Below are 66,650 nucleotides of genomic sequence, written 5' to 3'. Positions count from 1 at the left end.
GGGGTCTGGGCTGGAACAGGCCCAGGGTGGAGGAGCCGGGCCGGGATTCAGAGGTCCTGAAGTCCCCCCTGCCGGCCGAGCCCAGGGCCTGGGCAGCCTGGAGGCCGGCGGGGAGCAGGGCCAGGCCTCCGGGGCTGGGGCCTGCAGGGGAAATGGCGGGTCTGGGGCACCCCGACCCCCACAGGTGCCGCTTGCCCCCAGCCCCCGAGGCACCCATGCACAGCATCTCCAGTGGCCTCAAGGAGACCATAAGCCCACAGGACATCGTGCAGGACGCGGTCCACAACTTCTCACCGGCCTACCAGCAGTACGCCCAGCAGGCCACACACGAGGCCCCGAGCCCCGGCCCCCACCCCAGTGTGGCAGGAGGCCCCGGTGGGGTCAGGAAGAGTCGGAACGTGGAAAAACGGATGCTGATCCCCTTGGAGGAGCTGTAGGAGAGCCACGGGTCACCAGCCACCTGGCTGAGACCAGGCTGCCCAGGCCTCTGGGCAAGCGCAGGGCCCCTCACCCACAGTGAAGCCCCTTCTGGGAGCCCTCCTGCCAGGCCTGTGGGGCCACCTCCCAGCCTGCCTCCCACCGGCGGGCTCATGGCCCTGGGAGGGGACGTCTGAGCTTATCTGAGGAGCCTGGGACCCACTGGGCTCCCCTGGCCGTCTGCTCAGGGGGCTGCTGTGAGGCGGGCACCAGCAGGGCCCTGCTGGATGGACAGTTTCCAGGCTGGGCCCCTGCAGGGAAGGACGGCCTCAGGAGAGCGAGACAGCCCGCCCTGAGAACACGGGAGCTGCGCAGGCGCGGACAGGCGGTCATGGTGGGGCCTTGCCAAGCCCCTGCGCACCCCTCCAGCCGTGGAGATTCCTGAAAAGCCCCCGCCCCAATGTGCCTGACAAGGGTCCGGGAGGTGCCCGGGGCCACCTGCACAGAACCTTCACCTTGAGCAGCCCGCAGAGGACATGGGGCTTACGGACGAATCACACTTATTTATACATAAACACCTGGGTTTTCTAGTGACTCCAGTGGTCTTTGTTCCCACAGGTCAGTGCCCGGGTGAGCAGACTGTAGTGGGGCGGTCAGACGAGCCCCACTGTGCTAAGTCTGCCATTGGGGGAAGGGTCCGGATCATTGCTCAGAGCAGAGCGGGGCACAGAGCTCACAGGAAGACCGAGTGCCCTGGCCTGTGTCCACGTGTGACCCAGAGCGCTCCCCATGCCCGCGGGAGACCCAGGGTGCTCCCCGTGCCCCCGCAGGAGACCCAGGGCGCTCCCTGTGCCCCCGCAGGAGACCCAAGGCACTCCCCTTCCCTTAGGAGCTCAGCTTCCTCCATAAGATGGGCCTCTGGCCGGCCCCGCCTGTAGTGGGTCCATGAAGGCCACAGATGGACGCAGGCCCAGAGAGAGCGCGGGGCGCACACGGGGCTCGCAACTGGAGCCTGCCTTCCCCCGTCTTTCTCTCTCCTATGTGCCAGGCCGGTGCCCAGGGAGACACATGCCCTGCCCTCCAAAAGTTGGGAGGAGCCCGCCAGAGGGGCCAGAAGCAGCCAGCAGAGTGGGGAGGCCTCCTGGAGGGCCTGAGGGCAGGGCCTGTGTGCCCGAGAGCCCGAGGGTGTGGGGAGCCAGGGCTGGCTGGCCAGGCCAGAGCAGCGGGCAGGAAAGCCTGGTGGGCACCACCCAGTGATGGCCTCCCTCCCTCCTGGCCACTCACGCCCCTCTGCCGAGGGTCCGGAGAGACTCGGCAGGGCAGGAACCGACCAGCAGTGTCCTGGCCAGAGCGGGGTCACCCCGTGGCCTCCTTGCTCCCTAGGCCTGGAGACCCAGGACTCAAGGCCGCAGCTTCTTGGAGGGCCGGCCGGCTGCCCAGTGAGATAAGGCATGCTGCCTCCCTGCGGCCCAGCTGGAGAGTCCCCCGCCCGCCTTATCACGTCCTCCGCAGCCGGCAGACCACGGTGGGTCCGGCTCTGGCCCCGCAGGTCTCAGTCAGCAGGTTTGGGAGCGACCACGGTGGGAAGTTGTCTGGAGGATGCAGGAGGGCCCGGTGCCAGCCCCACTGTGAGCAGCAGGGCGGTGCTAGCCTGCAGGCCCCTGCCCGGGGAGGGCCTTGTCAGCCGGTGTGCTGTGTCCAGTGTGTGTGAGGCCGGGGCCAGGACCCTGGTGCACACTGAATCCTCACGACAGCCCCAGGAAAGGGGCCCAAGGCCCAGAGAGGGTGAGCCACTTGCCTGAGGTCACAGAGCCAGCAAGAGGGGGACCGGCCCACAAAAGCCAACTCTCGCACTCGTCCAGCCCCCACAGACATCTCTGCCATGGACAAGGCCCAGCTTCTCCTTCTGACACCACACCCCTGCCGCCCGCAGGGAGGTCACAGCTGCCGCCCCCCTTGCCGGCCTCGCCCTCCTGGGGGGAGCGTGGGTGCTCTCGAGGTGGGGGGAGGGAGGCACATCTTGCCATCTGTGATGACACTGTGGGCTCCCAATTCCGGGCCCCACCGCACGGGGCCAGGAGTGGCCAGCTTCTCTAGTGGCCTTGGCGCTCTCATCTGGGAAATGGCCCCAGCAATCCAAAGCAGGCAGCGCCGAGAGAGCTGGAGGGCCCAGCGGGGGCACAGGGGTAACCCTCAATGACTTCCCAGCTCACACCCGCGGGGGGAGCGGGCCTGGCTTCGGGGAGGTCTGGCTTAGCCGGGGGCCACGGTGACCCCACGGTGCTGGCACACTCTGCTCCCCGCCAATTTCACAGAAGGGAGCTGGTGGATTGGAAGGGGAGGGAACAGGCCCCCCAGAGGCGAACCCCGAGTGGCTGGTGGTGACGCCCCCCCTCAGTGACAGCGAGGGCAGGAGCCGTCCCATCAGCTCAGGCAGAGGTGAGGCAGGAAGGCTGGCAGGTCTTGGAAACCCCGAGACCTCACCTGCAAGCTGGACCTCCTTCAGAGGCTGAGGCCAAGTGCTGACACGTCTGTCCCTGGGAGGGACTGGGGTGGGGAAGGCCCGTGAGGAGCACACAGGCCCTTGGCCCTGGCTTCTGGGAGAGCCCGCTTCCTTTAGGCACCTTGCTCTCCACCCCAGGCCGAGCGTCCCTCTCCCCACCTGCTGCAGGACCTGGCCTGAGACCGGGACACACACCACCCAGGGGGTGGGGGGGAGCCGTCCGAGCTGGAGAGGAAGAGGCTGTGTCTGAAGGTTGGGGGCTCCCGGTCAGGGCGGATGGGACACTGGGGAATTGGGCCCACCACTCAGAAAGCCAACCCGGCCACCTCCACCCGCCCGACCCCCTCCCCAGCCCGTGGCTGTCCCGATGGACCTCCCAGCCTAGGAGACCCACTGCAGGCGAGGACAACCGTGTTGGGGGGCTGGGACATGGGGGCGGCGGCCGTCCAATGGTGCCCTGCACTTGGGGACTTGACCCCCAGCCCCAATCACAAAACCAGGCGGGTCTGAAACCAGAAAACTCTTTATTGCAAAGGTACAAAAGCATCACAGCAGAGATGTACAGCAATAAATTAGGTGGTGGCCGTGAGGGGACAGGGTGGGTGCGGGGCACGAGTCCTACGCACGAGGACCACGACGTGGGATCTCTTCTCAATAATTTATACCATGATAAAAGCAGCACAAAAATAAATATGGAAATGGAGCAGCCGAGCGACGGAGGCGAGGAAGCGGGAGGCCCCGTCCCCAGGAAGGACCCGCGTCTGAAGCCCCGGAGGCAGGGGGAGCAAACCCCAGGGACACAAGTCCTTGCCTTTTCTCTTAAATAAAAAAAATCCATATATTAAACCTGTGACAATGGAATCTCGGTGAGCTGAAAGGAAAAGCACTCGGGGAAGGCTCTGGTCTTCCTTCCCTGGCCCCGGGTCCCCCCAGGTGGGGCCTCGGCACTCCCGAGGGCTGGTGGGAACGCAGAGGGAAGCGTCGGGCGGGCAGCCCGGGCCTCCCTCCCCAGAGCTGGGGGCAGGGGCGACCAGCTCCCACCCCCACCCTACTCCAACTGCAGCTCTGCTCTATTAGGGATTTACAGTAAAAACAGGAAAAGTTACGAAAAATCTGTACGATAAAATGTGTATATAATTTTATATATATATATACTTTCTTTCTTTTAAATATTTCCCCATGGTCCTTATTGATATCCAATGTGGATTACCTACCATGGCTATGGTATCAACTCTTTTTTTTTTTTTTTTTTTAAACACACTGGGCCTTCTTCTCCGTAAGGATCCAGCACACCCCTGACCTTTCACCTTCCCCCAGGACAAGGCCAAGGCGAAGGCCACACAGCAATGCTGCGGGGGCCCCAGACCTTTCCCAGCCGCTCCTGACAGCAGACGCAGGAGGAGGACGCAGCCCTTGGGGCCATCTGCCCTGCCCAATCCTCCTCTTCCTGTGCGGGTGGCCCATGGCTTGCTGGGGGTGGGGGTCTCCCTCGGTGGTGGGTGGCAGGGCCAAGAGGAGGCCGGGAGCTTGAGCTCAACGCCCACCCCCAGACCCTGCAGCCCCAGCCTCTCTCCAGCAGGGCCAGGAAGGGGCAGTCCAAGCTCGGCACACGGGAGCTGGGAGCCCCGATCGATAGAGGCTCACGGGAGGGAAGCCCCAGCAAGAGTCACCAAGGTCATCAGGGGCTCCAGGTGCCAGAAAGAGCTAGTAAAGGTTCCAGGCGAGGATTAAGCACCAAGGTAGCTGCGTCCCCTTGTCGTCTGCACCAAGAGACCGCCCAGGTGCCCCCAGGAGGGGGGTCCCGGACCCCTGCCATGTCACCTCCCTCGTCACCACGACCTCCTCACCCTCAGACCCCACCCGTCCCCTCCAGCAGAACCAGAGCCCACTCCCGAGGCCCCTGCCAACCTCACCCCCATTCCGCACAGAACCTCCGTGCGCCCACCCCCAGGCCCTGCCACCCTCCCTGCGCAGGGCTCCACCTTCCCCGGCTGGCTGCCCCCCTCCCCACCCGGCAGCTACCGCTCCTCTGCAGGTCCGACGGAGGCAAAGCTCCCAACCCCCATGCAACCGTCTGCCGCACGGACCCCGGAGGCCCCCCAGTGACCGGCCCTTCCGAGCCTCTCCCCCGAGGCCCTGGTGCTGCTGGTAGGCTGGTGCGATGGCTGGCACATGGCGGGGCACGCGTGCACGTGCACACAGCCCCCCGGGCGGCCCTCCCTCCGCCTCGCGGGGTGCAGGTCTCCCGTAAGGCTAAAAGCAGGGTCATGGTGCTTTTCATCACCAGGAGCACATGGTTCGTCCTGCGGCACCAGAGCTCAGGGCAGCGAGGGGGTCCCTGCACCGGCTGGTGGACCACAGCGGGCCACTCTCGGGATGGGTGGAAGACAGAGCCCCCGCCGTCTGGGCCACAGGGCCAGGAACCTCCCAGGGACCTTCCCTCTGTACATCCCGACGCCCCCGGCGCGAGACACACACCCCTAGAAAAGGACGGTCCGGAGAGAGCCGGTGGGGCCCAGAGGAAGGCCAGGTGCATACGTGTGCGTGTTTGTGTGTGCGTGCGTGTGGGAAGGCGTGCAGCACACGGTCTCACAAGACCCCATCTTCAGCCGGCAGCCCCGTCCCTGCCGCGAGTCTGTGCTTGACTCAGGTGATGAGGGGTCTGCTCCCCGTAGGCTCGTCTGATGGGCACGAGGGAGGAGCCCACCACCTGCCCGGCCGCAGCCCCCCAGGCCCCACCCTGGGCCAGGCACTAGGACGCGGCCGAAAAGGGCACAGAGGTGGAGGAGATGTCGGCGGACTTGACGATGGTGATGACGCTGGTGGTGGCCACCTTGGTGGGGGTGACGGGCCCGCGGGCCACGGTGCGGGCGAAGGTCTGCAGGGCCTCGTACTTGGAGCGCAGCGCGTCGAGCTCCAGCCTCATGCTCGCGTTCTCGGAGGCGAGCTTCTCCACCTCCTGCTGCAGCTCCACGCGCTGCCGCTCCAGCTCCTCCTTCTGCGTCACCCGCTTGATGCGGCAGCTGGCCGCGTAGCCGCGGTTCTTGAGCGTGCGCCGCCGCTGCTTCAGGCGGACCACCTCCTCCTTGGTGAGGCCCCGCAGGTGCTGGTTCAGCTCCCGCACCGACATGGACACCAGCTCGTCATCGCTGAGCACCGGGGCGTTCTCGCCCGCCTCCTTCTTGACCTGCGGGGGCCACGGCACAGCGGTCAGCATGGAGACGCGGGGCGCGGCGGGAAGGACTGGCCACGGAGGGACCCCAGAGGACGGCTCAAGCCTGTTCCGGACAGCACCCCCCTCCACTATGCAAGCGGGCCTTCGCTCCTCCATCACGGAACGGGGACGGTCCTTGCAAGGTGCAGGTTTGCACGCCACGCACACAGCATCATGCAGATGGTTCTCGGATGGGGGCTGCTGGCTACACCCGGCCATCACCTGGATCCCACTGGCCACCCACACTCTGCAAGGCCAGGGCCCACGTGTGTGCTACCCTCTGTGCCTCTCCAGGGCCCGGGGCAGGACGGACACAGGCAGGTGAGGGACGGGACGGCACGGCAGCCCATCCTTCTGCATCCCTCGGACCTAGTGGGACCTCAGATGCGGCTTGGGCGTGCTCGGCCCAGAAATGCATGGACAGTTCCCTCTCCTGCACAGCCAGCTCCGCTCCCAAGATGACACAGCCAACCCAAGCACACGCTGCCGGCCTCAGAAGCTGGGAAGGCCCGCGGAGGCAGCACACACTGCTCACGGCCAGGCCCTGGGAGCCAGGTTCCACGGGATGGAGGATACACTGCTCACCCCTGGGAGCGAGGGTAATGAGCACATCCTAGCCGACGGGGATCCACCCCTACCACTCTCTCCCAAGGAGGGATCCCCCCAGATGTCAGAGCTGGTGTCTCCCAAGGCCACGACCCCCAATTCTGTCACCACCTCTCTGTGACACGTCCTCTAGCCAACAGCCCCCCTGCTCTCTTCCAGAGGACAGGGCTTCCTTCCTCACACTCAGGGCAACCCTGGGAAAGAGGCGCTGCTGGGGCTGGAAGGGACCTTTCCCAGGCCTGAGCCCGGGACAGAAACAGGATCTGCTCACCCCCAACCCTGCTTACCTTTAACGCCTTGTTTGGTTTGGGATTAGTCGTCATAACCTGGGCACAGTCACCCGAACAGAAGGGCTTGGAAATTGCAACTAGAAAATCACACAAGAACACAGAAATGAACGAGGTTAGGTTCTGGCCAGGCTGGGGACAGGGCCTGCTGCCGTCACAAGTGACCTAAAGTGGGGACATGCCCACTGCAGAGAGGCTCCAAGGAGGTTCAGCTCCTTGTTCCCGGTCACCCCAAAAGCAAGATGGGAGCCAGCCAGCCCTGAGGGGCTCCCCGCAGGGTGGGCATGCTGGCCACACCCCCCACTCCAGCATCAGACCACGGAGCAACCCGGACCCACCTTGGCCCAGTGCCTGGCAGCCACACAGCGGTCCCATGCCGCCCCACCCGCCAGGCCTGTGCCTCCAGCGCCTGGGGGAGCCCCCCCAGGCATGAGCAGCTGTTGCTTCCTGTTCTCACTCTCCCTCCGAGCTGAGAAGCTTGCACCCGTGAGGCCCAGACTGCCACGTTCAAGGGCCAAAGCACGCAGCAGCAAAGCCCCCTCCCGAGATCAGCCGCACCCAGCACCTGAAGGGCACCGCTGGCCCCCAGGACAGCACCCTGCCCGGGCAAGAGCCCCTGGTACCCCTGACCTAGCCTGGCTCCAGAGAGGAAGGGCCCCTGGGGGAGCACGCCCCCCGGGTGGAGCCCGCACCCGCCCTGGCCCAGCCCCGCCCTCCCCAGCAGACCTACCTCTGCAAAGGGCACTGCGGCTGTGACGTCACCACCCCCACCTGGGCTGCCCCAGAGCCATGATCTGAGGCCCTCGGGGTGGGTGGGGTCTCCCTGCGCGGCCAGGGCAGGATCTGGGAGGTGGGGAGCCGCGGCTGCACGAGCTCATGGGGCGGCCGTCTGGCGGGAGTTGTCCCCGGCGCCCGCCGGCCCCGCCGCTGCCCGCCCTTCGAGTTTTCGCGTCTGCATTGTGTCACACATTCTAATCATTCATGAAAAAGCCAGCCAAAGCATCCCAAGCATGATTCCCCTCTGATAGTTGCCATGGCGACCTTGGGAAGTAGCCAGCCCCTGGTGGTCGCCATGGCAACGGAGAAGCCCACAGCAACAATGGCTTCGGGCGGCTGGTGCAGACACACAGGCTGCGGGACAGTAAACAAACCCGTGTGACCCCGCGGCTCTAGACTTGCCGCCACGCTCTGTCACTGGGTTAGGGACCAGGGTCTACGTTCCAAACGCCAGGCACGGTGAACGGAGCAGAGAGAACACCGGAGAAATGCACGACGGGGGGATGCGGGCCCCAGAGAGGGAGCCTCAGCCGAGCCTCCATCTCGAGGGTGAGCGGGACTCGGGTGCCCCGGGACCCTAACCCGTCCCCACGGCTCGCCTGCCTTCTGCCACCAGAGGGTCTCAGCACCCAGGTCGCTGGACCCCCAGTTGCCCCTGGCAACACTCCCAGGCGCCGATGCTGGATGACGGCGAGCAGGACAACAGCAGGGCCAGGGCCGGGCACACCCCCGGGGGGCTCCGGGCTCCTCCACACCCCCACGCGTGTGCCCGAGACAGACACACAGACGACGCAGCAGCATGGGGTGGTCACGGCAGGGACCAGGAGCCGCTTCCTGACAGCAGGCCGACCCCCGGCATCTGTGGGGGGCAGGGGACGCACAATTAGCGCCCCTCCCTCCGGGTGCGGGTGTCACACCGTGCTAGAGAAAGCACCTGGAGGGCCAGCAGGAGCCAGGCAGCTGGGAGAGCCCTGAGAAACTTTTCCACCGCCGGGTGTCATTCCAGCACACGTCAGCGCACAAGGGCCTGGAGCCGCCAGGGCATAGTTGTGCGGTGAGTCACAGCTGTTTACAGAGCAAGGAGCTCACATTCCCACAGACCTAAGGCCCTCCCACCCTGCACGGACCGCCCAGCCCGCCTGATGAGAAAAGGGAGGCCCCAGCAAAGGAGGGAGCTCCGCTCAGACCCCGACCAGCAGGGCTTTCTGTGCCTCCCCCACGGTGGCGGGCCAGCTCAGCCAGCACCCAGGGCCACAGGGCTGCGCTCAGGGCAGGCAGGTACACTTCCCCTGGGACCGGCCCTCCATGACAGTGAGTGGTGGATGTCCAGGTAACCAGGATGGGCAACCAGGATGCAAGCGCTCGGCTCCCTCCCCTCCAGACAGGCCCCATGAGGGTCCGTTGGCTGCATCTGAAAGGTCAAGGTCACCTGGGCAAAGCCCCATATCCACCAGCTCTGCACCCCATCTGCCTTCTGGGCACAGGACACAGATGAGAGCCTCGGCAGGGATGGGAGAAGAGCGGCCCTGGGGCCCACCTGGGGTCCAAGAGAGGAGGGACGCCTCTCTTTGTGGGAGGGTGCCACGCTGGGGTCTGACCTCTGGGGACTCCCTGCCCTTCTCGGACCTCCTGTTCAACAAGAGCGACGTGAGGCCTAAGAGCGAACAGGAGTACATGTGGAGGTGATCATCGCCTTGAGACAAAGTTGGGGAACGAGCCAGTAAAGCACTTCTGTGGGTCTTACTCTCCTCCTCTGAAAATGAGGGGATCGGAACCAGGGGTCCCAGAGTTCTGTCCAGCTCGCAAAAGCCTCGGTTGGGCCGAGCCAGGAGAGACCCTGACTGGGGGCTCCACTCAACCCCCAGGGGGCTGGGACCCGCACCAGGGCCCCCCTGAGAAACCAGAGACCCAGACATGGGTGGGCAAGTCCCAGGCAAGGGCAGACACTGTCCCATGGACCCCTGCTCACAGACACAACCCCCACTGCCTCGGGCGGACCAGGTTTCAGCTCCTGCCTCCCCCACCCCCCACCGCCGAGGCACCCCTGGAAGTCTCCACCAGCTGCTGGAGAGCGGGCTGCCCCGAGGGGCACTACGCAGACTCAGCCGCTGGTCCAGGGAGCCAGCTCCAGGAGCACGGCGATGGCTGGGCACTGCCCGTCTTTCCTGAACTCAGTTTATGGACAGAAACGGCACCATTACTCCCCTATGCCAAGCTACGCAAAATACATGCAGCAGTGACCTAAGATCACTTCAAACATGAAAGGCAAAAAACCCGACAGTTTGCTTTTGGAAAACAGGTTCAGAGAAAAGTTTCGTACCTGTGCGAGTGTGGACAACTGAGTTTAAAACAACTGCCCTAAAACGTGTATTTATAAACCCCTGAACCTCAGGCAACCTCACGGCCACCAGAGCGCACGCAGGAGGAACTGCTTTCTGGTCCCGGGCCGGACCGCAGCCAGGATTAGAGACCGAGGCCCCGACAGGCCGGGCAGGAGCGGCGAGGCGGCCTCGCCTTCCACCACACCGGCCCCCACTCAGCACCCGCACACGGCTCTCCAGCAGCTGCACGGGAGGACGCTCGGGGCATCGAGTCCCCTCACCACCAACTAACAGAACCTCAGCCACACGTGCACGCTCTCTGCATGGGCTGTTCGGAATTCCAGTAAATTGGCAGCCAGAGCCAGGCGGGGACCCCCGAAGGCGGGTGTGAACCTCCGAGGCGCACATGCCCACCCACCGAGTGAACAAGAGCCAGACGCTCAGCTCACGCAGCCCTCGAGACGCTGCTGGTCAAGAAAGGCTGCTCGGTCAGCACTTAGACCTTGGAACACCTTTCAGGTGACTGCTTTCCTACCTGAAGAGGGTGGTTTTCAACCCAAAGCCAGAAACTTCATCCTGGTGTGCATCTGAACAAAGTCAAGGGAAAGACTGCCCTAAAAGAAAAACAATGGACCAGCAGCCTAGATGGGAGTCACCTCTGGGGATGGCATAGTTGGGAACAAGTTAGGGAGCCGGGGGTGGCCCTCCCTTCCGGGACCCACAAAGAACGGGCAAGTCGTCCAGGTTCAACAGTGCAGGACAGCCCTTCCAGGGGCAGGTGAGCTGGAGGCCAGGGTCTCAGCCCCTCCATCCCCCAGCAAACACCTGCTGCTTGCCCACCCTCTGACTCGGCTCATCTGGGGCAACTCACGACCCAGGCCATCCGGAGTGCGCTCAGGCCCTCACTGGGCTAGACTCAGGTTCAGGGCCTTGGGGGGTGGGGGGAACATTTGTTCCACCAGTAAAGCCAGGTGGCTGATGGGCGCAATGGCCCCACTCAAAAAGCCCTAGGTCTAGATGATGTCAGAAAAGGGGTTTTTGGAGTCTGACGGGGCTCTAACCCTTACCTCAGTTAGACTAGCCTACACCATGAGCTTCACGTGCACAGGAAGCCGAATCTGGTGCCCAGCAGGGTGGGCGCTCAAAAAAACTCTTGTTCCTGTTCAGTGTGGAGTGATGGCGGCTGCCACTCCCCGTGCCTGCCCCCTTCAGCCCTCCCAGGTCTCCGAGGGGGTCAGATCCAGGGAGAGGGAAGAGGGCAGGAGGAAAACAGGAAGGGAGGAAAAGGGTTCTGTCCTGAAGCAGATCTCCACTTCACACAGCAGAACAGCATCTGACTCACCCTGATGGGTGCAAACCCCAAAGCCAGAAGCCTCTGTCCTGGGGGGCTGGGGGCCTTCTCACAGAGGACCCAAAGCTGAGCGCCCCTCCCAGCTGGCAGCACAGTGGGGCCGACACAGAAGGCAACTGTCCCATGAGCACAGGGTGACATGGCCAGCTTGCCCCCCAAGCTGACGCCTCACCCAACTGAAGACAGGCCTGGCACCGGGAGGGCTCGTACCTCCCGCCCAACTCCCCTCCACGTGGGGGTGCACCCCATCAGCCTAGCCCACACCCAGCCTGCAGGCTGGCCCTGGCTGGCCGCCCTCCGGCAAGACATGACTGTCTGCCTGGCTTGGAGGACGTCTGGTCACCTTGCGTTTGCAGTCCGAGGAAGCTGTGTCATCCTGGCTCTGTCCAGAGGTGACTCAGGCGGCTGCTAGGCTGACAGCAGGCTGAACGCCTCACCTCCCTGGCCACGCCCTGGCCCCTCACTCCCCCGGTACCCCTCTGGGTGGTCCTCCTGTCTCCAGGCTCCCCTCTGGGGCTCTGTTCGTGCCACAGCTGCCCAGGGGTTCGACCAGCCCCAAGCCCCACATCCCACTGAGGTTACACAGCCCGCGTGTCTGACAGGCCCCAGAGATGTGCCCTGTCCCCACACCTGCCCTCCTCCTGCGTCTCCAGCTCAGGTGATGACCCATCATGCCATTCATGCGGAAATCACCCCCAACACCTCACCTCTCCTTCCACGTCCACCTGCTGAGCCTGTCCTGTCAGCCTCAGCTGGTCTCTCTGCTGAAGCTCCAGCCCTCCAGCACTACCTGGCTCAGGCCTGGGCTGCTTTTGTCTGGGCCTTGGCCCCTCAAATGTAGGCCCCAAGGTGAGTAGAAGAACCCCCTGCCTGAAGGCCCTCCTGAGCCCCTCATGCCCCTGGCCACCTGTCGCATCCAGGCCTTCACCTCTGGCTTCTAGAGCCTCCGCAATCAGTGCTGGACTCCCACCCTCTCCCCCCAACCCTTGCTTCACCAGAAAGCCGCCTCCTGCCTTCCCTGGGGTGGGCGGGCACCCCCTCACAAGTACACATCAAGGGCTGAGCCCAAGACTTGGTCCTGGTCTTTCTGTCTGAGGTTTGCTTCCCTTGCTGGAGGGCGGGGACGTTCTTAACCACACCTGCTCCCCTCAACTCCCAGCAAGTGAGAGGCAAGCCGCCTAAGCGCACATGTCAGCACTGCCCTGAAGGGAGGGGGTCGGGGGCGCCTCAGCTCGGGACCTGTCTGGCCCTCCCCGTCCCGTGCAGCCCACATGCAGCGCAGAAAAGCAGGCAGGGTGTCCCCCACACCCCGGATATCGGACTCTGACGCCACAGGCCAGGTGAGGGGTATTGGGCTTGGTGTCCTCATGTAAAGTGGGGGGGGGGCCGCGGGGGGTGTATGTGTACTGCATAATCCCTACATTTATTTCTACCTGTTCTAAAGTTCTATGATTTTAAGAGAACACTTTCAATTTCCTGAAACTGTAAGAAAGAGGAAACATGACCAGTCTGTGACTTACAAAAAGCAAAAGTAAACACGGGAGCAGTGCATCTTCCAGGGAGCAGGGAGGCGGGGAGCAGAGGGGAGGGTGAGTCACTGTTTACTGCTCTGAGGAGTAGCCACACAGAGAACGCTCACAGCTGCCCGGGTTCCATTTCCCGTGTGGACTGCACCCTAAAGCCAGAAAGTCCACTCCAGAAACCTTTAGACTCAGGAAGAGCCAGGACACAGGCAGGATTTCTTCTCCGCTGCCTGAGATGGTAAACAGACTCTTCAGCTACCGAAGCCCCAAGAGTGAAAGCGTGTGGGGCTGCGGACACATGGACAGAGAACGGTGGGTCTGGGTCAGGAAAGCGACCTCACTCGGCGGCAGCTGGGCCCTGGAGACAGGGCTGGAACGCAGCAAGCCCCAGAAACGATTTCCCCAAGTAGCCCCGATTCAACTCCCATTTTTAGCAACCACCTTGAGTGAGTGGGGCTGAACTTGGAACGCATCCCTCAAAGTCCAGCTACGTTCAAGCACAGAAGGCAAATGTGCTCCAGAGAGAAGCCTTGCTTTGTGTTTTTGAGTTCGGAAACTATTTTGGAATCACGAGAGGACCACTGTTAAGTTCTAAAAGCAGACCCCCCTTGAAGGAGCTCAACTCAAACATGCCTGCTGGGCTGCCCAGGGAGAGAAGTTCTCCAAAAGCTGTCAGCTACCCACAAGACAACAGAGGCCGCAGGCGCTCCTCACCCACCTGCACAGCCCACCTTCAACCTCTCAGACCCCTCCCACCGGCTCAGACCGACACTCGCTGCAAAGCCCCACCCCAGAAGGCAGGGTGCTTGGAGATGGCCCAGCTCGCCTAGCACACAGCTGCACGCGGTCAAGATACCTGTGCCGTGAGGGCTGGAACAGCAAAACCGCGCCAATGCCAATAACGGGGAAAGGGGAGGGCGGCCGGGCGGCCAAGCCATACTGGCTCAAGAACCCACTGATTCTATCGGCCGTGCGGGGCGAGCGTGCACCAGCCCCGGGAGCTTCCTGCGGCCAGGCGCCTGGCAAAGGAAGGTAGTTGAGTGTGGGGATCTTCCCCACTAACAATTTATTCAGAGGGTGAGCACTTCTGCCCGGCCCACGAGAGCAGTGTGAAAGGTAAACAAGAGCATAATCATTAACGCAGGAGAGAACAGGGAACTTCCAGCAAGCCCGAACACCAACTGCTCCACGACTGTGTTCTCACAACACGTGGCGAGCCAGAACACCGTGAGAGACAGAAGGCAAAGCGATCTGCTGCACCTTAGAGCTAGGTGGAGAGCGGAGCATGCCCGGTACCCCTCCGAGGCTCCCGGGGACTCGTGTGGAAGCCGGCGGACTGACACAGTGTCTCCCCAACTCAGCAGGATCACAGTTGGACTTGGAAGAGATGGAGACCCCCTACTCGCAGATGGGAAAGATGAGACCGCAGGCCGTGGGGTTTAGGGGAAGTGTCCCCCTCCCCACCCAAAGCTTCCACACCACGGCCTCCCTCCGGGAATCCCCTGGCAGGTCAGCTGCTCCGAACGTGACATCGGTCATGAGCCCCCTGCTCCAGGCCCTCCCGCCCCCTCCCCCCGAACGCGGGTGGGAAGCCACCGCCGGGCAAGGTAGCACCGGCCGGGTCGGCCCTGCGCGACTACGCGCTCCCCTGCACGTGGCCGTTTATTTTCGCCCCCGCCTTCCCGCCTCGCAGCGGATCTCCCGGGGTTAAAGGCAAAGCAGGTGCGGGGGGGGGTCGACAGGGGACGCCGGGCCCGCCGGCACGCCCCGGGCTCCCCCGGCGCTTACCCCCAGGGAACCCACCGCCTCCCGCTGGGGCTCGGGGCAGCCCGGGACTCGCGGGCGCGCTCCCGGGCCTGAGAAAGAAGAGACCCCGACCCGCGCGGCGCGCTCGCGGCAGGGCACCTGACGGCAGGTGCGCGGGCCGGGGTCTCGAGGTTCCGCCCAACTTCGCCGCGGGTCCGAGGCGGCCGTGACTCAGCGGCGCGCGGGCCCCGACCCGTCCCCGACCCGCCCCCGGCCCCCAACCCGGCCCAGCCCGGCCCGGCCCCGCGCGGCCGCTCCTCACCTGGCGTCGCGCGGAGGGCGCGGGCGCGCGGCGGCTCCTCGCGGGCACGCGCTCTCCTCGCGCTCGCGCTCACTCTCGCGCTCCCCCTCGGCCGCCGCCTCCGCCGCGCTCTGGGGCTCCTACTTCGCGAAGAACAACAAGTACCCCCCCGCCGCCCGCCGCCAGCCCGCCCGCCCGGCTCCCCAGCATCTGACACCGCTTCCGGGATCGGCGTCGGCGCGCGTCACGCCGCCCCGCCCACCGCGCGCCGCCGCCCCGCCCACCGCGCGCCACTGCCCGCTGCCGCCCCGCCCAGCTCTAGGCCCCGCCCACCGCTGGGCCCCGCCCCTGGGCCGCCGAAGCCCCGGGCCCCCTGCGAGCCACCGCCCCGCCGCCCCGCCCGTGCTGGGCAGGCGGCTGCACCTGTGCCCGCAGGTGTCGTGCGCCCCCGTGATGACAGTCGTCCCCGCTGAGTGAGGCCACCCGGGAGCACCCCCATTTCCCACAACAGCGCGCGCTGGCCGCGTTGCTCTCCTCTGGAGTCCCCACTTCCCCGCCGGCCTCTTGCGCATCCCCTCAGCCTCTTCTGAGCCCTCAGGAGACCCCGCTGTACCCAGGGGTGGTCCCAGCGGGAGCCCGCCTTGGGGGCAGGGGGCTCCGCCAGGGGAGTCCAGCTGGAGTTCGCATCCCAGGGGACAGTGCACTAACCAGAGAGGAGTGGACACATTGCGGGGCACACCCCCCTGTTCCAGGGCGCAGGCCCCACGAGTGAGGAAAGGGCAGCTGGTATTGCACCTGCCAGGGACATCCCTATCTGCCCTTTGATTTCTCTTTTTTGATCAAGAAGTGAGTAAAGAGGGGCGCCTGGGTGGCTCTGTCAGTTAAGCATCTGCCTTGCACTCAGGTCATGATCTCAGGGTCCTAGGATTGAGCCCTGCGCCAGGCTCCCTCCTCAATGGGGAGTCTGCTTCTCCCTCTCCTTCTACCCCTCCCCTCTGCTCATGTTCTCTCTCTCTCAAATAAATAAATGAAATCTTAAAAAAAAAGAAAAGAAAAGTGGATAAAGAGAATTATTTCTCTTCTGTACCAATGGTGATAAACATCTTTGGCCCAGGGCCTCAACGTGAAGGGCTCCAAAGCCCCCGGGGGCCTGGGGAACAGTGCCCAGCTAAAGCCCCAGCTCATGGTAGCAAAGGCAGGCCCAGAACAGTGCGCTCCAGAAAGGAGCAGCCTGGTTCTGTCCCAAGTGGAGGACAAAGCTGGGGAGGGGTCCCCTCTGTTAAAATCCAAAACAAACAGAGACCAACCTTGAAAAGTCCCTGAACAGAAAAAATCAGTTTAGTCGTAGAAAGCTTCATTAAGCTTATTTTGCAAGGCTAAGTTGACCCAGGTCATCCCCCGCTTGTGCCTCTGAAAATCATAAGCAAAACCTAAACTGCTTCCCGAGGTTGTTGGGAGAGAACCACTAACCAGGTCCCTGTCGTTTAGGAAACTTCTGATATGATAACCAATCACCGTGAACAATGAACACTCACTGTGCTCTCACCGTGGAAGGCGCCGCATGACCCCAGAGCCACACCCCACGTTCGGGTCAGAGTGCCCCCGGCCTCCCCGGGCCATGCCCCATGTTCTGGTTGGAGTGCTCCTGGCTTGCCAAGTGTCTTTTTGGTGTGTGCACAATAAACAATAGTAAGTCCTACTTGGGTGATTCCTTGGTTTTCCTTCTGTTAGGTGGAAACTTTCAACATTTCATGGTGTCAGAAGTGGGATCCAAAAAAAAAAAGGACACCCCCCCGGCCCCACACAATGACTCTGAGGCTGCTGTGCAGGCAGGTCCTGCCTCCCACAGAGCCCACCGTGCTCAGCGCTTTCTCACCAACCCTGAAGTTTGCGGGTGAGTCTCTCGGATCTGAGCTCTGCTCTCTGTGTTCTAAGCTCTCCAACTTAATGTGCATACCTGCCCAGATGGCCAAAGGGGTTTTGTGAAACATTCTTTATTTTGCACCTGTAAGGGCACTTTTGGAGCTGTGTTTTGGAGTCCTTTCGTCTTGCAGCTTTGGTATACCAGTCAAAGACTACATTCCATTGTCTCTGAATGTGTTTTTGAACAGGAAAAGGTATAAAAGACATGGATTTCTGTTGTTATTGTTTTGGGTTTGGTTTTGGGGGTTGGGGTTAGTAAGGGAAAAAGAAAGTAATTTTGTCTTAGAGCAAAATGACTGTTCTGGAATAAGAAAGGGAAAAGATAGGAAAAGCCTAAATGGATATAGAAAGTTGCAAGAAGTTTGTGGAAAAAGATTTCAAAAAAGCAATTTAATGTGTGGTCAAGCGGACTAAGGTCGTTAATGGATTAACTTCAAAAAAAAAAAGAATTTTAGGGGGTGCCTGGCTGGCTCAGTCAGCAGAGTGAGTGACTCTTAATCTTGGGGTCATGCATTCAAGCCCCATGTTGGGCATGGAGCCACTTAAAATTTAAAAAAAAAAAAAAGATTTTTAATATCAAAAGTACACTGGTACAAAATCAGAATTTAGGTTTTGCTCTGTTAAAATCACAAATTTTTTTTTAGATTATCAGTCCACCCCTAATCAGAAATTGTAAACAAAGGTTTTCTTTACTTTTGGTGTAATCTGCCTATGAAACAAAGATTCTGTATTTTATTTTATTTTATTTTAAAGATTTTATTTATTCATTTGACAGAGAGAGAGACAGTGAGAGAAGGAACACAAGCAGGGGGAGTGGGAGAGGGAGAAGCAGGCTTCCCGCCGAGCAGGGAGCCAGACGCAGGGCTCGATCCCAGGATCCTGGGATCATGACCTGAGCCGAAGGCAGACGCTTAATGACTGAGCCAGGCACCCCAGATTCTGTATTTTAGGAATGTAATTTTCCTGCGCTTCACATTGTCTTTACCAAGTCTTTGATTACCTACTAAAATAACTGAGTCTTCTCTATTGAAAGAACTAAGGTCATTTTTGCAACTCTGTAACTTTCTGTATTTGGCTTTGAAATTTTTAATTGTCATTTTGGTGCCAACAGATGACTATGTACTGTTTTCATGGTGAACTGTGATCCTATCTGATCAAGTGTTTTAAACCTTGGGCTATTTTTGACAAACTTGTCAAAAACCAAATTCTAATGATGTCTTTTTGACCTCAAACTAACTTTGGGATTTTAAAAAGGGTCCCTGGACTATCTCAAAAGATTTGTTCTCTCTCCTTATAACAGAGAAATGCTGAACTAGTTAGGCTTATTTGATATGTTGCGTTACATGGGAAGCATTGTCAAATAAGAAGTGAAGATAAACTTTCATTAGCTTAAATTTGTATAAATATATGTTAATAATACATGCATTCCAGAAATTCTATGAGATTCTTAAAAACCTGACATGTCCTGCTATAATGTTATCAGTCATAATTCTAGTTACTGTTTTAAAATGTATGTCATAGATATAACCAAATTTCTTTGTCAATGGCATTATAATGAACTCTCACAGATCTTTAACCATGGCCATTTTAAGTTTTTCTGCCATTTACAGTCACTTATTGTTTTACTCTGATGCTTTTGCAAAATGTTCCTGCAAAAGTGCTTCCTTTTCAAAGACATTCCCAGGAGCGATCCTGACAAGCACTCTAGAATGCCGCTCTTCCGATAACCTCAAGACCGTAGCACTGAACTGAGCAAGAATTTCTAAAATTTTAATGGAAAGCTGATTGATTCATAAAGCCACTAACCCGAGATGAAGTGATGCAAGAATTAATCACAAAACACTGAGCGACCTGATGGAGATGACTGTAACTCGGATGACCTCGATTACAACATTGCTGGTTCTTTCATGTCTTGTTTTCTGGGTGTAAAGGACCCCTTTTCTCCTGTCTTAAGCTATCTATGATGTACAACAATTTGGTAAAGTGTATCTTTGCAACAGAGATTGAAAAGTGTTTCTTTTTTTTCCCCTATGTGATCCCTCCAGAATTCAGAAGCTCTTAGGAAATACTCTTATTTTTCATGACAATATGCGTGTTGGCATAAGTTCGATAAGAATCTGTCCTCCCTATAACAGGACACAACAGGCTTGGCTTCCTGGCCTGGAGAGGCTCTTGAAAGTCCAATCTGAGTTTCCTTGTGAAAAGTTATAGCAAAGCAGAATTAAAAGCACCTATATGATCACTCAGTATTCTTGTGCACTTGCATAAATAATCAGACTGAGTGTATTGAAACCAATCTTAATTTGCAAACTAATTAGTCTTACTATGGTTATCTTTGATAGAAATGGGGGATGATTATAGAGAGAAAAAATATGTTTCAATAATAATCATCTTTGTGGATATCAGATTCTAGTGCTGTTTCTTGTCTTGGAGGATTTGTTTTATACCTGTAGACTGGACTAGATCCTGAAATCTAGTTTCCTCCAAAATTTGGCTAGAATGCTCCAAACTATCATCTCCAATTCTCCCACCCTCTTGACTTGGAGTCACTATGAAACTAAAACCGTCCTTTTCCCAGAGCTGTGCGAGCGAAAGCTTGACAACTTGATGTCAACTTCAGAGAAATGCCCACAACAGCTCGTGTGGACAGTCTCCGTGCCTGCTATCATGCGGCCTGCTCAGAAAGATCACCAGGGACAATCACGCTGCAAACCAGGAAAAAGGGTCAGATCACCACAGCCTGCTCTCACCCCATCTGAAGAGGCTCCAAACCCAACAGCTAGGAACTCAACTGGCCGCTCTCCAAACTCAGAAACAGAATTTATAATTTGCTTGAAGTACTAACCTTTGTTTTTCTTATGTTTCCAGAGAAGCGTCTGTCATTAAATTACCTGACTGCTCACACCGTATCGAGACCTGATTTAGGTGGAAGCCCGCTGGCTGCTGAAGTACAACGTCCTAAGTAATTGTGAGGCTATGTGATGGCTAACGCATCATGCGCGCCTTTGTAAATAACTTCAAACAATTGTAACCCATTTAATGTATTTGATTGGTGACATGTTGGCTCCTGGGAACCTCTGCTCCCGGGAACTTTTCAATCCTGGTTATTGTCCTCCTTACTGTCGTCATACCGGCCTCTCCAGTATGTTGCACACTCTCCGGGGCTTAAAGGCTGGTGGGCAGCCACCCATGTGCTGAACGGTGTTCATGAGGACCAGACACCTGGATGAAGTCAACAAGAACCACAGAAACGATGAAGATGGTGATGACATGACCTTCCAGCCTGAAGACTCAACTAGCGAAGGCAAGGGAACCCCACTGACACAACCACCAAAAGGGGAGAATTGCTAAAACCCAAAACAAATGGAGACCAACCTTGAAAAGTCCCAGTTTAGTCGTAGAAAGCTTCATTAAGCTTATTTTGCAAGGCTAAGTTGACCCAGGTCATCCCCCGCTTGTGCCTCTGAAAATCATAAGCAAAACCTAAACTGCTTCCCGAGGTTGTTGGGAGAGAACCACTAACCAGGTCCCTGTCGTTTAGGAAACTTCTGATATGATAACCAATCACCATGAACAATGAACACTCACTGTGCTCTCACCATGGAAGGTGCCGCATGACCCCAGAGCCGCACCCCACGTTCGGGTCAGAGTGCCCCCGGCCTCCCCGGGCCATGCCCCATGTTCTGGTTGGAGTGCTCCTGGCTTGCCAAGTGTCTTTTTGGTGTGTGCACAATAAACAACAGTAAGTCCTACTTGGGTGATTCCTTGGTTTTCCTTCTGTTAGGTGGAAACTTTTGACACATCCCAAGTCACATGGCCTTGCCAGCCCACCAGAGCCACACTCCCGTCCCCAGCACCTGGATGGGAGGCCGAGTGTGGAGGAAACGCACCAGAGCTTTGGGGGTGACAGCAGGCCTCCCATGGGCACAGCTGCACCTCCTGAGGGGTGCTCATGGGGCTCAGGCGCCTTGTGGGGGGCATCCTGGGAACCAAGCAGGAGAAAGTGCCAGGAAGCACCCCGTGGCTTCTTGCTCCAGAGAAATGAGCCTCTTTCTGAGCGACCTGTTCTCATTGGGCACACTTGGCCTTAGGGGACAACCAGGTGTTTGGTGTTGGCTGACGGCCTCAACAGGAGCGCCAGAGCAACGCCCGCCCATCTCTCCAGGCTTGATCAACTTCCCCTGGAATGGGAAAGCCGTTTCTCCTCCCCAAACCCTCTGTCCTCGGAGGCAAAGCTGGAGCCACCGCTCGCTCCATGGCCAGTCTGCGGGACTCCTGACGTTGCGTGCGATTTGGTTTCTCATGAGCGTCTTCTTTCCCCCAGCTGGACTGTGGACTGTTATATCAACGTTCACTTTCTAAGAGCAGCTCCTGAAGGTGGGAAGAGCAGGACGCTGGGTGCTGGGACCCAGGGGAGGGCACATGCTCCCGATCTCATGTTCCCCAACTCTAAAATGGGCTCAAAAAAATAGAATGAAGATGGACTTGTCAATAAGTGATGTGGAAACAATGTGATGACCCTTTGCAAAAGGTGAAGCTGCGTCCAGTCTGTCCATACCGCACATCAGCACTATACACATCGGATGGATCAAAGAGAACATTCTGGAAACGGGTGGTGGATGCTTGCACAGCCATGGGGGTGTATGAGTGCCACTCACCCGAGCGCTTAGAAGTGGTTAAAATGGCAAATTTTAAGTTATGTATATCTTACCACAATAAAAAAATGAATTTTATTTATTTTTTTTTTAAAGATTTTTTTTTTTTTATTTGAGAGAGAGAATGAGATAGAGAGCATGAGAGGAGGGAGGTTCAGAGAGAGAAGCAGACTCCCTGCCGAGCAGGGAGCCCGATGCGGGACTCGATCCCGGGAGTCCAGGATCGTGACCTGAGCCAAAGGCAGTCGCTTAACCAACTGAGCCACCCAGGCACCAAAAAAAATGAATTTTAGAAAGCCATTAAAAATATTTGCGGAGAACATGAATGTCTCCCTTTAAAACTTCAAAGGGGGGGGCGCCTGGGTGGCTCAGTTGGTTGGCGACTGCCTTCGGCTCAGGTCATGATCCTGGAGTCTCGGGATCGAGTCCTGCATCGGGCTCCCTGCTCAGCGGGGGGTCTGCTTCTCCCTCTGACCCTCCTCCCTCTCATGTTCTCTGTCTCTCATTCTCTCTCTCTCAAATAAATAAATAAAAATCTTTAAAAAAAAAAAAACTTCAAAGAGAGAAAATTGTTTTTAAATCCCGATTCAAAACCCAGACACATAAAAAAGATTTTAGGCAAAAATCACTCTAAGCAGAGTCACCAAAGTATATACTAGGAAAAAATATTTGCAACCCACGTCGCAAAAGTCTACCTCCCCAATCTACAAAAGGCTCCTAGGAATATAAAAGTAAGACACAAATAAAAAGGAGCGCAGGATAGCCATAGATCACTCACATAAAAAAACCCTAAATGGCAAACAGAGAAAGACACGCATAATCAGAGCATGCACGTTGAAGCAGTATCAGAATTCCATTTCGTGTCCATCAGAGCCCAAGAGTCAGGGGTGTCCTCCGATCGCAAGGCAGGGGGAACGGGAGGCACGGCTGCTGGTGGGCTGCAGGAAGGCAACCTGGCGGCTCCTCCGGTCCTCGCCGTGGACCTTCCTTGCCCTCAGACCCAGCCTGCCCCCTTCGAGAGCCCCGAGCTACAGGTGTGCCTGTTCGCAAGTGAACTTGGGGTGTAGCGGCTCATCGTGGGGGCACCGGGTGTCATGGCTAAAGGCTGGGCCATCGGGTTGTCACTGCTGAGGGCCCAGCTAAGTGAGTGGCGGGACAAGGGCGCCTGGGGCACCACGCAGCAGTGAAAGTTCCACGGAGACCCGTGTGCAGGTGGGTAGGCACAGGTGTGTGGGACGTGGGGCACAGCTGTACCCCGCAGGTGCCCCACAGCGTGTACACGGTGCCACCTTCGGCATGAGGAACGAGGAAGAGAAAGCGGGTGTCTGTGTGTCTGTCCCTGCCAAGGGAAGACTGCAGACGGACGAGCTCATAACAAGGGTCTGCTTACACCAGACACAGTGCCGCTCTTCACCTCGGGCGAGTCCTGAGACTGTCAGCCCCAGGGAGTCGCAGGACTGCCCCGGGCCAGTGGTGCACGCTGCCTCGCCCTCCTTCCAGAGAGCTGATGCAGGGAGTGCCACGGGGTGGACTCAGGGCGCCCTGGGCAAGGTCCAGGGCAAGGGAGGGAGGCCGATCACTTTGGGGGAAAAGGAGAGGCAGGGGCCGCGCTAGCTGTAGCCTGTGGGGGCGACTGCTCTCACTGAAGGGGCCCCCAGTGGTCACAGGCCCCAGGAAGGCGGGGGGTTGAACCTTGGATAGGCTGGCCTTGGGGACAACCTGCTGCATGACCCCCCACTGACAGCAGGCCAGTACAGCCCTCTAGGAAGTCAGCAGGGCGGGTGTTTGCACCCCACACCCTGTAAGGGGGCAGCCTTTGTAGGCGGATGTTTGCTGACCTAGAACAGATGACTCACGCTTCTGCACGGGGCCAGCAGCGCTCAGCAATGCCCTTCCCTCATCCCTTGCTGTCCAGGACTGCCCTTGAGGATGAGGGAGGAGCCCCCTCCCCATGCCCCAGGGGGCACGTGCTTGCCTGCACCTCTGCCTCGGCCGCCGTGCACCTGCTCTCAGGGCTATTCCTCAGCCTAGCTGGGGGGCTTCCTCGGGCCTCAACATCCCCTCCCCAGGTGGTGCCCAGCCCGGTTTCCTGCGGTCGGGCCCCGACAGGCTGGGTCCTCTGCCAGGACGCCGCCGATGGCTACGGTGGGAGCTTGGGGGGTGGCTGAGAGCCTCTGTCTGCTTGTCCCCAGCTTGCTTCTGGAGCAAGGGAGGTGGTCGGCTCGGCTTGGGGCCAGTCTTGAAACCACTTTCTTCCACCAGCGGAGGGGAAGGGGTCGCTCCACACTTCAGATCCAGGGCGAGCAGAATTTGGCTTCCAGATGCTACTCTGGCATTGGCCATCTGTGTGGCCTTGGGCCGGTGGCCCGGTCCCTGAGCCCGTCTGCACATCTCGACGCGGAGCAGGACTGACTGAGGATCAGACGTGGGACGGTCTTTGTCAAATGTAGAGCTCTCAAATGAAAAGACTCCCATCGCTGTGGTATACTAATTTGCTATGGTGAGTTACAAGGGAGGCGGGCAGCTGTGGCCACGGCCGAGGCCACCCCCCTGCATCGGGGCACCTCACCAGGTGGTGTGTGCTACATTCGCTCCCTCCGCCAGGACCCAGGCCATTTATCCCGCAAACAAACACCCCAGTCCGGCCGGTGGAACGTGGAGACGCTCTAGGGCAGTGGTTCTCACCCAGGGGGGGACAGGGCCCCCAGGGGACGTCTGGCCAAGTCTGGAGGCATTCTTCCATTCTTGGTCGTGGCAGCTCAAGGGAGGGGGTTACTGTTGGCGTCTAGCGGGTAAGAGGCCGGGAATGCCGCTCAACAGCCCGCCACACACAGGACTACCCCCTCACGCAGAGACTGGTCCGGCACCAAATGCGAACAGCGGGACCTGGGAGTCACAGTCCGACAGCCATCTTCCCCTTGCCCCCAAACCAGCACCAGGCTCTCAACGATAGCTGCCAATCTCAGTTGCTCTTCCGTGCCAGACCGGGGTTAGGTAAGGTACTTAGCGTGCATTCATTAGACTCCTCTGATGGCAAGACGGCTCGGTCAACTCCAGGTTAGGGAGCACCAGAGAGCCGGGCCTAGGGCCGGGGTGCTCACATGCACGTGGAATCTGGTTCGAGTGGGAGGTCCGTGTGCAAGCATTTATCCTGGCCTGACTCATCATCTTCCCAAGCGGAAATCACCCACTTGTCCCCCAGCTGGTGGGCGTGGCCCCTGGCCGGATGTCTGTGGTCGCATCAGGCCAGGGGCCAAGTTCAGTGACTGTAGCGCACCCCATCTTCCAGGGATGCTGTGGCAGCGTCTTCCCACCAGGAGCGGAGTGCGCGTCTTCTCCCAGAAGCTGGCCACGCCTTCCCAGTAGCCTTGGCGGATGGCGGACAGCGGACAGCGGGCATGACGTCCAGTGTTCTCTTTTCCCAAACACCAACCAGTTCTCCAGCTCTCCGGCACCGGCTAGGGTGTCCCACAATTCACTACAGTCCTCCACGACCTCCCGGGGTCGCACAAAGCAGGGGGTGAAGGGCCACTTCTGCCTGCAGACAACAAAATCAGGCTCGGGCTCAAATCACAAAACTCAGGAGTGCGTCATACCTCAGGGTATGGTGCTACCATAAAGGAGAGCCAGAAGAGGAGATGCAGGGACAAGAAGGAGGCAGAGGACGCTGCGCCTCCCGCCCTCCCCAGGCGGCCACCCTGGGCCACCCTGGGCGAGCGGAGCTTTTCCAATCTCTTGTTCACGAGTTTGCATCAAAGTTCGGTTATGGGAGCAGGATAGATTAGCTCGCGGGCCGCCTCCACCCCTCCCCTCCCCGGAGGCCCAGGTCCCCATCCTGAGGCCGTCCAGGGGCCCCACCTGCAGTCACCTCCTTAGTGCAAACTCAGGTCAGGTCAAGGGGGCTTGTTGGGAATAACAAAAGAGGCTCCCACCATTCAGGAAATTTCAAGGGTTGTAGGAGCTCGGGGCCAGGAACCCAGAAGAAGACCAAACATATCTTCCTTATCTTAACGTGTTTCATGGCCACGCAGCTTCTGCTTGGCTCTCGGTCTCTGGGGCCTCCTGCTCGGGGAATCTCACGCCACGTCGTGAGGAACATGGCCAGCCTCAGGAACAAGCCCAGTGGTGCCCAGTGGACCCTGGCCATGATCCATCACGGCACGGGTTCCCTGTGCAAACGTGGATTGTAAATAATCGATACCACGAGAAATGCCGACCTGCACGTGATGTCAAGCACCTGGAAATCGGACATGCGTCATCCTCCACCGAGCCTGAGAATGTCACTTTGGACTGACCGTAATCTCTGCACCACTGAGTCAGGACACAGGATGCAGTGTTGAGTGGGCGGTGGTGCTTCTCATAGCCCCTGGGACCTGTGATTGGGACACGGAATTTCTGGGACATGCATTTCATGTATTTACTTTTTTTTTTTTTTTTAAAGATTTTATTTATTTATTTGACAGAGACAGAGACAGCGAGAGCAGGAACACAAGCAGGGGGAGTGGGAAAGGGAGAAGCAGGCTTCCCGCTGAGCCGGGAGCCCGATGTGGGACTCGATCCCAGGATCCCGGGATCATGACCTGAGCCGAAGGCAGTCGCCTAACCACTGAGCCACCCAGGCGCCCCGTATTTACTTATTTTTAAGAAAAGTCAAGGAAGGTCTTTTTCTCATTTCGAATATACTGCATGCTCTTCGCAGAAGATCTTAACGAGGCCGAACAAGGAAACCAAACCGTGTGTGGCCCCCTGGCCCCAACAGCCTTGGGGACACTTGGATGGCGCACAGGGACAGGGGGACGAAGGCGTGGAATCAGGTCTGCGCTGCGCAGGGCAGGAGGGAGGCGGTCATCGCTCTGGTGCACCCCCCACCCCCACCCAGCCAGAGAACAGAGAGAGAAGGGGAGGACAGAGACCCAGGGGCCGGGACCCAGCTTCTCTGTCTGCCGTCCCCCGAGGAAATGCCGTGTCTGGGGGACGAGACTCTCCCCACCCAGGCCACCTTTTGGTCCTGCCTGATGTGGGCTGCGACCTCCAGCCTACCCAGCCCCATGCCCGTGACCTCTGCCCTCTGCCCCCCTCCACAGCTGACTGGTCCAGAGTGTCCCCGGGAGTTCCCACCAGCCACCAAACAAAGCAAGCCTATGGCCCGTCCTCAGCCTCAGCCATTCCAGGGGAAATTTTGGAACGTGGGCGAGGTGCCGGCTGGGAGTGTGTAGCTGGGCTACGGGACCCCCTACGCCTTAGTCCGTGGGCGTGCTGACACTGGTCCTTAAACTGTGCTCCCCGGAACCCCAGGGTCCCACGGGGGAAAGCCATGCAGAGGGGCCCTGGGGGCACCCGGCTTTTATCTGCCCTGCCCTCCCCCGGCAGTCTTTCAAAGGCGGGGAGATCACAGCGGGTTCAGAACAAAAGTGTGTGCCTCCCTGCGTTGTCACCCGCGAGCCCAGAGCTGGGCCGCCGGGCGCTCAGCCTTGGCACCTGCCTGCAGCCTCAGCATGGGGCCCTCGGAGTGCAGGCTGGAGAGCTGCGAGCCTGACGCAACTGAAGGGAACGGGAAGCTGAGACCCAGGAGGGGGAGTGCAGGGTCGGCAGATGGGACCACGTGACCAGCGGGTCCCCCCATTGGTTCTCCGCACACCCGAGGTCCTGCAAAGTGCTCTCTGCCAGCCCCAGCTCCCCACCACCCCGCAGCGTGACTGGGAGAAAGGTGCCCGCACCCCGGTCCTGCTTTCTCATCTCCAGCCCCTAAGCATTTGGGGGGGGGGACCCAGAAGATGAGAAACAGGACTCGGGCCCTGGCGGGTTCAGACACCTTGGATCCCCTGCCTGCTAAGCAGTCTTCCTGCTGCTGCTTGCTCCCTTCCCGTGACGGGAGACTCATTTCCTCGTGAGCCAGCCCGTTCTATTTTCAGACAATTGTTGGAAAGCACTTCCCCGCCTCCAGCCAGAGGCTGCCTCTCCGGAGTTTCCGCTCGCTGGCCAGCGTCTACCCAGTGGAGTCTCGGATATCAGGCCGCCCAGCCTTCCTGGGCACCGGGCGAAGAGCCGTCCTTACGGCCTCCTTGCACGCCGCCAGCTGGCCCCAGCACGGTGGCGTCTCATTGGCGGATTCCAGCATCCAACGCCCCGCGCCAGAATGTTCGCTCGTGGAGTAAACTGCCCAAACGTCTACCTGAGTGTAGATGGGTCTCCGACTTGCCCCGGCCCCCCAGGACACAGGCATCTGAGTCCTAATAACCCCTGACTCATGGCTTTGAAACCCAGTCGCCAGGCTGGTGCGGCTTCCAACATGGGTGAAGCGCTTTCTAAATTTAGTGGACAAGGTAGTTGGGAACCGACTAGCCCCACCACGGTGCCCTGTGCCTCATCTCACCGTCCCCGCACCGTGAGCGCTGGGAAGGGCCAGGCCCGGTCTGGGGCTGGGGGCCGCCTGACCCAGGCGGCAGGCGGGGAGACCTGGACCCCAGGGAGACACCGCCCAGGTCCGAGCCCAGCCCTGGGGCCCAGGCCAGGCAGCGGGAGCAGCTGCTTCCTGGCCTAGAGGCAGTTAGACCACAGGCAGCTGCAGACCTGCGCCTCCCCCATCTGCCCCCACCGCCCGGAGGCGCGCCTAGGCCCGTCCCCGTTCACCTCGGTCCCCCACCCTGCTGGCCACTAGCCCCTGGCCTTTCAGGTTCTGGGAGGGGCCGCCCCGTCTGGTCCCCACTGCAGGGACCTCCCTCCTTCCCTCTGGGAGCCACGTGAGCACACCACACAGCCACTAGGTCAGGGCCAGTGGGGGATGAGGTTCTCGTGGTGACCCAGGGTCCCGGCAACGGTGACTGGGCGTGTGGGCCTCCGAGGCCTGCGTTTGCCCACTGATGCACCCCTCTGGGCTGGGCCCAGCTCCTAACGGTTATGGCTTCCCTGCATGGGACCTTGCTCTGTGCGGGGCTGTTCCTCAGCCCTGCCCACGTTTATTGTGCGTGGCATGCGGCCCTGGGACGCGGCAGGAGGCTGCGGAGCCGGGGCTGCTGGGGGCTCGAGTCAGGCCCCCGGCGGGTGAGCCGAGCAGCAGCTCGGCAGTTACCGGAGGGTGTCAAGGTGCCAGCCAGGTCCAGTGGGGCTGAGGACGTGGTTGCGGGGGCAAGGGAAGAAGGCCACACCGAGCAAAGAGCCGCGAAAGGGAAGGGCGACTGTGGGCGTGCCGGGGGCTCCTGACACGGAAACTGCACAAGAAGGGGGTCAGAGAGCAGAGCCCCCGGCACTCCAGGGTCCTCGGCATGGAGCCGCAGTCGGGCGAAAAGTGGCCCCAAACACAGAACGGGCCTCACTGGGAAACAGAGTCCTTGCACATATAAGTCAGGTAAGGGTCTGGGATCCCCCTGGGCGGGGGTGGGCCCTCCATCCACTAGGAGGAGAGGAGGCCACAGGGACACAGAGGGGCAGAAGCCACGGAAGAGACCGGAAGAGACAGCAGGGGCTGGGAGGAAAGCAGGCCCCGGGCGGGCTGAACAGTGCCAGCCGCCCCCCCAGGAGCCAGGAGGGACCAGGAAGGACCCTCCCCTGGAGCCCTGGAGGGAGCACAGCCTGCTGCCACCTTGATCTCGGGCTTGGGCCTCCAGGACGGGGGAGAACGAACTTCCATTGTTCAGGTCTCCACAGCAGCCACTGAATGGGACTCAGCGCGTCTCAGGGAGCCTGGGGGCACCTGCGTTGGCGTCCGAGGGGAGCCCGTGGAGGTCCCTGCACTCAGTTCTGGGGTGGGGTGGCCTTGGTGTCCTGTCCTGGGCGGCCTGTGGGACCCGAGCAGGGGGAGGCGGCACCATGGTCTCCGCGGGGAGGGGTCTGATACAGCCCGCTGGCCATGCACTCCTCTTCGCTTTCTGACGGAAACTTTCTTTTCCCTGGGAAATCCACCTGATTGTACAAACGAAGCCACACGCCCCCATGAGCGCGGGGATGCGCTCCTTCCCCCTTGGGACAGAGGTGGTCGCTGCACGCAGACGGGGCTACAAGCAGCTCTCTCTCAGCACCGTCTGGTCCTCTCGGCACGGGAGGGTCTGTGTGGGCTTTTCACAGCTGCTTCGGAGAAGCGGGTTGTGCGGACGCCCCACAGCGGCACTGAACAGTTGGCATGGTGGCACTCAGGGCCTCCGCGGTAGTTAAGCCGGCGCCTGCATTTCTGCACATTTGGGCTCAAATCCTGGGTCAGAGGTTGGCACAGCTCACCCTCTGATGGCTCTCGCTAGACGTCCCATCTTTCCCCGCAAGCGGTTGGCAGTGGGTGGAACCTCTGCTGGAGTCCGGCCCTGGTTTGGCCCTTCCCGCCGTCCCCCCAGCCCTGCCGCCTGTAGCCAGCAGCCCAGCTCCGCCCGCCACAGAGAGGCTTGAGGACGGGGAAACCTGGAAGGGGCAGGTGGGTAAGCCGACAGCCGTCCCTCGTGCGTCCAGCACACTCGCCCCCAGCTGCCACCCAGCCCGTGCTCCCACACCTCCCCCTCTCAGGTGACCGAGGACGCCCCAACTCCCTCCCTCCTCCAATCCGTCTGCCCAGCCCAGCCCAGCCGTCCCTACCAAACAACCTCCACGCTTAGTGACTTCAAAAAGTAAGGAGAGGGAAAAAGAGAAAGGACGAGTTTCACTAATGATGGTGTCATGTCGAAAGACCACAAGCCACAAGTGAGCCAGGCAGGTCCCCACTGTCCAAAATCTGTGGCATTTGTGCCTCAAATAAATAACAATAGTGAAGGGTTACAATAATCTGCTGAATAAGGAACCCCCAAGTCCATCCTGATGGGAAGGTGGGCCGGTGGGAGGAGGGCAGCTCCTCGTGACGAGGGAATGCCGGCCCACAAACCCAGGATGGATGAGGGATGAGGGATGAAAAGCGCCCACTCGCCAAAGGTAATCAGTGATCCTCAGGACGGAGTCAGGCAGGGGTCCAGGAGGAAGCTGAAACTGAGTGGCTAAAACTTTGGGGGGTTGGGGGTGGTGAAAGAAAGGAGAAATCCAATAGACACCCCCGAACCAAGTAATCAAGTTAACTTTGCCAGTAACGAGATAAACTACAGTTAAGTTAAAGTCGCTGCTAAGATGCGGCGAGAAGTCAGCGTCTGTGAGCTATTCCTGCCAGAACCGCGTAATGTGAGCCTGTTCGTGAGCCGGTGCGCGAGCCGGGCTAGGAATTCCACAAAGTAACAAGCCTGGACGCTTCAGAAACGTCAAAGTCCTAAATTACCAAGGAGGGCTGGGAGAGTGTTCTAGAAGAAAGGCTGGGGGATGGGGGGGATGGGGGGGATGGGGCCGCGGAATGCAATGCGGATCGGATGGTCTCGGCCATAAAGACATTGCTGAGACAATGGACGGTCTCCTAAGGCCTTAGGTTGACAAACAGCATTGCTCTGATGTTGTTTTCTTGACGCGAATAATAGTGCTGTCGTCAGGTAAGAGAATTCTCGTTTTTAGGAAATACACGCTCAGTGTTTGGGGGTTAAAGGAATCAACTTCTACTTATTCTTAAATGGTTCAGGAAAAATTAAGGAGAAAGAGGATAAAACAAAGACAGTACACGGTTAACGTCGAGGGGTTCAGGATGAAGCCTACCCAGTAACGCTCTGCACCATTCTTGCCAACGGTTTGTATTTGAAATCATGTTCCCCGATTTTAAAACCCTAGTGACTTAAGGGGCGTCTGGGTGGCTCAGTTGGTTAAGCGTCTGACTCTTGGTTTCGGCTCAGGTCAAGATCTCAGGTCATGGGATCAAGTCCCTCTGTGCTGGGCATGGAGCCCGCTTAAGATTCTCTCTCCCTCTGCCCCTCCCCCCATATAAATAAATAAATCTTACAAAAAAAACCCACCTTACTGAGTTAGAGTAACGATGGTCACCACCTTGCTCACGGGTCTGCGCCCTGGGCTGCCGTGTGTCTCTGCCCCGATGGCGTCAGGGGTCACAGCGTCGCAGACTCGGCGGGTTCCAGGAGCCACCATCCCAGGGACAGCGCGGAGGCAGCGGGCACAGTGTCCTGGCTGCTATGCTCTGGGGGCCGAGCACCCACGGGCGCCGGCTCCGGAGGGACGCAGTGGAGACCCCACCTCTCACCGTCGGCGGTCTCACACAGCTTTGTGTCGAAACTACCAGGTGCCATTCAAGCAGTAACCAGGTGAGGCTGGGGAAATGTGAATCCGCGCCGGATTGCAGCAATCGTTTTACAAAGAATATGTATGTCAAACGCCCCGTTCTGTACCTTAAATGCTTATGACTGTTGTCAATTACACATCCGTGAAGCTGGAAAAAGATCATTTTTTTCTGGCTACAGGGAAAAAACCCCCACTACGCATCATCCACCCACTCTTTTCTCAAAAACTTCATTGAGATACAGACCCTAACGTTTGCCATTTCAAAGTATACGATTCTGCCTCCAGCACCGCCATCAAATTCCAGATGTGTTTATCACTGCAAGAGAAACCCGGAGCCCGCTGAGCGGTGCCCCTCCCCCACCGCCCCTCCCCCACCCCCAGCACCACCCATCTGCTTTCCGCCTCTGTGGATTTGTTCTAGACATCTCATATCCATGGAACCGGACAACACGTGGTCTTTTGTGTCTGGCTTCTCCCAGCATGTTTGCGAGGTTCACCCGTGTCCTGGTGTGGATTTGTGCTTCCCTCCTTTTCACGGTTGAATAATACTCCACGGTGTGGACAGAGCACATTTTGGCTCCATTCATCTGTTGACGGACATTGGTCTCCACCTCTTGGTGTTCGCGAACGTGCTGCGTTGAACACAGGTGAGCAGGTGTGTATCTGAGCGCTGTCTCTCGGTTCTCTGGGGCCTGCGCTCAGGACTGTACCTGCGGGGTCCTGTGGCAGCTCTGTTCACACGTGACCACAGCCCACTTCCCACCAGCACCACGTCCTTACCAGCACTTGTTAGCATCTGTCCTCGTGGGGGTGATGGGGTGCAGCGGTCATCCTTCCACTCGGAGCTCCTACTCAGTGCCCACCCTGCCCTCCGAGCTCATGCACATGGGTCCTGGCACTCCTGCAGGGGTGGGGGCTGTGGGTGGGAGAGACAAAGAAGGCAGTTGGGGAGCTGCAGGCAGGCGTGGCTGGAACACCAGGAGGCCTCTGGCGGCCTCTGTGCTGGGAGCCCCACGCCCGTCTGCTGGAATGAGGGCCCTTGTCCCCCTCTCCCAGCCCACAAAAGCAGAAGAAGGAGGGCTTTGGACGGGGTCTTGGCTCCAGCTGCTACAGCACGGTACCAGGTGGGTCCCAAAGCACAGACATTTCTTTCTCCGCGGTCTGGAGGCTGGGAGTCGGAGACTCAGCTGCCCGCAGCCTTGGTGTCTGGTGAGAGCCGGCTTCCTGGCCTGCAGACCGCACCTTGCAGCAGGTCCTCATGTGGGGGTGGGGGGTGGGGGGCAAGCAGTGGGAGAAGACCCGCCCGTTTCTTCTCATAAGGGCACTAATCCCATCACAGGGCCCCACCCTCCAGCCCTGGGGCTGCATAGATCCTGGACCTCAGTTCCTTCCCCTGGTGACCTCCTGGCCTGCTTCCTGGAGCCCGAGGGTCTGGGTAATGACAACCACCACAGCAGAGAGGGTGGCCCGTTTGTGCAAGCACTACCGGGCGCCGGGCATCTCCCACAGGCTTTCTGATTTACACCCTGCACTAACCCCCAGCAAGGTGGCTCCACTGCCGCCTCCCTCCTCCCCAAGGTGGGCAGAAGGGCCGCACCGGCCACACCAGGGAGCACGGTTCTGGGCTCTGAGTGACACCCTCTCCCTGTGACAAAGGCCACTACCAGTGGCTGCTGACAGAGGGACTTCAGGCAGGGCCAACAAGGGCCTGCAATGGTGAGCCGTCCTGAGTCCCTTTGGATACACACCAGGACCCACAGCCATTCCTGTGAACGAGACCATCAGGAGGCTGGGCCGTGTCTCCCCTCTCTGGTCCCTGCCCGCCCATGGACACAGCTGGCCATGCAAACACAGCGCATGCCCTTTGCCAGTCTTCACCTGGGCCCCACACCCTCCTTCTCCCCTGAAGCTCAGCCCTTCCTGCCTGCAGCCACAACCGACTAAGGTCCCTTAACCGCTGACCGCTGCCTTGCCGAAGCACCCGGTCTGGTAGGAGCCTCGAGCTCAGTGTTTGTGCGCGTGGCCTGTCCCTTCACGCCAGGCCATCTGCTCCATACAGGAAGGCACCCGGCTTGCGAGTGCGGGGCTGTGGACAGGACACTTGCTCGACAGTTGCTCAGGGCCTCGTTCCTGGTGTGGGGTGGGGCTGCAGCCAGAGACCCCCTAGAGGAGGAGGGCGTGGGGTTCTCTGTCGCCATGGAGCCCTCACTCTGGGAGGGTGGACACATCCTCTGCCATCAAAAGGGACTGGGAGAGGTTGCAGAGCCCCACGGTGCAGGCGGGGAAACTGAGGCTGGGACTGATGCCTCTCCCTCCCCACCCCCGCCCACCCCCGGTTTTGATGAGGGCCGTGCCCACTCCCAGCCCTCCCTAGGTCCCTCCTCACGTCCCACCGTGGGGACCCCAGAACCTGCCCTTTGACAACTAAATGGGACAGCAGGACCCCGAAGGTGCAGCACGTCTGGATCAGAATCTCCATGCCCCCCTCCCCTGTTGCGTGTCCTCGAGAGCGTCACTAAATGACGTCACCCTCACCTGCAGACAGCAGGTGCCAGACGGATCGGCCGCAGCCACGCCCCGCCGGCCTCCCGCCGCCAGAGAGCGCGGCAGGCGGCACGCAGGCGTCGCGGGGCCCCCGTCGCCGCCCGCGCGCCCTCCCCCCGCTGCGGTGTTTTGCTTCCGGTTGTTCCGGAAGCTGGGTGCCGAGGGCGGTGGAGGCGACTTCCGGTTCCGGGACGGCCGTGGCGGCTGCGCGGCGCCGGTGTTCTGGGACCGTGGTGCGTGGGTCGCGGCTGCCGGCGACAGCGATCCGTCCCCGGCCGATCGGAGGCGGGCCTCGCGCGGCCTCCCTGAGTCGCTCCGCCCGGCGGGGCCGCGGCCCCTTCGCCCGCACGCCGCGGGCCCGGACGGCCCAGGGACGAATGAATGAATGAGCCGGCGAGGGGACGGCGGACCGGGCGCCGGCCTTCTCCTCGGGTGACCCCTCGGCGGCGAGCCGCAGCGCGGGGTGGGGGACGGGATGAACCGGGCCAAGCCCGCGACGGTCCGCAGGCCCAGCGCGGCGGCCAAGCCGTCAGGTGGGGGCTCCTGGGCATCGGGGCCTCCGGGAGGCGGGCTCCCTGCCGTTGGGCACACCCGAGGCAGCAGACAGCCGCTGACGGCGCCGCGGGGCCGGGGCGGGGGGCTGCGTGGCTTCAGATCCGGCTTTGTCCCCCGCGAGCTGTGTCTGTGCAAAGCCGGCGGGCGGTGCCCGGTCGAGGGTCTTGTTGAGGCCTGGTCTGTAGTGAGCGCGGCGTGACCGTCGGTGGCTGTTGTCGCCCACCGCACCGGACCCGGCTGCGCCCCGGGCTTGCTGGCCGCCTGACCCTTGTGTAGTCCCCTGTGAGACAGCGGGAGGTTGCCGTCTGCCTCCAGCACCCTTCTCACCGCCGCCACCGTGTAAAGTGCACGTTTCTCCACCTCCCTTCTCTGCAGGGCACCCTCCACCAGGAGACTTCATTGCTCTGGGCTCAAAGGGTCAGGCCAATGAATCCAAAACGGCGTCCACCCTGTTGAAGCCTGCCCCTTCTGGCCTGCCTTCCGAGCGCAAGCGGGACGCTGCAGCCGCTCTGGCGGGCGCCTCAGCCCTGACCGGCCTCACCAAGCGCCCCAAACTCTCGTCCACACCCCCCCTGAGTGCCCTGGGGCGCCTGGCTGAGGCTGCAGTGGCAGAAAAGCGTGCTATCTCTCCATCCATTAAGGAGCCGTCTGTGGTCCCAATCGAAGGTAAAGTCCGTTTCTGAGCTTCCCAAAGAGCACATCCCACACCTTGTCCGTCTCCTGGGGGGGTCGCTGAAGGCTGCTTCCAGGCTTAGCGCCAGAGCTGAGTACAGGTTCTGTGGAGAAGGGTGGAGAGGAGTCATCTGGGAGTTTGTTCTGCAGAGCACTTCTCACGCAGGTGCCTTTACCCCACGTGTGCTTCCAAATTCTGTGACGGAGATGGGGAAATATTAACGGGACCCGCAGCGGCTTCGTTGGCATAGGCGTGGCATAGGCGAGTCTCGGGCCCGAAAGCTGCGGGCACAAGTGCTGGCCAGGGCCCGTCCCTGCAGTGAGCTCAGCGTCCTGCTCTTAGCGAAGTGGGCACGGGCTGTGCCGGCGCTCCATCAGCAGGGAGGTGGGCGGATGGTGGCTCTTCGGCTGTCCCCATGTCGTGGAGGACCCCCTGCTAAGCTGACGGCGGCTCTTCTTTGGGAGCAGCGTCCTTCCTTTGCCCGGTGGCTCATCTGATGTCCTTGCTGAGCGCCTCCTTTGTGACAGGCTCTGCTCCACGCAGTGGGGATCAGCAGAAACTGAGACCAGAGCCTTGTTCTTGCAGGGTCTGTGTTCCGGTGTGTTCATCTCTCTGCCTGGGTTGTGGACGTTTGCACTTCAGTAATCTCTACTACCGACGAAGAACTCGTCTGTCTCTTTCTCTTTAGTTGGGAAAGTAATACTACAACGTTAATGATGTCCAAGAAAATTTTTTTAGAAATTGCTTGTAATTATGTTATTTACGGAAGAGCTTTTTAATCTATATGCACCTCAGGTTGCCCTTGCTTTTCTGTGTCATCTTCCCATTGGTTATTTCTAGCTGCTCCACGATACCCCATAGATCAGATTCTAAATATCAAGCCAGCCCCAGGTTTTTAGCATAGAGATAGTCACACAACAGCTTTGACACAGAGAAGGCTCATGAGGGATTTGTGAAGTTGAGCCCTAAAGGCTGCACAGGGTTTTGACGGGTGGTTGAGGATATTGGAGAATAAGCTGCTGAGCGAGGCATCCAGCCTGGAGAATGGGACTGTGCCCAGGGAACGGGCAAGGTCTGGGCAGCTCCCAGGGGCGAGAACCCAAGCTGGCAGGCGGGGAAGATGCAGTCGGCAGCGGGGAGCCCCGGGGCATGAGGAGCAGAAGACACGGCTGGCGCTAGCTGGGCTTTGGGAGATGAATCAGACCTCTCGTCCATGCCCAGCCCTCCCGGGGCGGCATCCGCCCCTGGCACCGAGGGCTGAGGCCCCGGCTTGCACCACGGTTCTCCCGGTTACTGGCTGGCGTCTCCCATACAAGGTGCTTCTGGAGATCAGATGAAATGCGGTTATGAAAAACGTGTTCTGAGTGATGAAGCACTTTACAAACGTCATCAGTGAACAGAAGGTGGAACACAGCCGAGCGCAGCCCCGGGCACACGGGAGGTCGAGGTCTTCCCTGAGTCCGGTGCGTCTGCACGGCCTGCTGGCCTTGTGTCCCGGACACCTGGAAAGCGTTCAGCGGGTATCGCTCAATCCTCTGCCCTCGCACAGTTAACTCACACCAATGGCAGCACCTCTCTCTCTGTGTGTTTGCGTCTTTAAAAACCCCCGGGGAAAATCTCTCGGGTCCAAGAAGATGCCACAGTGGGGATTACAAACTGTGTGAGTGATACCGAGTGTAGTGCCAGGAAGAGGCGTGGTGGACCCGGCACGCTCCCGGGAGGCTGGCGGTGCAGGGGGGTGGGTGAGCTCTGTGTGCCGCCGAAGCAAGACGGCGGAAAGAAAGAAGGGCTAAAAAGATGGCAGAAGCGAACACGGGAGAGAAGGTCAAAACCCAAAGAGGGTTGTTTGCAGACTACTGAAGCAGAAACCCCTGTGCGGGGCGGATCTGAGGAGAGGACAGAGGCAGGGTCAGCGGGGCCAGGAGGGGAGAGCCGCTGAGAAGCCGCCGCTGATAGAGGAGAAAAGGCGATGAATGGCATTGGGCCAGTTAATTTGGAAACTTAGAAAAAGCCGATTTGTAGAAAAATGTAGCGTAGGAGCAGCTAACCCCAGGGTAGCCGTGCGGGAGGCGGGGAGGGGTCTGGAGGTGGCTGGGCCAGCGCTGGAGGCTAGAGGGCGCTGTTGCCGCTGTGGCCCGTCGTTGGCTGGGTCAGCCTGTGAGGCGGGCGGCACCTGCCTCCTCCGTCCCCGGATATTGCTGCTGTCCGCCCTGAGACCCTCACTCGCTGGGCTTGTGTGGGTTTGCCCTGCTGTCCACTGACTTTGGGGGGACCCTGAAGGCGGGTTCTGACCATGCCCTTCCCACACCTGCCAGTGCCCCCCTCTGCGCTGCTGGACGAGATCGAGGCCGCCGAGCTGGACGGCAATGATGGCCGGATTGAGGGTGTGCTGTGTGGGGCCGTGAAGCAGCTGAAGGCCACCCGGGCTAAGCCGGACGGCGCGCTCTACCTGAGCCTCATGTATCTGGCCAAGATCAAGCCCAACATCTTCGCCACAGAGGGTGTCATCGAGGTGAGGACTGGCGGGACTGGTGAGGCCCTCGCTCTGGCCTTGCGGTCCCCCCCCTCCCGCCCACCGACCTCAGGCCACCTCCCCTAGCAGCTCGCTGGCTCTGCCCCATGTGCGGGGCACCGCTTCCCCAATGACACGCCGTCTCTCGCAGGCTCTGTGTAGCCTGCTGCGGCGGGATGCCTCCATCAACTTCAAGGCCAAGGGAAACAGCCTGGTGTCCGTGCTGGCCTGTAACCTACTCATGGCTGCATACGAGGAGGATGAGAACTGGCCGGAAATCTTCGTCAAGGTGGGTCCGCCTCTCCTGGGAGGCTCCCCTGGGACCTCCGCGCTGCTTGGGGTGATGGGGGCAGAGTGCTGGGCCCCGGGAGGAAAAAGAGGCCGACCTGAGTGTGCTCTCCGGAGGCTGTGTGTCTGACGGCCCGAGGCGTCTTTCTCCTGCACTGGTCACTGGGGAGGTCATTCGGGGAAGCACCTGTCTTGGGAGCAGCAGAGGGTAGACAGAAGCGAGCTGCCCGGCAGGGGCCAGGAGTGTGGACGTCTGTCACGTGCAGGTGTACATCGAAGACTCCCTGGGAGAGCGGATCTGGGTGGACAGCCCACACTGCAAGACCTTCGTGGACAACATCCAGACGGCGTTTAACACCAAGATGCCCCCCAAGACCATGCTTCTGCAGGGGGAGGTGGGGCGCAGCGGCGGGGATCTCAGTGCTGGTAAGAGATGCTGGGTGGCCGGGCTGGGGAGAGGACAGAGTCCGTGAGGGAGGGGCTGGGGTCGCCTCCCTCCACGGAGCCCACTGTGGGTGGGGGTTGGTGCTCGCAGGACAGTTGGGGGATGTGTCCACGAGTGGCTCGGTCTGCAGGGAGCAGCCCTCACCCTTCCCTCACGGAGGAGGAGGACAGCCAGACAGAGCTCCTGATTGCCGAGGAGAAGCTCAGCCCCGAGCAGGAGGGCCAGCTCATGCCCAGGTAGGCACGCCGTGCGGCCCCCTGCCCGCGGGGCCCAGCGTGTGGCTGGAAGGCTGGTGGGGTGGGCCCGTGAGAAGAGCCAGCCCTCCTTCCTTCCTCCCGCCCTCTGGCCTAGGTACGACGACCTCGCGGAGAGCGTGGAGGAGTACGTCCTCGACATGCTCCGTGACCAGCTTAACCGGCGCCAGCCCATCGACAACGTCTCACGGAACCTCCTGCGGCTCCTCACCTCCACCTGTGGCTACAAGGAGGTGCGGCTGATGGCGGTGCAGAGGCTGGAGATGTGGCTGCAGAACCCCAAGGTGAGGGCCGGGAGGCGGGACCGTGTCCACGGGGACCTCCTCCTGGGCTCTGTGTGTGAGGCTGACGGGGTGCTGCCCGGACCCCCGCAGCTGACCAGGCCAGCCCAGGACCTGCTGATGTCCGTGTGCATGAACTGCAGCACACACAGCGTTGAGGACATGGACGTCATCTCCCACCTGATCAAGATCCGCCTCAAGCCCAAGGTTCTGCTCAACCATTACATGCTATGTGTCAGGTGCGGCCCGGGCAGGAGCGAGCGGGGCGGGGCGGGGCGCGGCGGGTGGCCGCAGTCCACGCCAGTGCCCCTTGGCTCGCCTTGTGTCCAGGGAGCTGCTGAGCGCGCACAAGGACAACCTGGGCACCACCATCAAGTTTGTGGTCTTCAACGAGCTCTCCAACGCCCGGAACCCCAACAACATGCAGGTCCTGTACACAGTGCTGCAGCACAGCTCAGAGCTGGCGCCCAAGGTAGGGCGCTGCGGCGCTGGGAGCCTCCCGTGTGTGCGCTGCAGAGCGGCCCCACCCCGGACGGCGGGGGGCTGCAGGCCCGAGAGGAGGGCGTGGTGCCGAGCTGCGTGGAGAAAGCCCTGGGAGGGGGCAGAGGGCCCAGGGAGCAGCACACGGTGGCTTGCGACTTCCGGTCAGGTCCATGGGGTGCAGCCCTGCCAGGGGCGCCTTCCTCAGAGGCTACAGCTAGGCTCGTTCAGGAGCAGGCAGCACCGAGCCCCCCAAAAGGCACCTGTTTCCAAGCCAAGGCCTGTCCCGCCGTCCTGAGGGCTGGTCTTTCCCAACCCAGGCCGGCGTCTCTGGTGCGGCCTTTGGGTCCCGGATTCCAGGTGCTTTTGAAGGGAGAGCCGGGCTGGCGCCAGCGTTGTTACGGAAGCGAGCTAGGCCTTTAAACGGCTCGGATGCGCACACAGCAGCAGATGCACGTCGTGCTGCTTCTCGCTGCCCATCCCAGCCGCCCAGGTGTCCGGCACGCCCCACCCCCAGCGAGTGTCTTCGTTAACCTGGCACCTCATTTAATGAGGACCAGTCCCCCACGAGCCAGCTGCCAGGAGAGTGAAAGCCATGTCCCCTGCTGTCCGGGAGCGGCCAGCATGGAAGCCGAGTCATGCTCGCTTGAGCCCGGCGTGCTCCAGGGAAACGGGGGCGTCTTCCCGGAAGGGCCGAGGCAGGCCCCGACGGCAGGCCTGCGACGGGAGGGGAGCTGGCGGCGGTGGGGAGTGACCTCCCTGCGTGTCCTCTCTCCTCCCAGTTCCTGGCCATGGTGTTCCAGGACCTGCTGACCAATAAGGAGGACTACCTGCGGGCCTCACGGGCGCTACTGCGGGAGATCATCAAGCAGACCAAGCACGAGGTCAACTTCCAGGCCTTCTGCCTCGGGCTCATGCAGGAGCGCAAGGAGCCCCAGTACCTGGACATGGAGTTCAAGGTGCCCCAGCTGGCCTGCCCCTCACCTCCTGCGCTCCGCGGCCTCTCCTGCCATCTGTGGGTGGCATCCCGTGCGGCCAGCGGCCAGTCCCAGAGGGCAGCCTGGGGTCCATTCTGTGTGGGGGAGGGATAGCCGCATGCGGGCGACCTTCCGGCCGGCCTGGAGGTGGGATGGAGTTGGAGCCGGCGGGGCCACAGGTCTGCCCCAGGGAGGTGTTAGAGTTTGAGGTGCGGAGGGAGATGGGGAGGAGGAGAACGGGGGCAGATTGTGGAGGGTCTTGAGGGCCACGTGGGTGAGTCGGCAGATGGCCCCACGCTCTGGAGGGTGGGCCTTGCCCAGCTTTGTCGGCTGAACCTTCTGTGGTCTGACCCTTGCTGCCGACCTGCTCCTGGTCCCCAGACCTCCTCCCGTGGGCCGTCTCCAGGCATGGTGCTCCCTGGGCGTCCTCCAGGGCCGGCTGCTCGTGGGCTGGGGGCCTGAGCCGGGCCTCTGGGGTGCAGGCCCCTGCCCCACACGAACCTGGCTGTGTGGGGCTGTGGTTGCAGGAGCGGTTCGTGGTGCACATCACAGACGTGTTGGCCGTGGCCATGATGCTGGGCATCACCGCCCAGGTGAAGGAGGCCGGCACTGCCTGGGACAAAGGAGAGAAGAAGAGTAAGGACCCAGGACAAACCCAACACCACCCAGCTCCAGGGCAGGGATGGGGGGCATTCCCAAGGCTGCAGGCCGTCCCCTGGGGGCCCTGCCCAGCACCTCTGGACACTCAGGGAGTTTCTGGAAGCTGCTGTTGCCTGTTCTCTGGGCCCAGGGCCTGATGGCTGCTTCGGTCATCTGCTCACTGGGGGCCATTTCGGGCTCACAGTCCCGCCTCCGAGGGCAGGAGGGCAGGAGGGCAGGGTGGGTGGGTCCTTCTGCTGCTTCGCCTCATCATGAAGCCTGCCAGGAGTCTGGCTACAGAGCTCTCTCAAGTGCCTTAACAAAGTCATGAAAACTTTAAGAAATGAAATCATTTGGAATTTGGGGATTTCGTTTATCTAGGATTTCTCCAACCGACCGGAGGCTTACGCAGCTCCCTGAACGTTTCTCCAGCTGTGTCAGCGTCCGTCTGTGTGTCCCTCCCGTAGCCCATAGGAGGCACAGAGATGGATGCTCAGAGCGCCCTGTGATGCCCAGGCTCCTGTCCCTGCACCCGCCTGGCACCTGAGCCCGGGAGGCTGCCATGCAGGTGCACCATAACCCTGCGTGTCCTTTTCAGACCTCGAGGTGCTGCGCTCCTTCCAGAACCAGATTGCCGCAATCCAGCGGGATGCCGTGTGGTGGCTGCACACCGTTGTCCCCTCCATCAGCAAGCTCGCCCCCAAGGACTACGTGCACTGGTATGGGCCAGGCTTGCTTCCACGGCGGCCCTTCCCTGTGCTTCGCCCACGGGAGCCTGCCACGCCAGGTGTGGGAGCCCGCTGGCCCGGCCTCTCAGCCAGAGATGTGCCCCCGAGCCGGGGGACACGGGCCCATCTCTGGGGTCCGGTGTGCCAGCCTTACGGGGCTGCAGGAGGCTTCAGAAGACTCCCCGGGAGCCCCTGCTGGAGCGTGCCACTCCTGCATCTGTGGGGCCTAGTGGGGCGGGGAGAGCCCCCTGGGCACCCGCACCGACAGCCCCTCTGTCCCCCACAGCCTGCACAAGGTGCTCTTCACCGAGCAGCCGGAGACCTACTACAAGTGGGACAACTGGCCCCCCGAGAGTGACCGCAAGTGAGCATGCCTGCCGCGCGCACGGGGGCGGTGGAGGGTCTGCTCCCGTGAGCACCACGGACACCAGGGCTCCCCCGAGCACGCCCCCACCTCTGTCTGTTCTTTCTGATGGCCATCCCTGTCCCCCCGCACCCCCGTCCTCGCGTGCTGTACCTCTCGTGGCCCTGCACTGCCGTCCACTCCCAGGGCTTCAGCCGACCCGTGCCCACAGGACCCTCAAACCCACTGTTCCCTCTGTCTCCAGGCAGCCACACGCACGCGACCTCCTCCCCGGGTCAGTGTTGTGGCCCCGCCTCCCGAGCGCTCTCGAGTGGCTCCCAGCTGTCTTCACCTTTGGGTCCCTGGTGCCCAATCCAGCTTGCGTGGCTCCTACCCTCCCGTGCTCTCTGCTCCTCCTTGTGTTGCGGTTTCAGAGGTTGTGGATGGTGGCCGGTGTGTCTGCCCCTGGGGGTCACGCACCTTCTCACGTTCTTCCCTGGCATGGCCAGGCCTCGTCCACGGAGGCCTCAGGAGCAAGGGAGCATGGGAGCGGGATGGCTGCCCTCCTCCCTGTCCCGTCGAGACTCCGAGCTGGGGCTTCCTCCGCACCAGGGGTGGGGGGGCGCGTGCAGGCCCCCACCAAGCCCAGCCTCTACCTGCTCTGCCCACAGTTTCTTCCTCCGCCTCTGCTCGGAGGTGCCCATCCTGGAGGACACACTGATGCGCATCCTGGTCATCGGGCTGTCCCGGGAGCTCCCGCTGGGCCCCGCAGATGCCATGGAGCTTGCCGACCACCTGGTGAAACGAGCTGCGGCCGTGCAAGCAGATGGTGAGGGTCCCTCCAGACTTTGTCCGCGCACCGCCCCCAGCGATGGCCTCCCCCAGCCGGGCTCCGCTCCGGGCACCTGCGTGTGTGCCCTCGGGCTGCTCGGGTGGGTCTGCTTCGTCCTGCAGCCCCTGCTCGCTGGACCCTACTGGTCTCTGGAATTGGGGACGGGGTAGGAGGTGCGCATCTCTGGCCGTGATTCTGGAGCTCGCCCTGGGGTTCGCGCACGTTCTCCATGTGATGCACCGTGGCAGGGGCTGTGTCTGCCCCTCTAAAGGGCCGCGCCGGCAGTCCTGAGGACGGCCCTCAGGCCAAGAGAGCGACTCGTCTCTGGCCGCTGCTGGGCCAGCGTCTGTGCCCCACCCTTCTCGGGCCCCCCTGTCCGACCCCCATGCCCCTCAGCTGCTGGAGAGAGAGGCCCCGTCTGCCTGCTGCCCTTCCACAGCCCAAACCCTGTGCCTCGGGGCCCCCTGGCGCATGTGAGTGGGCTTCTGGAAGCTCCGTGTGGTTCTCGGGTTTCAGATGTGCAAGTGCTGAAGGTGGAGAGGATCCAGCTGATCGACGCGGTCCTGAACCTGTGCACCTACCATCACCCCGAGAACATCCAGCTCCCGCCTGGGTAAGGTGCTCCTCGCCCCTTACACCCGCCCCTCCCCGCGGCCGCGGGCGCAGACGCCCATGAGGCTGGACGTGGGGGGGTTACGGGGTTACCGGAGGCACTGCCGACTTGCCCACAGCAGTGCCCGCCGCGCCCTCGCCACGCCCGTGCCCGAGTCTTCTGTGCTCACCGTCCCGGCGGGTGTGTGGAGCTGTCGCGCCGTGGCTCCCACGGGCGCCTCTGGCCACCAACGGCGTGGAGCCTCTCTTCCTGTGCCGTGCAGCCACGCGTCTGTCTTGTCGGGAGAGGTGTCTGTCGGGTTCTTCGACCTATTCTTAAATGGGGTGGTGCGGATTTTTGTCGTTGGGTTTTGGGAGTTCTTTATACATTCTGGATCTAGACCCCGAACGGGTTGTGACTTGCACGTATCTTTCCTGGCCTGCGGCTCGTCTTTCCAGGCTCTTGATCGTGCCCTTTGAGCCTTTGAGAGACAAACGCTTTAGTTCTGGGGAAGCCCGGCTCCTCTGGGGTTCTCCCATTTCCTGTCCTCTCGTGTCATTTCTAAGGAACCACTGCCTCATCCGGGATCGTGAAGATGTACCTCTGTGTTTTACAGTTTCAGCTCTGGAACTTAGGCTTTTGATCCCCCGAGCTAGTTTTGTGGGTGGAGGGAGAAGCTGGGTCCAGGTTCACTCCGCCGCAGGTGGATGAGCCGTTGCCCCAGCGCTGTTTGCTGACCACGCACACGTGGCTTGTCTGGGGCCCTCGGCTCTGTTCTGTGCGGGATGCACTGACGACGTGGCCCCATGGGCCACTCTGCTGCCGTGTGGCTCTGGTGGCTGACCCGGGCCACGGAGCTCTCTCATGTGTTCTCCTAAGGACTTGAGAGTTTTAGCTCGTGAGGTCCGACTTCATTCTCCTTCACGTGGACGGCCCGTGGTCCCAGCACCGTGCGTTGAAGGCTGTTCCCTGTTCCCTCTCCCATTGAAGGTTTTGTCACCCTGGTCGGCGATCAGGTGACGATGATGTGTGGGTTTTCTTCTGGGCTCTCGGTTCTGTCTGTTGGTCTGTGTGTCTGTCCCACGTCTGTACCACCGTCTTCACGCCTGTGGGTGGCGCTGAGTTCCGAAATTGGGAAGTAGCAGTCTTCCAACTTTGTTCTTCAAGACTGTTTTGCGTTTCCACATGAATTTTCGGGTCAGCTTCTAGAGAATTTCTAAAGAAAAGCCCCATGGGCTTTGACGGGTATTGCTTCATAGATGGGTTTGGGGAGTGTGGCCACGGTCACGATATTAAGGCTCTGGTTTCCATTCGTTTAGATCTTTTGTTTCTTTCAACATCGTCCCGTAGCTTCTAGTGGGTTAGTCTCACGCGTTCCCTGTTAACGTTTGTACCCAAGTATCTTTTTTTTCTGCTGCAATTTATCGTGCCCAGGATCCACTTCTTCGTTGCCTTCGTTGCCCTTTTAGGTTGCTAGTGCGTGCTCTGCTTCCCGACCTCTCTTTCACGTGGCAGCCCATTTGCTCATCTCTCCAAGTCAGCTTCTCAGATCTCCTTTGTTCTTTGCAACAGCGACGTTCTGTTTCACCCTCTGGAACGTTCCATCACCTGAAAGAACTGCACTTTGACCATGAGTGCGTCATAAACGTGATTTTTAAATCACGGTGGCAGTGGTGCAGTTTGTGTGGGTGGATAGAGGGCTGTTTCTGGCTTTCCGAGGGAGAGAATAAAAGGAACACTGAGGTTTCGCGTCGTGACCACCCTCGTTCCCACTTTGTAGATGGCACGCCAGGGCTCAGCCGGCTCGGGGACCTGGGCAGCGAGTCCCGGTGCTGGGCTCTGGGCAGCGTAGTGGTGCCCACAGTGCCCTTCCTGGGGACGCCAATGTTGCTGGATGACCAGATCCGGGGGTTGTGGAGGCCCAGGTGTCCACATTTCAATCTTTGAAGTAGTCCCCTCGCTGGTCCATCACCAAATCGTCTCTGGGCCATTCCACCCTGGTCAGTACCGATCCCATCACTGCCTCGCACCCCCGAGGCCGAGCCACGCGCTAGTGTCCTTGCGTTTCAGATACCAGCCTCCGAACCTAGCCATCTCCACCCTCTACTGGAAGGCGTGGCCCCTCCTGCTGGTGGTCGCAGCGTTCAACCCCGAGAACATCGGTGAGCCTCCCCCGGCCAGCTCGCGGTCACCCGTGCCTGGTGCTGCTCTTACGTCCTGTCGGGGCATCTTGCCTGTTGGGACCCAGAGTGGAGCCTGGCCGGGGACGGGGTGGTGGGCCGGGACCCTAGGCGGGGCGGGAGTTCCGTGTTCTGGCCGCCACCTGCTGTCTCCTTGCTCCCTAGGGCTGGCTGCCTGGGAGGAGTACCCCACGCTGAAGATGCTCATGGAAATGGTGATGACCAAGTAAGTGAGCACACGCACTGCTGGGAGCAGGGCCCCCGAGGACAGGCCCTGTCTGCGGACGCTGGGGAGCAGAGTAGACCCAGAGCCCCCGACTCGCTCCGAAGCGTCTGCTGCCGCGTAGCCGCCCGGGGTTCGCTTTCTCGTAGCGAGAGAGAAGACCCAGCCCAGTCCAGCTGGGTCTGCTGCATGTTAGCGCCCTCTCCTGTGGGTGAGACGGAGTGGGATTGAGGTGGGGTCGTGGGGGCAGGTCAGTGGACGGCTGGTGGCACTCGGCGAGGGGGTGTGGCCGGATGGAGCTGCACGGAGACGAGGCACTGGGTGGACTGGGTGCAAACTTGAACGCTGCCTGGGGTCCACAGGGGGGGCGCCGTGCTGCACGGGGCCATGGGTGCCCGGTGCCTGGGCTGGGTGACTGCACCGTGACGTCCGCCGCGCGTGTGACGCGCTCCCTGCCAGTCGTCAGGAGGGGGAGCTGGGTCCGTCTGCCAGCACCTTCCCGAGGGACAGGAGGGTGACCACGCAGAAGGCCGTGGTTGAGACGGAGCAGGGCCTGAGGCTGTGGCACGTGCACACGCGTGCGTGCACCTGTGAGCTGTGCGGGGCGGGATCCAGCCATGTCTGCACAGGCGTGTGGGTGACCGGGGCTGATGCAGTGGGCTGCCGCTGGGGCCCGGAAGACGGGCCTGACACGCGTGGCCGTGACCGGCGGTGCGTTTGCTCTCCGAACCCGGGACAGCTGGGTGGCTGGGCGGAGCAGCTGGTCCGCCTGCCGATGCCCTGTGGGCCGGGACGCCTGCCCGTCGCAAGGGGCTTCTGGCCCGGGGTGGGCTGGGTGAGCGGGAGTCCAGGATTCTGACGCCCGCTGGGCCTGACTCGGGAGGTGGCTAGTGCGCTGTCTCGTGGAGGGAGAGCGGCTTGCCGAGCACAGGGGCTTCCTCCCGGGGCCCCGACCTGGCGGCACTGCTATTGGCCCAGCCAGGTCCCCCAGAGCGCTTGGCAGCTGAGGCTGTGCGCGGGGCTTTAGTTGTGACCCTCCTGGACCCCTGCACTGCTGTCTGGTGGCCGCACGCCTCAGATGGGCACCGAAGCATGTTCCTCCTGCTCGGTCCCCAGCAACTACTCGTACCCGCCGTGCACCCTGACGGATGAGGAGACCCGGACGGAGATGATTAATCGGGAGCTGCAGACCTCCCAGCGGGAAAAGCAGGAGATCCTGGCGTTCGAGGGGCATCTGGCAGCGGCTTCCACCAAGCAGACCATCACCGAGAGTAGCAGCCTTCTCCTGTCCCAGCTCACCAGCCTGGACCCTCAGTATGTTCTGCCCACGTCCCGGGGCCCGCGCGGGCATTGGCGGGGTGGGGGAGCGAGGCTCCTGGGACTCTCCACGGAGCTGGGTGCACTCAACAACTGGGGAGGCAGAGGGACCGCCGGGCCTTTGTGGGGGCTGCCTCAGGTGGGACACAGGCAGTCCCCCTGCCATCACCTGCTGCTGTTACTCGGGGACTCTGCACACACGTGGCTTCCTAACACGCTCGTGTTCTCTGGGACCTTCAGAGGACCCCCTCGGAGGCCTCCCCCCCACATCCTGGACCAAGTGAAAGGTCTCAACCAGTCCCTGCGTCTCGGGCACCTGCTGTGCCGGAGCCGAAGCCCTGATTTTCTCCTCAACATTATCCAGAGGCAGGCCAGTTCCCGGCGGCTCCGGGGGGTGGGGGGCCGGGGGCCTGGCCGAGGCGTCCGCAGGGGGTGAGGGGGCCGGGGCCTGGCCGAGGCGTCCACAGGCTCTGGCATTAAGTGAGACCGTGGCCAGAAGAGGGCACCCTGGGACCCAGGGCCACTGAGGACGGGCTCCTTGGCTGTAGCCAACTGTCGGCAGCGAGCGGTGGCCCTGACCTGTTGCCGCGGGAGCGTGGGGTGGTGGGCGGACGGGTCGCAGCAGGGGGCGCGATGGATTCCTGCTGGGAGGGGCTGAAGGTGCACGTCGCCCGGCCCAGGCCTCGTCGCAGTCCATGCCCTGGCTGGCCGACCTGGTGCAGTCGAGTGAAGGCTCCTTGGACGTGCTGCCCGTGCAGTGCCTGTGTGAGTTCCTGCTGCACGATGCGGCCGATGACGCCACCTCCGGGGAGGAGGAGGAGGAGGGCGAGAGCAAAGAGCAGAAGGCTAAGAAGCGGCAGGTTGGTGTCCTCGCCCCCCACCCCAGGCCCACCGGGGTGCCGTGTCCCGCCCGCGGCCCCGCAGGCCCACCGGGGGTCTCCCTCGCCCCTGCAGAGGCAGCAGAAGCAGCGGCAGCTGCTGGGCCGCCTGCAGGACCTGTTGCTGGGCCCCAAGGCCGACGAGCAGACCACGTGCGAGGTGCTGGACTACTTCCTGCGGCGCCTCGGCTCCTCCCAGGTGGCCTCCAGGGTGCTGGCCATGAAGGTGAGGCCCGTTTGTCCCCCACACCCTCGCTCCCCGGCATGGGCCTCTCTCGTACCTCAGCAGACACGTATTCCCCTGGGCTCTCTGGGGGCTGAGGGGTGGCGGGGTGCTGTCTGGGAGAGCCGGACCCCAAGAGGGACTCGGCGGCCTCGGAACCGGTCTTGCCCGGTCCTCTGTGGTGCTGGGCGACTTGAAACCGGCTCGCGCTGCGTCTGTGTCGTGTCGGCTCAAGCATCTGTGACAGGTCGCAGCGTCCTTGTTGGCCGGGCAGCGCCCATCTTCTCGGGGCCGTGAGCCCACGTGCCTGTCCCCCGAGACCCCCGTGCGGGCTCGGGCCGAGACGTGGCACGGCAATGTCTGCCTGCAGGGCCTGTCCCTGGTGCTGTCGGAGGGCAGTGTGCGGGACGGCGAGGAGAAGGAGCCCCCGATGGAGGAGGACCCGGGGGACCCAGAGGCGCTGCGTGGCTACCAGTGGCTGTTGCGGGACCTGCCCCGGCTGCCCCTGTTCGACAGCGTCCGGCCCACCACCGCCCTGGCGCTGCAGCAGGTGGGCGCTGCGGACGGCTTGGGCGGCGGGGGGCACTGGCCTGCGGGCGGAGCTCACACGGCCCTCCGTGCCCAGGCCATCCACATGGAGACCGACCCGCAGACCGTCAGCGCCTACCTGGTCTACCTGTCCCAGCACACACCCGTGGAGGAGCAGGGCCAGCACAGTGATCTGGCGCTGGTGAGGGGCCGGGGCTGGGCGGGGCCGGCAGGCAGCCCCCGGGGCTGGGGGCGGGGGGCCGGGGCTGCACGTGCCCCACTCACTTCCCGGGACCTTCTGCCCACAGTCAGCGTCGAGGGCGCCAGGGTCCAGCCGTGCTTGGTGCCAGCATAGCTGTTGGGGTCACCGAGGCCTGGCCGGCTCTGTCGCCATCTCTGGGTGATGGTGCCGGGCCGCGAGGTGGAGTGTGGCCAGCCCGGGCCAACCCCGGTGTGTGCTGGCGGGTCTCCACGTGGCCGTTTCTCAGGGCGGGCGGTGGGGCCCCGGGCGCGGCCGCTTCCTCCTCACCGGCTCTCCTGCTCGGCTTTCTCGTGGCCCTTCTGTCCTGTCCGCGCGCTCCGGCCCTGACCTCACGCGGCTCCTGCGGGCCCCGGGCTCTGTGGGATGCAGGCACCTAGAGGCCCCTGGGGGTGATGTTCTTTCTGCGTGTGGGTTCCTTGCCGGGGGGCTGGGTGGGAACGACAGCCCAGGCCTTGACGCCTCGCCCGAGTCTGCTCTGGCGGCCAGCCTGGGGACAGCCCGTGGCCCGTGTGCCCGGTACCGTTGCTGCGGGTTTCAGGTCAGTCCGCGTGTGGCTGTGGGCTTTTCTCTTTGGGTCTTGAGGAGGGCGAGCTCCTGTTGCTCACGGGGCCAGGTGGGCATCCTCCGCCTTCAGGGCATCTGTGTCCTTCTCGCCCTGCCATGCCCGGCCTGCTTGGTGGTCTGCGTCCCCGTGTGTGCACAAGGGCACCCCACTCCGTTGTCGGCGTGCCCACCACGCGCCGCTGGGTCTCGGTGACCCTGGCCGTGGCCATGTGAGCTCACGTGATGCGGCCTCGTGGTGGGCCGCCGCTGGCTGTCGGCCTGGTGTGGGCCGGTGGGGGAGGCCCTCTGACGGCGTGCTCACTGCCCCCAGGACGTGGCCCGGCTGGTCGTGGAGCGCTCCACCATCATGTCCCACCTGTTCTCGAAGCGCTCCTGCAGTGCGGAGTCGGACGCCGTGCTCGTCGCCCTGCTCTCCATTTTCTCCCGCTACGTGAGGCGCATGCGCAAGAGCAAGGAGGGCGAGGAGGTGTACAGCTGGGTGAGTCTGGCGGCCGCTCCCCGGGTCGGGCCCCAGGCGCCCGGCACAGCCCAGCCACCCTCCTCCTTCCCGTGCAGTCGGAGTCCCAGGACCAGGTCTTCCTTCGCTGGACCAGCGGGGAGACGGCCACCATGCACATTCTGGTGGTGCACGCCATGGTCATCCTCCTGACACTGGGGCCACCCCGTGGTGAGTGGCCTGCGGGTGCGCGAGGGGCAGTCCCGGGGTCCGTGCCCACAGTCTGTCTTCACACTGCAGGAGCTCCAGCCCCGCGGGGGGCCGGGGGGGCCCACAGAGCGGGAAGAATACCTGCGCCCACCCGCGATTTGAGCAGGTCTCCGCAGGGTGGCGGCGGGATCCTTTCCCTGCCTGTCCCGAGAGGGCGTGGCGGGAAAGATCTCGGGAGCTGTGGAGCTCCTCAGGTTGACAAGCCTGCAGTCTCCAGCATCTCCTCGCTGCCCTGGCCCGCCGCGGAGTGGCGTTGGGAGCTGATGCCTTGCTGTGTCGGCTTCTCTCGGCGCTGCCAGCCGAGCTGGTGAAACTCTTGGTCTCTGGAGGTAGAAGCGTAGGTGGGGCTGCCTGCTGAGCAGGCCCCGAGCCCCAGAGCTGTGAGCCCCAGCTCCTCTGCACAGGCCCTCTGCTTGCTGGCCGTGGGCTGTGTCCCTCTGCGTGGCTGCGCACTCTCCGGCCTGGCAGCCTTCCCTCCAGCCCTTCCTGGCCGGCCGCCGTGGTCGGCCGCATCCTCGTGTCCGGGAGGAGAGGGCGGGGACAGGGCCCCTCGCTGGGATAGGTGCCGTGGGGGCGCTGCTGGGAAGGAAGAGGATGCTCCCCCTCAGAAGGATGGGAGTTGGCGAGCCTGGGGCGATGAGGCGAGGCTGGCCTCGCGTCAGCCCTGGGCAGTCTCCGGAGCTTGGGAGCGGGACGGGAGCTGGTTCAGCTGAGCCCAGGAGCCTAGGGACAGTGCTAGCCCGTGTCAGTCCCCCGAGACGGACTGGCCAGTTTCTGAGTACCCGCGTGCCCTCAGCTGGAATCGTGGGGTTAGATAGCTCACAGGTTTCCTTTCCTGTTCCCACGAAGCCTCCGTTCGCCTTACACAGTAAGGAGACGTGGTCTTCCAGCCTCGGCTCTCGGTCCCTCGGGGGGCCGGGAGCTTCTCACCGCGGGGGTTGGGGTGGCCTCGTTGAGCTGTCCTGCCGCTTACCACACTGTCTCTCCCGAAGCTGGTGACGGTGAGTTCCAGGCTCTGCTGGATATCTGGTTCCCGGAGAAGCAGCCTCTGCCCACGGCTTTCCTGGTGGACACGTCTGAGGAGGCGCTGCTGCTGCCCGACTGGCTGAAGCTGCGCATGATCCGCTCGGAGGTCCCTCGCCTGGTGGACGCCGGTACGGGGCTGGGCCGGCCTCACGCCTCCCGATGAGCTGGGCGTTCCCACCATGGCACGTGGGAGAGGACGGCTCGGCAGCCTCGTAGGCTCCAGGGCGTCCGTCCTCTAGCAGGTGTTCGTGGGGCCCTCGCTGCGCCTGGTGCTGTGCTGGGCTTTGGGGCGAGCACCATGCTGCACGGCCCCTGCCCGCCAGCCCTTCACAGTCAGGCGGGAGCCGAGGGGCCCTACGGGAGCGAGCGGTCCCGGAGGACGGAGTTTCGAGGGGAGAGGGAGGGGCCGGGTCCTCTTTGCTGGTTCTGGAAGGATGGAGTGGGAGCGGGGTGGCCCGCCTGAGGAGGAGCACTGTTCCCACAGTGGCCAGTGCAGTGTCCGGTCGGGTAGCACCTGGGCAGGTGCAGGGCAGTCTGGGAGGCAGTTTGGTGCACGGTGGGGTTAGTTCGGGGGAGGGCACACTTAAGGAGCTGGACTCCTTGTAAGCCACAGGGAGCCAGCGATGATTCTAGGGGAGCTCAGGGGCGAGAGGGAAGGAGCAGCCTCAGGGAGTGGGGTGGGGGAGCCGGCTGTGAGCCGAGCGGCGATGGTGAGCCTGCTGGGGCAGGGAGGGGCCCGGGGCACTGAGCGAGGGGTGACCGAGTGAGCGTCACTCTCAGCCCTGCAGGACCTGGAGCCCCAGCAGCTGCTGCTCTTTGTGCAGTCCTTTGGCATCCCCGTGTCCAGCATGAGCAAACTCCTCCAGTACCTGGACCAGGCGGTGGCCCATGACCCCCAGACCCTGGAGCAGAACATCATGGACAAGAGTAAGACTCGGGGTCCTCAAGTCTGCTGCAGACCCCGACCGAGCGCCTTGGGCCCAGCACGAGCAACAGGGATGGTCTGAGGGCGGGCACCCCGGCAGGATGTCATGCCTGGAACACTCAGGAGAGGCCGGGCTGCCCTGTCCCAGCACGCCCCCAGCATCTGTACGTGTTCTGGGGTTTGACGATGGAGGAGCCACAGGGGTGTGCTCAGCGCGACCTGGTCCTTTGTTAAAAGATCCTGTAGTTGAGCTTGTGAAACCCAGTGCTGGGGTGTTCGGGGGGCGGTGTTCCCAGCACAGATTTCTGTGGGGGTGGGGAGGCCCTCGCTCCTCTGGGGCTCAGGTGCTTAACCGCTGGCTGCTGGCTCGCAGATTACATGGCTCACCTGGTTGAAGTTCAGCACGAGAGAGGAGCGTCCGGAGGCCAGACCTTCCATTCCCTGCTCACGGCTTCCCTGCCCCCGCGGCGAGGTACTGGCTCATCCCCCCGCCTCACAGCTCAGCACATGGCACCGTGGGGCCTCCCCAGACCCAGGGCACACAGTCATCACCAGCCAGCATCCGGCTTCCTGTGTAAAGGCCCTGCTCCTCGCGGGCCCCAACAGGCCCGAGTGAAGCTGGGGGTGGTTGTGGGGGGTGCCGTGCCCCGCTGGAAGCCAGCCGGGGAGAGTCATCAGCTGAAGCCTCTTCCGCTTTCTCTGCAGACAGTGCAGAGGTGCCCAAACCCAAAAACAGCCCAGAGCAGCCTTCGGGCCAGGGCCGGACACGGGCTGTGACCCAGGTGCGGGAGCTTGCCCCCGAGGACGACCTGGCCAGCATGCTCCTGCAGGTACTGACGTGGCTGCCTGGGAGAGTCTCTCCAGAAGCGGGGTGCTGGGCCCAGGTGGGGAGGGGCTTCACCCCGGAACTCCACATCCGCGTGGGGGGTGCTCTGGAGCCAGCGGCCCGGCCAGAGCAGGGCGACTGCAGACGAGCTGCTCACCTGCCGCGTGCCTCGCTGTGCTCACCCGGAACCCGGAACGGCGGCTGTGACGGAGCCCCTGCAGCTGGGCTGTCCGCTGTGTTCCGCCCCGAGGGCGGTGCCTGCAGGCGCCAGGCCTCTGTGGGACTGGCCCAGGTGCCACAAGCCCTCGGCCGCAAGCGGAGTCCTGACTTGCTCTGCCGACGAGGGCGCTGCTCCCGCTAGAGCGGACAGTCCCCGACTTTCAGCCTGTCCGGAGTTGTGCGTGTAGAATGGTCATACGAGTGCTCGCTCCCGTGCCTCCACCTCTTGTGGATGCGCGTGCTCATGTGCGGCCCGCGGCCCGGGGTCCTCCGCATGGGTGCTCACCTCCTCACTCTGTGACTTTCGCTGCCGAGCGCGTCTCCCTGCTCGCGCGCCTGCATGCTCGCTTTCTCTCGAGTGGGTTTCTCTGTAGTCCCAGGGCCGTGCTTGGAGGGGCCCCGCCCTTACCCTCCAGCTGCAGTCTGTGCGCACCCTCTGGGGTCGGGGTCCCGCTCTGAAACGGAGGGGCCCACGTTTGCAGGGCGGTGGGCTTGCCTGCGGTCTCCCCAAGTGGGGCTCCCCGTGCAGGCCCCTGTCAGGAGTCCCGGGCACCCGCTCTGTGCCTCCTTGGGGCATCTGGCAGGGACGGTTGGCTGCACAGCCTGGTCAACCGAGCGCCAGCGCCGGGCGCAGGGCCCGCCTCTGCCGCGCGCGTCCTCCTGACGCTGCCCTTTGCTCTGCTGCAGATCTTCCCGCTGAGCCCGGGCCCGCGGTGGCAGAGCTCCAGCGCCCGCCCTGCTGCCCTCGCGCTGCAGCAGGCCTTGGGCCAGGAGCTGGCCCGCGTCCGTCAGGGGAGCCCTGAGGTGACGGGCGTCACTGTGCGCCTCCTGCAGGCCATCGCCACCCTGCTCAGCTCCCCGCACAGCGGGGCCCTGGTGATGTCCATGCATCGGCGGCACTTCCTCGCTTGCCCTCTGATGCGCCAGCTCTGCCAGTACCAGGTGGGTGTGTGTGGCAGAGCCCGGGGGCGCGCAGGGGGGCCGCGGCGCGTCTTCCGGGGCCTCGTGTCCACCCACAGCCGCCCCGGGCTCTGCCAAGCATCCCCGTTCTGTCCGTCTGTGGGCCTTGGTGTGTGGCGTCTCAGGGACGGAGGAAGCAGGCCCCTGCGGAGCGGGGCGTGGAGCCCGCAACTTGGCTTCCCGAAGCTTTCCAGCGAGCAGGGGGCGGCACCAGGGATCGCCCCCAGCCCACGCGTGTGCCCCGGGTTTTGCAGTTTTGCCGTATCTGCTTCTCAGCTCGCGTGAACGTGTGAACGTGTTGATGTTTGTGTCCGTGCGCGTATGTGTGGTGTCTTCTTTCTGAGCTGCACGACGGTGGGTCACAAACAGTAGGGGACCTCGGTAGCCATGGGGTTTGGAAGGATCTGTCTGAGGCCCTGGTGCCCCCGGGCAGCGCGATGGCCAGAGACTCTGTGCTGGCCCCGCCCTGGTCCCGGCGCCTGCGCTGAGCTGCGGGTCGTCCCCACAGCGCTGCGTGCCCCAGGACACGGGCTTCTCGTCACTCTTCCTCAAAGTGCTCATGCAGACGCTACAGTGGCTGGACGGCCCCGCTGGGGAGGGAGGGCCCCTGCAGGCCCAGCTCAAGCTGTTCGCCGCCCAGTACTCAGCACGCCACAGGATCAGCGACGGTGAGGGCCGGCCGACTCCTGGGGAGTGGGCCCTCGGGCTTGCTGCCACTCCCCCAGGGGCAGTGGGGAGGGGGCGATAGCCTCGTTATACAGGGGTGTCAGCCCCTGGGGTGTGTGGGCCCCGATGGGCATCGGTGTGGACGTGGCCGAGGGTTGGAAAGCTAGGGCTTTGAGGAGCAAAGTAGGATCCGTGGCGGGAAGTGCGTGAGGCCTGGGGGCTCCCAGGACAGGGCAGGCCACGGGAGTGGAGACAGAGGGCTGTCCCCTGGCTTACACACATGCTTCCTTGTAGTGCGGAGCGGGCTCCTGCGCTTAGCCGAAGCCCTGGCATTCCGAGGGGACTTGGAGGTGGTCAGCTCCACCGTCCGGGCTGTGGTCACCACCCTCAAGTCAGGGGAGAACTGTGGCGTGGAACCCGAGCTTGTCGGCAAAGGTACCGCAGGACCGGGCACTGTGAGGACCCCCAGCTTGGCTGCAGAGCGCAGAGGTCCGTCTCCCAGGTGCCCCCAAAATGGGGCCTGTGGAGAGGAGTGGCAGTCAGCCAGGAAGGCCCCACCCCCGGCAACGTAGCCCTGGCCTGGGCTCTGCTGTTGGGGTTTTGTGCGTGCAGTGAGCCCACCCCGGTGATGGACTCAGGCTGAGCCACGGCTCACCACTGGCCGCCCTGGCCTGGGCACGCACGGGCATTGCTGGCCTTGGGGGGCCCGGGGGCTGTCCGTCCTGGAGTCCGGTGGTCTGGGGCCTGTCTGTCCCCCGCGCTGGAGTGACGTGGAACACGCTGTTTTCCCCGCAGTCCTCCAGGGTCTGATTGAGGTGGGGTCGCCTCACTTGGAGGAGCTGCTGGCTGCGCTCTTGGCGCCCGCCCCTACGTCCCCGACCTTGCGGCCCGTTGCCGTGGTGAGCTCCCTGCTGCTGCAGGAGAAGGAGCCCCAGGCCCCAGGGGAGTCGGAAGCTGACAGCTGCAGGTAAGCTGGCAGGGCCGCGGCCAGTCTGTGAGCGGCCCTGGCAGGCCGTCTCTGAGCCCTCCCTCCTTTCCCTTTAGCCTGGAGGCCATACAGCTGGGACCCTGCTCGGGGCTGCTTGTCGACTGGCTGGAGATGCTAGACCCCGAGGTGGTCAGCAGCTGCCCTGACCTCCAGCAGAGGCTGCTCTTCTCCCGGAGCAAGGTGGGCTGTGCTCCCCTCCGAGGACCGATGGCCGGCACTAACCTGGTGTGGTGGGTGCTGGGGTCCCGCGGCAGCCCTTGCCTGGACAGTCTCTTTGTGTTGGTTCCAGCAGAAGTCCGGGCCTGACGCTCACTGGCCCGGACGGGTGTCCTGTCCCTGGTGACCAGTCACTGCAGCGGCTGGATCTGGTTGCTTGGGCAGGCGGGGAGGAGGGGGACCAGCACTTTGCGGCCCAGGGCCTCCTGCAGGGACAGGAGGCACCGTGGAGAGTGGAGACCGGCACCCCGCTGGGGATGGGTCCCCCAAGGAGCCTGTGGGGCCCTGTGGGGAGGGACTGGGCGTCTCAGAGACCCCCGATCACCCTCCGGTGTCCCCGAGTCTCTCAAGGTGCTTCCATGGCCGGTGGCCTTTGGACAAGACTCTAAGAGTTCTGGGAGCAGGAGTTGGGGATTTGGGTTTGTTCGCGTGCACTCGCTATCTCTGAGGAGCTGGTTTGGGTCAGCACACGTTGCATCTACAGCGCGCCCCAGCTGGGCCCCACGTGGTCCAGGGGCTGCCAGGGCTGCATTCCAGGCAGGAGCTCTGGGTCTTTCTAGAAACATTCCTCTTCCTCTATTTTCCAGTGGCTCGAGGCTAGGTGGCCAATCAGCCTAGCAGGGACCATCCCCAGTGTTCTTCCTCCCCAGGGCAAAGGTCATCCTGGCCCCCAGGTGCCGTCTTTCCGACCCTACCTGCTGGCCCTCCTCACTCACCAGTCCAGCTGGTCCACGCTGCATCAGTGTATCCGCATCCTGCTGGGCAAGAACCGGGAGCAGAGGTGAGCACCCCTCACCCTCCCCGCACCCTGGCAGGCAGTTGGCGGCAGCATCGAGGGGCCCTCTGGGCATCTGACCCAGCGTTCCCCTCACTGGCACCCTGGAGGGGGTTCCTGCAGTGGCTGTCACCACCGTGGGGATACAGAGCCCACCTGGTCCAAGTGACCCTGCTCTGGGCGACCACCAGTGCAGACGGTCCACTCCTCGGATGGTGTCCGTGGCTGTTGTCCACGCTGTATGCAGGGGAGTCAAATGCCCACCCTGTGTGGCCAGTGGGCCCGGAGGGTGGGCGGGGCCAGTGTTGGTTTTGCTGGTGTGAGATGGGGACATCAGGAGGGGCGGGGCAGCGCAGCACACGTCCTGGAACAGCTGACCTGGCCATACCTAGAGAGCTGATCGGGAAGTGGTGTTTGTGGCCCAAACCTGACGTCACCACGGCTCGTCCTACCCTTTGTTCTCCTCTCTCGCCTGGAAACTGAGGCAAAGCTCCCGCGTCCTTGCAGGTTTGACCCTTCAGCCTCTCTGGACTTCCTCTGGGCCTGCATCCACGTTCCACGGATCTGGCAGGGAAGGGACCAGCGCACCCCTCAGGCAGGTGTTGGGGCGCGCTGCCCTGCACGGTGGGGTGAGGCGTGCGCGGGCCTGGCCGGCCGGCCCTGGCACTCACTGGCGGTGCTGGTTGCAGAAGCGGCGGGAGGAGTTGGTGCTGCGGGTCCAGGCGGCAGAGCTCATCGGCCTGGTGGAGCTGATCCTGGCGGAGGCGGAGGCCAGAAGCCAGGACGGGGACGCCGCCGCCTGCAGCCTCCTCCAGGCCCGGCTGCCCTTGCTGCTCAGCTGCTGCCGTGGACACGACGAGAGCGTCAGGAAGGTGACGGCGCACCTGACGGGCTGCATGCAGCAGTGGGGCGACAGGTGAGGCTCCCTCTCGCCCGCGGGCCCCGGGCCGCCGCCCGCAGGAGCCCATCTACCCAGCAGCCCCGACCCCGTGTCTTGCAGTGTGCTCGGCAGGCGCTGCCGGGACCTGCTGGTGCAGCTCTACCTGCAGTGGCCGGAGCTGCGGGTGCCCGTGCCTGAGGCCCTGCTGCACAGTGGAAGTGCCACGGGAAGCAGCACCTGCAAGGTGAGCCGCAGCTGGGGGCGGCCCTGACGAGGGGGCTCGCCACCACCCCCGCTCTCCACTCCTGGGGTGCAAGCCCAAACCAGGTCCTGGAGAAACGCAGTTCCTCAGCCGTAAGAACCAAAAAGGACACGAGTGGTGTTGGCGCGTCTGGGCGGCCGTCCTCCCGGGCGCCGGGGGGCAGAGCGCGCCCTGCGCCCCTCGTCTGTCGCACCTCTTGGAGGGCCCGGAAGCGGTCGTTTCTCCTTCGAGCAGCCCCCCGGCTGTGGGGCGCAGCAGAGGGGCCGGCCGCCTGCACCCCCGGTTCTCCGTAAGGCGCTGTGACGCACAGCCTGCTGCCCGGGGGCGGGCATCTGACCCAGCGGCCCCCTGGCTCGTCCCTCACGCATCCCCCGTCGGCCCAGAGTGTCCCTGCGCCCTCCCCGCCCCTCCCAGGCGAGCACCCCGGAGCTCGCGCTGTGGGAGCGTTCTGTCCGGGCGGTGGAGGCACGCGCGCCTCGCTGGCCATCTTCCGCTCCGCGTGGTCCCGGGACCTGGCTGGGCTGTGGGGTGGCGGCCTGACCAGCCTGCTTCAGACCGCGCAGCCGCGCGCTCGTGCGCAGGTCTGCACGCCATCTGCCTTCACTGCCTTTGGGCGCGCACGGGGGGCGCGCGCGGGGCGGGGGCGCGCGCGAGGGGGGGCGCGCACGCATCTGACGGGTCTTCCGCACCCACTTCCGAGGTCTGGCCTCGAGTAGCGTTTGCTCCTTTATCAGTTCAATGCCGGGAAGTACTCTTTTTTTTATGACCACGTTTCCTTGTGTTTTCTGATGCGTATTTTGACAGCTGAGGTCATGCTTCGTACGCCATGTTGGTTTCGCGTGTGAATGCGCGTAGTGACCTGGCGTTCAGTGAGAGTGTGTGTCTGGTGTAGGGGTTGACTTTCAGTACCATCTGTGCGGTGCTCTGGGGGCTTTGGCTTTGGCCTGTTTGACGTGCACCCAGAAAGCACGGGGTCCGGGGTGGGGGGGGGCGACAGCTTTCTCTGGTCACCCCGCAGCCATGCCAGGTCTTCAGGGAACCTGGGGCGCCCCCCCCCAGTGAGCCCCGTCGGGGGCCCTTCTGCGGTGGGCTCGCCCCATGTGGGGCAGGCACGTGAGACGCCAGGGCTGTGGGCAGTCCCTGGCCCTCACTGCCCCCGTCCCCTCAGCTGGACGGCCTCATCCACCGCTTCATCACCCTCCTCGCGGACACCAGCGACTCCCGGTCGTCGGAGAACAGAGTGGCTGACGCTAACATGGCCTGCAGGAAGCTGGCTGTGGCCCACCCCATCCTGCTGCTCAGGTATGGGGGCCCCAGCCGGCCCTTCCCACCCCAAGCCCAGCAGGCCCTCTGGTGGTTCTTCACGTCCTGCCGGTGCTCAGGTGCTTGTTCAAGAGCGGGGTCGGAGTCTAAAAGCTTCCTTGTGGACCACAGGGCACAGTTAACGGCTGTCGGCTTCTTCCTGACGGAGCCAGAGCTGGGCCCAGGGAGAGCCCTGGAGGGTGGGTCAGGAGAAACACCACCTTGTAGACCCAGAACCGGGTGGGACGGACAGGGTGGCCAGGTTGCAGGTGGACACGTCTGCGAGCCCTAGGCCGCGTGGGGAAGCCGGGGTGTGCCTGTGTGTCTCGTGTCCCCGAGCGTGCGTTTCCTGCGGGGTCTGGCAGGGGTGCTGGATTTCTGGGGGAGCGGACCATGAGCGCTCTCCGTTGTCCCCAGGCACCTGCCCATGATCGCTGCGCTCCTTCACGGCCGCACCCACCTCAACTTCCAGGAGTTCCGGCAGCAGAACCACCTGACCTTCTTCCTGCACGTGCTGGGGGTCCTGGAGCTGCTGCAGCCGCAGGTGTTCCAGAACGAGCACCAGGGGGCGCTGTGGGACTGTCTGCGCTCCTTCGTCCGCCTGCTGCTGGTGCGTCTGCCTCTGCCTGGGCAGTGGGGACGCTCCCCAGGCCTGTGTGCCCCTGTCCCTTCTCTGCCCGCTGTCACCTCCTGCGGCCCCCGCCACTCCCACCCCCTTCTGCTCCCTGGCCCGGGCCTGACTTGGCTCCGGGGGCACCTGCATCAAGGGCCGGCCAGGCCGCCTATCCAGTGGCTTCTGCCACCCGCCCTGGGGACCAGCTCCCCGCTTGTCGTGTGCCCGGGGGAGGCCTGTGCTCTTCGGGGGGCCGGCCGGGAGCCGCCGTCGGGCTCAGTGCTGCCTTCCCCGCGGCCAGCTGCTGTTGCGTGCTGTCGTGCTCGTCAGACACCTGCCTGGCCGCACTGGCGGCTCACGAACGGCAAGGCCAGTTTGAACATAGGGCCCAGCGCCCAGCAGATGGCATTGCGGGCCTCCGCGGCCCGTCCTGAGGCCCGGGCAAGTGTGGTGGGCGGGGCGGGGGTGCTCCGGCTGTGAACGCACGGCTTCCGCTTTGCAGAGCTACAGGAAGTCTTCCCGCCACCTGGCGCCCTTCATCCACAAGTTCGTGTACTTCACCCACAAGTACGTGACCTGCAACGCCCCGGCGGCCGTGTCCTTCTTGCAGAAACACGCGGACGCGCTGCAGTGAGTGTGTGTGTGTGTGTGTGTGTGCACACGTGTCCGGCCCACACAGGCTCCGTCTGGCGAGGGTCCAGCCGCAGGGCTGCAGGGAGGCACGTCCATGCTCGGGTCAGGGGCTCCCGAGGTGGGGGCGCATGCAGTGCAGGAGCCCAGGGTGGCGGGGGCTCGGGCCGCAGGGCTGCGTCTGTGTGGCGCCGTTCTGAACGCGCTTCCCGAAGGCCTGGCCTCCTCCCCGCCCGCCCGCCCGCCCGCCATCTGAGGCGTCTTCCTCACGGAGAACCTGTGCTCCCCCAGCGACCTGTCCTTCGACAGCAGTGATCTGGTGATGCTCAAGTCCCTCCTTGCAGGGCTGAGCCTTCCCAGCAGGGATGGTAGAGCCGACCAGGGCCTGGACGAGGAGGGTGACGGTGAGTGGGACCCATGGGGGTTCTGCCGGGAAGGGGCTGCAGGCCTGGCAACCCCCGGGACCATCCCGGTGTCCCTGTGGCATGTCCAGGCCGCAGCGGGGCTGGCACTGCTCCTGCCGTGAGGTCACGCTCCGTGCGGCGGGGGAGAGGCTCGGGGAGAAGAGTGCTCTCTCCCAGGCAGGTCCCAGCGGGCTCACGGTTCCCGCACGTTTGTTGAGCGCCCACTGCGTCCCGGGCATCGTGCTCGGGCCTGGGGCAGTGACCGCACCTTCTGGACTCGTGGGGTTCTGGGGGCTGCTTGGCAGGGACGGCCCTTGCTTACAGGTGGTTTCTGGAGCCTGGGTGTTGGGTGCTGGCAGGCTGCTCCCCCCGCCCCCCGCCAGAGTTCCCACAGGCCCTCGGCGGGCGGTGTTGTCTTCCGTCTAACAGCACTAACTCCCTGGCTTCCAGAGGAGAACTCGGCTGGCTCCCTGCCCCTGGTCAGCGTCTCCCTGTTCACCCCCCTGACGGCAGCAGAAATGGCTCCCTACATGAAGAGGCTTTCCCGGGGCCAGACTGTTGAGGGTGAGTTTGGGAACCTGGCTCCTGCCGGCCAGAAGACAGCAGGGTCCCTACCAGGCTGCAGGAGGAGCGGGGCTGTCTCCTCATGGTCGGGGGGCAGAGAAGGCCTTAGGGGGAAGATGCAGGGGCTCGAGGCAGGGACGGGCTACTCTGCTGGGGGTCTCACTGGGCAGCAGGCTGCAGACAGCAGGAGATCGGGGACCCCCGGGGCCGAGGGACACCTGCAGAAGGGAGGCCTGACCGCGGGCTGGTGGGGGGGGGCCCGCAGTTTGCAGGGGAACGGAGGGCAGGGCCGCTGCGTGAACATGGGCTGTTGGGCGCACCGTGGTGCTGGTGGCCCCCAGAAGTGGGTGTGCGCTTAGGGGTCAGTGTCCCTGTGCAGAGAGGAGCACCGGGAGCCGGGTGCTGCCTGGCAGGAGGAGTGGCTCTGGGAGGCCAGGGACAGGCAGCTGGGCAGGGTGGTTCCAGCGCAGATCGCTGGCCTCCTCAGACCTGCCAGACAAGGGCTGGGGGGCCTGCACCTCTGAAAGCCTCCCGGTCAACCAGCGACTATTTGGGGTTGCTGGCCTGGTGGGACTGGGAAGCCGGCCCAAATCCCGGTGCTTTTCATCCTGAGGTGCTGGGGACTCCTGGGCTTACCCAGCACTCAGGAGGCATGGAAGGTTCCAGAGGGCACTGGCGCCAGCATTCGGACGGGCCACACTGCAGCCGGAGCACCAGGGGTCCCGCTGCCGCGGAGCCTGTGCAGAGGCGAGACCAGGTCCCTGTGGAGCCCCCGCTCTGCCCCTGCCTGGCAGGCGGGGTGAGGGCCCGTGCGGCCTGGGGGTCCTGCCACAGCTCAGGCTCTGCTCCTAGAGCTTGCCCCCTCCTGCCTCTGGGTTGCTTGGGGACACAGGGGTCTGGCCGTGAGTCCAGCAGCTGTGACGTGGCCCTCACGTGCCCCTCTGCCTGTCTCAGACGTGCTGGAAGTCCTGAGCGACATAGACGAGATGTCTCGACGGAGACCTGAGATCCTGGGCTTTTTCTCGGTGAGCGAGCTGGGGGCCAGGGGAGCCCTCAGCCCTCTGGTAGGAAGCGTGCTGGGTTGGGGGGACGGTGCACCCCGTGTCTGAACCTGGCCTTGCCCCGGGTGCTCACAGTTGAGCCGGGAGCCCACCCCTGCTCTGGGCTGGAGCCTGCAGACCGCCAGTGCTTCCGGCCCCGGGTCCTGAGGCCGTGGCGGGGGGGGTGGGGCATGGGGAGCGGGGTCCCCTGCCGACTCTCTGCGGTTGCTGTCGGGAGGCCTGGGGGCTGAGGAGCTGAGCTCCTGACAGGAGGGGAGCCCCGGTAACACCCCCGCCCCCGCAGACCAGCCTGCAGCGGCTGATGAGCTCTGCTGAGGAACCCTGCCGCAACCTGGCCTTCGGCCTGGCCCTGCGCTCCATCCAGAACAACCCCAGGTGAGCCCAGCGTCCCCACCGCCGGACCCCGGCCCTGTCGCAGCCCTGCCTGCTGAGGGCCCGGCCGTGGCGCTCCAGGGCGATCTCGGGCGCGGGAGAGGTGCCCACCTGAGTATGCGCCTTCTCAGCTTTGCCGCGGACTTCTTGCCCACGTTCATGTGCTGCCTGGGCAGCCGGGACTTCGAGGTGGTGCAGACGGCCCTCAGGAACCTGCCCGAGTACACCCTCCTCTGCCAAGGTGAGCCCCAGCCTGTCCCGCCCAGGGGGCCCAGTGCCCCCAAGGCCTTCGCTCCCCGAGGCCTGGCTCTTGGGGGGCCCGGACGCCCTACTTCCGGGAGCCGCCTGCTCATCGGGGCCCGGACGTGTCCGTCCTGTCTCTCACACAGAACACGCAGCCATGTTGCTACATCGGGCCTTCCTGGTGGGCATGTACGGGCAGATGGACACCAGCGTCCAGATCTCCGAGGCCCTGAGGATCCTGCACATGGAGGCGGTGATGTGAGCCGGCCGGGCAGCCTCCCTCTGCTGGCCGCCTGCTGGTCCGCTCCGGGCGGGGGGGGCGCCGAGCTGCCACAGCAATGCCCACGGCCTGTGGCTCCCTGCCTGCACAGTGACGGAAGCGGGCGCTGATGTCCCTGCGAGCCACGGCAAGGGGCTGGTTGAAATGAAACGTTCTGAATTCCCCGAGTGCTGGCTGCCTGGTCCCCTCCCTCGAGTCGCCTGGGGATTGAGCAGGGCCTGGGAGGGGGAGCCCGTCTGCTGGCCTGGCCCACCCCTCAGCCCCTGCTCCCTGCTGTCGCGCTGGTCTCCTCTCTGCTCCCGCTCTCGGCCGTCCTGGGCAGCTGGGTTGGGCGGGGTTTGCTGGGGGGCTCCCTTGGACCCAACTCCCGTCCCACCCCAGGAGGGGTCGCGGGCCCAGGACCCTTGGCTGTGGGCGTCCACGCAGGAGCCAGCTGAACCGCGCCCTAACCCAGGACGATCCCGTCCACGAGAGGGGGGCACCCCAGTGAAGCTGCAGTGCTGGGGTGGGGGCTTGCCTGAGACTTTGACCTGGGGGCATGGCGGGGGCAGTGCCCCACGAAGGCAGCCCCTCCCATGAGGCCCCAGGGCCCCCGCCGCGCTCCCAGCAGCACCAGCGTTGCCCCACCTGACCCTCCTAGGGCTCCGGCTGTGCCCCCACCCCAGCAAGCTCCCCTGCCTGCTTCTGTCAGCGGGGCCACCAGGGGCGCCGTGCCTAAGAAAACGGCCCCAAAGCCGCTGGGCCTCGGCGCGGAGGCGGGATGGCCCCGGCTGAACCTCAGCCTCAGCCTCCGGGGGCGACTGGCCCTTGGGCGTGGTGAGAGGTGCCTGCTCCTTGCCCTCGCTCCAGAGGGCCCTGCACCCCGGCCTGGCCTGGCCTCAGCATGGGGACCGCCACGGTGCCCCTCCCTGTGTGGAGCAGGCTGGTGTTCCGTTCCTTCTCCCGAGCCCCTTCCTGGGCACCCTTGCTCCCTGGTCCTGAGCTCTCGGCGGTCGGCCTCTATCGGCCCTGCGCCCACGATGGCCCCTGGGTTCCAGATCCTGTCGTTTCTCACGTCCCTGTCCCGCGTGGCTCGCAGTGCCTAGCCTGGGGCCCGTGACCCTGGCCTGCCGCCCACTCCCAGCAGGCAGTCTCAGCCCCCACCCCCTGCAGCCCTGAGACCCCGAGAAGGGCGGGCTCCGGGGGGGAGGGGGGCGCCGGCCAGGCTGCTGGGATCATGTCACACGGTGCCCCAGGATCCCCGGCAGGTGGGTGGTGGGCTCCCCGTCAGCCGGTGCACGGAGCCCCTGGCACCGGAGTGTGGGAGGGGTCCCAGCAGGCAGAGAAGCAGGCTTGCCCATCTCTGGGCCTAAGGTCCAGGTCCAAGGGAGCTCAGGGCCCGATGCAGCCTGGGCCCCTGCCCACCTCGGCCTGGCCTCTCCTCCTGGCCCCCTCACTGCGTTGGCACGTGCTTCAGCCACCTGACGGAGAAGGGCGAGAGGCAGGGGCTCAGCTCCGCCGTGGGGGGGTGCGGGAGCTCCAACAGCCCCCAGATGTGGCCCGCCCCCCTCAGCGCGGCAACGACCCAGGCGTCCTGGTGTGGGCATGGGCAGGCCGGTCACTGTGGCATTGGCCATGGTGGCAGGAGTGGAGGTCAGCAGTGGGACCACAAGGAGCCTGGAAACGCGGGCGAGACGCGCGGAGGGACAGCGGGGTCTGACGCCGGTGTGTGGGCTCTGGCCGTCACGTGCAAGGGGCTCCTGGGACGCTGGCTGTTACCTCATTGCCCGCAGCCCCGCTGAGCACCCGTTTCCGGGCACGCGGTCTCCGTGTTACGTGCCAGGAAACAGGCGCAAGACGGTAGCAGGCTCTGGGGCTCGGGACGGTACTGGCATGGTTGAGACGCGAGTGCAGGGGCCGTGGGGCCAGAGTCTGCCCCTGACCACCGGCTGTGCCGCTCCTCGCCTGGGGAGATGGACGGAGGTCCCGGCCACCTGGGCGCCCAGCCGGGGCCAAGTGTGGGGGAAGGGGCGCCATAGGGGTGTGCACGCCCCCCAGTTCCCGGCTTTGTGGGCGAGTGAGCGCACAGGAGTGAGGATGCGTGGGGGCGGGGGAGCCCCCCACTTGGTGTCACCTCACCTCCCAGACAGCACACGACCTGTCCCTGCCCACTCGGCCCCAGGCCTGAGCGTGGGGTCTTTGCCCCCACAGGCCTAGCAGGTACCAGGAGCTCAGCCCAGTTAGGGCCTTGGATCCTGACCTCCCCGCCAGGTCAGCACCCTGGGCTCGCTGTCTTCTTGCTGCCCGTCACTCCGCGGCTGGAGGTGGGGGCCTCGCTTGGGGCTGCTCGGCGTTCCAGCCGGGCTCGTAGGGTGTGCCGAGCTGCTGAGGGAGGGCAGGAGGGCCGGTCTCTGGGAGTCTTGGCTCCAGACCCCGGGTTGGGAGCAGGGGGTGGGGGAGCTGTGGTGTGAATGTTCCTGCCCGGCCCTCACACCCGGGCTGTCCCCGGGGGCTCCCACTGGTGAGACGGGCTGTCAGCGCCCGCCCGGGCTTCAGTCCTGGGCACATGACCCTGAGCAGCGGAGCTCCGGTCTCTGGGCCTCCGTTGCCCTGTCGCTGAGAGGGGCTGCACGCACCTACCTGCCAGGAAAGTGGAAGGTATTTGAGCTGAGGTGGCCACATGAAACACGTG

The 66,650-nt window shown here is 63.0% G+C and overlaps 3 protein-coding genes and 1 long non-coding RNA gene across 16 annotated transcripts in view; 3 read left to right on the top strand and 1 right to left on the bottom strand.

Moving 5' to 3' along the window:
* Positions 1-1,011, top strand: part of TMEM184A (transmembrane protein 184A) — a 14,285-nt gene extending 13,274 nt beyond the window's left edge. For both annotated transcript variants that reach the window (XM_081819220.1, XM_081819221.1), the window contains exon 9: positions 202-1,011. In XM_081819220.1, the coding sequence (XP_081675346.1) occupies positions 202-437 (236 nt within the window). In that variant the 3' untranslated portion in view covers positions 438-1,011. The remainder of the gene's footprint in view (positions 1-201) is intronic.
* A 2,416-nt stretch (positions 1,012-3,427) lies between these two features.
* Positions 3,428-15,256, bottom strand: MAFK (MAF bZIP transcription factor K). Of its 3 annotated transcripts, none has more exons than XM_081819219.1 (3): positions 15,068-15,256; positions 7,028-7,107; positions 3,428-6,107 (listed from the first exon to the last, which is right to left on the bottom strand). In XM_081819219.1, the coding sequence occupies exons 2-3, from the start codon at positions 7,061-7,063 to the stop codon at positions 5,673-5,675; spliced, it is 471 nt and encodes a 156-aa protein (XP_081675345.1). In that variant the 5' UTR covers positions 7,064-7,107; positions 15,068-15,256; the 3' UTR covers positions 3,428-5,672. The 3 variants fall into 3 exon arrangements, with proteins under 3 accessions (XP_081675345.1, XP_006737240.1, XP_030888022.1); XM_006737177.3 differs by lacking the exon at positions 15,068-15,256 and adding an exon at positions 7,758-14,657; XM_031032162.2 differs by lacking the exon at positions 15,068-15,256 and adding an exon at positions 7,366-7,679.
* A 278-nt stretch (positions 15,257-15,534) lies between these two features.
* LOC145721474 (uncharacterized) lies at positions 15,535-21,716 on the top strand. Of its 2 annotated transcripts, XR_014145169.1 has the most exons (3): positions 15,535-16,940; positions 19,838-20,711; positions 21,135-21,716. It is a non-coding gene; the product is annotated as an uncharacterized LOC145721474 (long non-coding RNA). The 2 variants fall into 2 exon arrangements; XR_014145168.1 differs by lacking the exon at positions 21,135-21,716 and having other exon boundaries at positions 19,838-20,719.
* A 12,760-nt stretch (positions 21,717-34,476) lies between these two features.
* On the top strand, positions 34,477-64,146 carry INTS1 (integrator complex subunit 1). 9 transcript variants are annotated; one of them, XM_081819200.1, is made up of 48 exons: positions 34,477-34,820; positions 35,218-35,508; positions 37,831-38,027; positions 38,179-38,316; positions 38,582-38,741; positions 38,891-38,996; positions 39,112-39,298; positions 39,389-39,534; positions 39,626-39,767; positions 40,558-40,734; positions 41,280-41,388; positions 41,990-42,110; positions 42,406-42,483; positions 43,134-43,291; positions 43,811-43,907; positions 45,957-46,048; positions 46,232-46,292; positions 47,406-47,603; positions 47,847-47,976; positions 48,287-48,466; positions 48,561-48,710; positions 49,078-49,257; positions 49,333-49,437; positions 50,372-50,539; positions 50,617-50,743; positions 51,760-51,921; positions 52,574-52,720; positions 53,092-53,190; positions 53,424-53,548; positions 54,598-54,705; positions 55,232-55,391; positions 55,684-55,824; positions 56,185-56,356; positions 56,434-56,557; positions 57,244-57,374; positions 57,876-57,963; positions 58,058-58,284; positions 58,369-58,492; positions 59,679-59,812; positions 60,230-60,422; positions 60,928-61,055; positions 61,347-61,459; positions 61,889-62,023; positions 62,664-62,822; positions 62,978-63,048; positions 63,368-63,459; positions 63,588-63,697; positions 63,846-64,146. In XM_081819200.1, the coding sequence occupies exons 1-48, from the start codon at positions 34,763-34,765 to the stop codon at positions 63,959-63,961; spliced, it is 6,615 nt and encodes a 2,204-aa protein (XP_081675326.1). In that variant the 5' UTR covers positions 34,477-34,762; the 3' UTR covers positions 63,962-64,146. The 9 variants fall into 9 exon arrangements, 7 of the variants coding, with proteins under 7 accessions (XP_081675326.1, XP_081675323.1, XP_081675324.1 ...); XM_081819197.1 differs by having other exon boundaries at positions 54,451-54,705; XM_081819198.1 differs by having other exon boundaries at positions 34,478-34,820; positions 50,617-50,728; positions 54,451-54,705.
* The last annotated feature ends 2,504 nt before the right edge of the window (positions 64,147-66,650 follow it).

The sequence above is a fragment of the Leptonychotes weddellii genome, chromosome 5 (assembly GCF_054177405.1).
Source record: "Leptonychotes weddellii isolate Sample4059 chromosome 5, ASM5417740v2, whole genome shotgun sequence".
NCBI lineage: Eukaryota > Metazoa > Chordata > Mammalia > Carnivora > Phocidae > Leptonychotes > Leptonychotes weddellii.
The sequence above is the reverse complement of the archived record's forward strand: the minus strand, read 5'-3'. Positions and strand labels throughout refer to the sequence as shown.

Excerpts from the sequence above, each read along its gene's own strand:
- MAFK (XM_031032162.2), bottom strand. The coding sequence starts at position 7,402 with ATGGGACCGCTGTGTGGCTGCCAGGCACTGGGCCAAG. Across the intron at positions 7,108-7,365 it reads CTGCCAGGCACTGGGCCAAG|TTGCAATTTCCAAGCCCTTC; the intron begins GTGGGTCCGGGT and ends GTGATTTTCTAG. Across the intron at positions 6,108-7,027 it reads AACCAAACAAGGCGTTAAAG|GTCAAGAAGGAGGCGGGCGA; the intron begins GTAAGCAGGGTT and ends TGGCCCCCGCAG.
- INTS1 (XM_081819197.1), top strand. The coding sequence starts at position 34,763 with ATGAACCGGGCCAAGCCCGCGACGGTCCGCAGGCCCAGCGCGGCGGCC. Across the intron at positions 47,604-47,846 it reads CTCACCAGCCTGGACCCTCA|AGGACCCCCTCGGAGGCCTC; the intron begins GTATGTTCTGCC and ends TGGGACCTTCAG. Across the intron at positions 49,438-50,371 it reads AGCACAGTGATCTGGCGCTG|GACGTGGCCCGGCTGGTCGT; the intron begins GTGAGGGGCCGG and ends CACTGCCCCCAG.